At 33.6% G+C, this 72,089-nt stretch overlaps 3 protein-coding genes across 3 annotated transcripts in view; all 3 read right to left on the reverse strand.

Annotated features, from left to right (window-relative positions):
• The window catches only part of LOC145589668 (NADP-dependent malic enzyme-like), an 8,093-nt gene extending 3,621 nt beyond the window's left edge, over window positions 1-4,472 (reverse strand). Inside the window, exons 1-8 of the mRNA XM_081646332.1 lie at window positions 4,238-4,472; window positions 3,796-4,067; window positions 1,913-2,033; window positions 1,728-1,802; window positions 1,250-1,401; window positions 1,058-1,163; window positions 839-904; window positions 75-170 (exon numbers count right to left, since the gene is read on the reverse strand). Coding sequence (XP_081502458.1) covers window positions 75-170; window positions 839-904; window positions 1,058-1,163; window positions 1,250-1,401; window positions 1,728-1,802; window positions 1,913-2,033; window positions 3,796-4,067; window positions 4,238-4,267 — 918 coding nt within the window. The 5' untranslated portion in view covers window positions 4,268-4,472. The remainder of the gene's footprint in view (window positions 1-74; window positions 171-838; window positions 905-1,057; window positions 1,164-1,249; window positions 1,402-1,727; window positions 1,803-1,912; window positions 2,034-3,795; window positions 4,068-4,237) is intronic.
• A 7,770-nt stretch (window positions 4,473-12,242) lies between these two features.
• Window positions 12,243-20,824, reverse strand: LOC145589670 (protein transport protein SEC13 homolog B-like). The gene is made up of 3 exons (XM_081646335.1): window positions 20,694-20,824; window positions 18,614-19,115; window positions 12,243-12,862 (listed from the first exon to the last, which is right to left on the reverse strand). Exons 2-3 carry the CDS (start codon window positions 19,082-19,084, stop codon window positions 12,428-12,430), a joined length of 906 nt encoding a protein of 301 aa, XP_081502461.1. The 5' UTR covers window positions 19,085-19,115; window positions 20,694-20,824; the 3' UTR covers window positions 12,243-12,427.
• Window positions 20,825-21,858: 1,034 nt separating this feature from the next.
• Window positions 21,859-32,299, reverse strand: LOC145589667 (ABC transporter G family member 35-like). The gene is made up of 22 exons (XM_081646331.1): window positions 31,738-32,299; window positions 30,175-30,384; window positions 29,629-29,713; window positions 29,299-29,458; window positions 29,137-29,213; window positions 28,957-29,010; window positions 27,566-27,656; window positions 26,729-27,030; window positions 26,013-26,611; window positions 25,763-25,923; window positions 25,560-25,669; window positions 25,297-25,450; window positions 25,097-25,210; window positions 24,826-25,001; window positions 24,395-24,727; window positions 23,933-24,223; window positions 23,764-23,847; window positions 23,546-23,679; window positions 23,224-23,451; window positions 22,867-23,038; window positions 22,503-22,757; window positions 21,859-22,406 (listed from the first exon to the last, which is right to left on the reverse strand). Exons 1-22 carry the CDS (start codon window positions 32,100-32,102, stop codon window positions 22,134-22,136), a joined length of 4,428 nt encoding a protein of 1,475 aa, XP_081502457.1. The 5' UTR covers window positions 32,103-32,299; the 3' UTR covers window positions 21,859-22,133.
• Window positions 32,300-72,089: the final 39,790 nt, after the last annotated feature.

The following is a 72,089-nucleotide window of genomic DNA, read 5'->3' on the forward strand; positions in this document are numbered from 1 at the left end:
ATAAATAGACTTGGTATCTTGTAGAACTCAGACTAAATAAATCGTCTCCATATTGTAGAGTAGCAATCAAACACCTGTCCAGTCGCTCTCTTTTGCCGAAGTCCAATGTAGAACTCATCTTTCAACAATGCCTCGTTGTTTGTTCCCACATCAATAGTGACGGGCAGGCACTGAAAAAGTGCATTGTTATATCAGCTTTCTATTCTCTTTGCACATTTATATGTACCCAAAAAAAGGAAATTGCATTCAAGTTTGACCTGATTGAGCTCCTTATATACATCATCAAACATCACATTCTAAGACACAATAAGTCAGGAAACCATAGCGCGTTGATATGTAGTTACTACGGGCATAAAGAAGCACTCAAAAGGGCAGTAGCAACTTGTATGCTTATAGGCAAGGACACTAGGCAAGCACATAAACCACGTGCACGAACAAGAATTATAAAGGTCAAAAAAGTACCAAGCTACAAAACAAAGGCGAAATGGCCTTCATGGAACCACCCAAACCACATTAAAAAAAAAAAAAAAAAAAAAAAAAAAATCAGTAAAATCAGAATTTTAAACAGCTATTTAAGGGCCTGTTTTGATTTACTGAACTGAGCTGAACTGAATTGAATAGAATATTTTATGAGAGAAGGAAATTAGGAACTGAACTGAACTGATTGGAGCTAAGCTAAACTAAAATTGAACTGAAGAGAACAGTGCTAGTGAAAAGCAATATATATTCTTCCCTTCCACTAATAAATTTTTGCATTTCAGAAATTTCTGCTATTCACCAAGAAACAGAAAACAGAATAAACAAAATGGGGCCCGTGCATGAACAGGCAAGCACATACTGATGATGGACGAATTCCACCAAGAGCAGTATATAGAGCAAGCTTTCCAACTGGTATTCCCATTCCCTGAAAAGATATAGCCCATTACAATTAGTCATCTTCATAACTACAGTAAAGCTCATCAACTGTGAAGAGAATGCGCACAACCCATAATAAAGTAAAACTATATGGATATAAAACAAAATTTAAAAAAGTAAAACAAAGATACAGATAACTTACTTGGCAACCAAGATCTCCAAGACCTAAAATCCGCTCACCATCGGTAACAACAATAACTTGGATGTGCCTCTCCGGCCAGTTCTTCAGCACTTCTAGGACTCTTCCCCTGTACAAATCACACTCAACTGTCAACTAAATGCTGCAAAAGGACTTAACTTAAAGGATAAAATATAATTCAAGGTACAGACATACTTTTCCTTCAAACTAATAAAGAGACCCTGAGGTTGCCTGAAGATGCTCCCATACTTTTGGCAGGCTTCGCCAACAGTTGGGGTGTAGACCACTGGGAGTAACTCTTCAACATTCTCAATAAGAAGCCTGTAGAAAAGCCTTTCGTTCCTTTCCTGCAAAAGGCAGAGAATGCAGATATCATTAAATTATACTTGTATCAACCATTTCATTATCCTGTTCATTAATTTCAGTGGTTTGTTGAGTGAAATTGACCGAATCTCATCTTATTGAAGCATAAATAACAAATCATACACGAGGGATATTCATACTAAATCGTTATCAAGCAATCTGCTTATATGCACTAGATGAAACATCATTTTATCATAAAATCAATTGCTTCTCTCATGTCTTCATATAATTAAATATAAATACGAGTAATAAGAAAAATGATGGGAGTAATGAAATGTTCACTCCTTATTAGTCATTCCATAAGATATACCTGAAGATCCATCATTGCCATGTACTTTTGCAATGGCACTTGATATTGACGGATATTATTCATCATTTTCTTCACCTACAAATTGTTAAAAACCATCACAAATGTTGATTACTTCCAAAAAATACGTGAAGCTATCTACTTGAAACTAAAAGAAATAATCACTGGAGTTGCATTTGAAATATTACCTGAACCTGTTGAGGAACAACGGCTGGGGGAAGAAGACCCTGTAAGTAGTGAGCATCTCTTTCCTTCTCTGTAAAAGCAAGCCCTTTGTTGTGGTGAGGATCCCTCAACAGTGAATAACCACTGCAGCGAAGATCAATAATAAGGATTATTATATATAATCCAAAAACCAGATCCCCATGACAAATGCGCATGTACAATATATACTTACAATAGTCACAAATGTGTAGCCTACAGCAGCAGCATAACACAAGTTTTGAAGCCCTAAGTATCTTTACACCCATTAGTTCATTAAATCTATCAAGGGCAAATTGGATTCTTTGACAACAAACTTATGACCTATGTTAGTTAGACTCAGGAACCCATGTCCGACACAGGCCTACCCACGTCCTAAGTGTCAAGGGTCTAATACGAGTACTTGAGGTGAAACGAAGAGTCAGAGTCACATAGCAGCCATAGCTTATGACTCTTTAATCCCCATATCAACCCAGTTCTAACCTTTTATTTACAAAGTCACATTCAACCCTTATACCGACATCATTTTCTAATCCTCGTCTTCAACTTTGAGTCACAAAAGGTGTAAATGAATAATTAAATAAAATAAGCTAACATTCAATCAATCAATCAATCAATCAAAGCCTTAATCCCAAAAGTGGGGTCGGCTAACATGAACCAAATTTGATTATTCCGTGTAGTCATCAACATAAATCTTTCTCCTCCATCCCTTACGATCCAAAACTTCATCCTCACGTAAATCCATGCACTTCATATCCTTCCTCACTCCTTCCAACCAAGTCATCTTTGGTCTCCCTCTTCCTCGTTTAATCCCTCCATGGTCCCACTCTTCCACTCTTCGCACCGGTGCACCCTCGGGTCTCCGTCTTACATCAAATTTATTATTTAATTTCGATTCTCCCAAATTAAATTTTGAAACAAAATAGTAGTAATAATAATCCACAAAAAAGTAGTTCTCAAACACAGTAGAAATGTCTTTTTAAGATGTCAACATTACTGTCTCTGTGATTGTTATATCATACAGACTTTAAAGAACAGTTAGTAAGTTAGGCCATCTCTCCCCGCCAACCTTAAGGCTATTCATCACTCAATACCCCTTTTTTGCCTGGAAGATTCCTTTCCAATTGAAGATTCCCAAATTTCCACATTCCATAACAAATTACATAGTACTTGCACTCTCGCAGAACTTTTAACTCACAAAACGAATCCAATTCTTATTACAAATCAAATACCATTACTTGTCCCATTAAACAAGTGTAAGGGAAGCACAAGCAAGATCGCTCGTGTCTTTCAAAAATATTTAGTCCTAACTATTATCCACCTCTCCAGACCCTCCTTGTTCCCTCTCATTTAGGCAACTTCAACGAGTAAATTTTCATCAATACTACAGTAGCATACACAAGACTTGCTCTCTCCACTTTTTTAAACAAAGTAGCGCAATACAAGAATCAAATCCTCAACACCTTAATTTAGAAATGATACTCCTCACAAGTGTAGCACTTTCTTGTTCTTTCTCTTTTTATCCACCATAATCGAGCTAAATCTAAGAATCTAACCAAAATAATTAAAAAAAAAAAAAAAAAAGATCCATATCATAACATTAATGCAAAAAACGATTATAAAATTACAAAAGTAATACTCCTCCATATACAATAATTAGATACACCATAGCATATATGGACAATATATCAAACATCATAAAATGACTAAACCATAATTTTGACCGAAACAAACAACAAAAAAAGAAAAAACGTGTATGACTAAATAATTACAAACAAATACGTAGTCATAAATATTTTTAAACAATAAAAGGAAGAAATCAAACAAAGCATAGATATTATCGATTTGTTTTTTAGGTACTTTTTCTTACCTAGCAACGGAAAGAGACCAAGGAGTAACAAGCTGGTCCTCCGTGGCAGAATCCTCACCGTACACGTCTTCCACACCACCACCACTGACCGTCGATTTATCATTCAAATCAATTGCAGAAGAAGCTCCTTCTTTCACCTCCTCCGTCAAAACGGTGCCGTTTTCCCCTGATCGACCTTTTGATGGGCCTACCGCAACCCGAACCACCGCCGGACCTCGATTCTGAAACCGGGTCAACCCGGTTGATTGCCCGGGTACCCCTGGTTTGTTACTCTGCCAAAATAACCAAAAAAAAAGTTAATTCAATGACCCGGATCCGAAATTGAAGAAATGGGTATTTGTTGAAATTGAGATTTATGAAATGGGTTTTTATTAAAATTGAGATTCATGAAATGGGTTTTGATTAAAATTGAGATTTATGAAAGGGGTTTATGATAGATTACCAAGAAATTGGCTCTGTGAAGAGAGATCATCTTCAATGGAGAAATTGAAAAATTAAGCCTTTTTTTTAAGTACAATTGGTGAAAGAGGAGAGAGAAAAAGGCTTGATTTTCTCCTAATACTACTCCTCTTTCTTCTTCTTTCTCTGCTCGCAGATCTTCACAAAATTGCAGAAAATTGGAGAGAGAAAGAGAGAAGAGAGGGAAAAAATGTGAGTTGTGATCTGCTGTTAAATATATGGAGTTGATACAGTGATGTAATTACGAAATTGCCATGAAATTGGAGATCATAATAATAATGTGGGTCCCAAAAGAAAAGGGTTTTATAAGGAGTAGTAGTTGTCAGAAAATCAGTGAGATGAACGAATGGCTTAAATGATTTTTTAGGTTTAGTTGGGTAATTAGCACACGTGGAGTGTTGTATGACTAACAAAATTTGGGTTTAAGTTCAATAGTCATTTAAGTTTTATGTGTAGCCAGTGACACGATGTGCTAGTAAAGTAGTAAGGCCTGGTTCTTTTGAGCTATTCTACTCTCCTTAGTAGTTTGTGAAACCTTTGCTGAAATCCGCTCTATTTTGCTATATTCTGCTCCGCCAGTAACTTAAAACAACACGGCCTAAAATGGAAATAATTAAAGATCGAATAGTGTAAGGCCTTATTTTTTTGAGTTGTTTTACTCTGCTCTAATCTACTGAAATCTACTTTGCTATAGTGAGCTCTGCTCTACTAACTCAATTTGCTTTGCTCTACTAGATAAAATTTGTTCTGCTCTGTTGAAATTTGCTCTATTCTGTTCTACTTGTCCAAAACCTCAAAAGATCACAGTGTACGTGGTAGTCAAATGTACAATCTATAAAAGGAAGGAAGAACAAGAGGTCGAGACTGGAGAGGGGGTCAAAAGTAAAACACAATTATGGTACATTGGTACTTAATAAGTTGGGGAGATTACGTCTTAGAGTAATGCATGGATGAACCATATATCCTCGTAATTTTCAAGTCCAATACCACAAAAATAACAAAGGGTAGAATGGTAGATGCATTTTATGAGGAATCATTGCCCAATAACAAGGTTATATCTGGGGAAGGTATTAGAATTAAGACATTGTAGCTAGTTGCTACACGCTAGCTAATACGCAATTACTACTAGTACATCGATCTCAAGTCTCAACTACTTTCATTAGCCCAATTAAGGATATCAAATATGGTTTGTGCATTGATCGACTATTCTTATAGTAGATCAGCTACTTTGAGGCCTAAATTGTATGACCACGCACGTACTTAATTTAAATTACTTGTATTTGTCATTCACTCATTTAGAAAATTAATTTTTGAATATCACAAAATCACTGTTTTTTTTTTGTTTTTTTTTTTATTTTTTATTTTTTTTATTAATGTTTGATTTAACTTAATACTAAAGTGTGCCTCGTGCTAATTCACGGAATTTTAACTCCATAACATTATGTCATTATTAAGTTAAATTATTGGATTGACGGATGCATGTTTGAAGTCAAAAAATTTCACCTTTTTTTTTTCCTTTTTTAATGTTTTGGCAAAAGCTAACAAACGCTCCTGGAACGTTGGATAAGCCAAAATAAATTAAAATAAATATTAATTACATCGATCGACGCATAATTTTAACATGCATTTCTAAATTAAGATCACTTTAGAAAATTTTTGAAATGTTTATCTAATGCCCCAGGGACGTTCGTTAGCAACATTGTCTTTTTTTTTTTTTTTTTTTTTTTTTGTTAATTTTGCTAAGTATTTTGTATCCATTATTATTGTATCGGTTATTAGAATGGAAAAAGCCTATTACCTTATGGGTTGAATATTTATGGAAGTTAATTTCAACCATGATTTATTATATTAGAATAGTCCCTTCGTTTTATTTAAGTGCCCTATTAGAAATTTTGGCACTATTCACTAAACATATTTTGACCAATATTTGTGAATTGTACATAAAAAATGTAGTCTTGTGGATACTTATTAGAATTGTCTCAATGATTAGATAATTAATATTGAATAATTATAATTTATATTTACGATAATTAAAGGTGTTATTAGGGCCTATTCACTTCAACTTAATTTCAATTCAGTTCAGTTCAATTCAGCTCCAATCAGTTCAGTTCAATTCAGCTCCAATCAATATAGTTCAGTTCAGCTCCTAATTTCCCTCTCTCATAAAATATTCATTTCAGCTCAATTCAGTTCAGCTCTAATCAGTTCAGTTCAGTTCGGCTCCAATCAGCTCAGTTCATTTCAGTTCAGCTCCTAATTTCCCTCTCTCATAAAATATTCATTTCAGCTCAGTTCAATTCAGCTCTAATCAGTTCAGTTCGGCTCCAATCAGTTCAGTTCAGTAAATGTGAACAGGCCTTTACTCAAAAATTTTACATCAGCATGAGTTTTAAGTATTTTCTCTTTTTTTTTTTTTTTTTGAAAGAATGTATTTTCTTTCCTCTTCGCTCCTTATGTGTGAGTGATTGTCAAAGTTTTCCTTTTAAGTTGGCTAATATGATAGCTTACGTGGCATGCCTAGAGGAGAGGATTTGGGGGTGTGCTTCCCTGCTAATATGCCATAAATCATACTTTTGAATATTAACAAGTATTTGGGTTTGGGCGATGTCGCGGGTCATTATATATTTATATAGGGCTTGATCATTAATTTACATTTAATTTATGATTCAATTTTTGTTGTAATTAAATTTGTTATTCATATTGTTGTTCACTAGATATAAATATTTTGTGTTTAAAAAATAACATAAATATCACATAACTTGGTGGTAAGATACTCAATTTTAGAATTAGAGGTTGCATGTTCAAATTTTATAGAGAACTTTTTTATTACAAGTTTATGACATGCAATGAGAAGCACATGGATGTGAGAGTCACGTGGCGTAATAAGTAATCGAGTGGATGGCGTGGCGTAGTGAGGAGGTCTACGTGGCACATGAATGGTTTTCGAAATACCTTTTAATATATTACTATATATATATATATATATATATATATATATATATATATATATAGATTTCCTCTTTTGGTGCCTTAAGTCTAACCCTACTATGCAGGTTGAATAAATCATTTTCCTTAATACATATGCTCTTGATGTACTCATAACCCATTCAATGTAGTTTTGGTTTAAAGAGTTTAATGTCTACTAGAGTTTAAAGTTTGACCACGAATTCTCACCAACATGCAAAGAGTGATGGCGGATCATATTAAAATTGTTTTGATATGTAGTTTTCAAAAAGTAACTATTTATAATATTTTATAATGCGAAATTAGAGATATTGACGATAAAAGTAGTGTTTTGAAAAGTGTAATAAAGAAAATGAGTACATCTAAAGAAAACAGAGAGAGTATAACTGTATAATGAGGGACAGAACAAGTAGTAATATAAGTATTGAATCAGTATATGTTAAAGTTATTTGATTGTTACTCCCCTTTCAAATCCCTACTCAACGGTCAACAATCAAATTCATCATCCACCATTACTGCCACTACCTCCTTGGTTGTGGCCCACCCTTATCTCCGGCCCAACATCAGCTCCTTGTAAGTTGTAATGGCTGTTACTTGTAGCCCACCATTTTCATTGCTATGTAAATCCCATTAGAGTCGTTTTCCATCTTTAAACCTTCAACAAATCACCCTCCGATCACTACTTTCCTATTAGCGCCCCTCAGCTCGCACCCTACCACAGTTAATACCATCATAATGTCTTTAGAATTCAAGTTATACAATTAAAAAAGTTTGACTTTTAACGTTATACAGATTGTGCTCTATTCACCTGACTTTCATTTATTTGAAATTATTAAAGGTTATTTTAGTCATAAGTTAAACTTGAGTAACTCATATTCATACAATTATCAACTTGTTTTTTAAAAACATTTTTTTCTAAAACAAGTGAATAAGGTGAACAAAAACAGAGTCTTACAAACTTTATGCGGATTATCTTATGTGATACTTCGTATATAAGTGAGAAAATATAATATAGAGTAATGATTATGTTATACTCCCTCGGTCCCCTAATACAAAGTATCTTTTGGTTTATGCGCGAGAATTAAGAAAGTTGTAAATTCTTTAAAACTAATGATTAAAAGTACATATGTGCATGTGAGGTGAGAGAGAGAGATAGAGATACAGACAAAGTAGTTAAGAATAATTGAAAAAATAAAAAGAGAAATTGTTAGAAATTAATGTTAGAAGTACAAAAAAGTAAAGGAAAAAAGATGACAACTTTTTTTTTTTTTTTTTTAAAAAAAAAAAGTAATAATGTCAAAAAAGGTAATGAGACCACTAATTTTTTTTTGGTGTTTAGAGTGCAACTTAGGGCGGAGGTGAGAATTGATCCCAGAATCTTTTGAAACCGAATAGGAAGTTCTAACCACTTGAGCTATCCCTCACTCTCAAGGAGACCACTAAGTAAAACACTTTTCCCACATTTTCTCTCTTTAACCTAACCTACTCCCACCCCACTTGTAATACTTCCTTCGTTTTTTTTAGTTGACACCGTTTGACTTTACACTATTCACACACTACACTTTGACTCACGTTTGTGATTTATAGATACCATAAAATATAGTCACGTGAGATCTTATTTGAATTGTCTCGATGTACAATTTATTAATATCCACTTTTTATAATTGTACAATGTTGATAATAAGAGTTATTAAGTGTTGAAAACTTGCGTTGGCAAGCGTGATAATAGAAATGTGTCAATTAAAAAAACAAAGGAAGTATAAAAATACAAAAGAGAATCTTTTATACAAAAAAAAAAAAACAAATATTTTAAGGAAAATTATAAATATAGCCCTATGTATAAGAAGTTAAAAAAGGAAATAACGAGAATAGATTAACAATAATTACACCGATATATGCATGATTTTGTCATGAATTCCCAACTTAATTCCATTTTAGGAAGTATATTTAATGCTTATACATAGCCTTAAGGGCTACATATAACAATAATAACATGACCCTTATTTTATTATACATAGCCTTAACTATATTTAATGCTTATACATAGTCTTAAGGGCTACATATAACATTACTCAATTTCATCCAATTAGCTTTTGCCATTTTAAATATGCCCACTTGTAATTTTCTTAAACAACGTATCCACTCCCAACGTCCCAAGTATTACGGGACGGAGGGAGTAATTATTTATTTATTGGTTGAATTTATGCATTAATAAATATAATACTCCGTTAAAAGTATTGTGATGACTATTAAACAACACGGAGTGGAAAAAATATATACTTGTACATATTGCATACAACATTTTTAATTAATGATTCACAAATTTTTATACGCGGCTTGTTGTACCGTGCGACAGGGTTTACTCGAGTTTCTTAATCAGGGGTTACTTGAGTTTTCGGGTTACTTGAATTTCTCGGTCAGGAGTTACTCGAGTTTTCGGGGTTACTTGAGTTTCTCGGTCAGGAGATACCTGAGTTTCTCAGTCAGGGGTTACTCGAGTTTTCGGGGTTACTAGAATTTCTCGGTCAGGGGTTACTCGACTCACATTTTTTTGTATGCGGCCTAACCGAGAAACTCGAGTAACCCCTAATTGAGTAACCCTTAACCGAGTGAACCTCTCGAGTAACCCCTGTCCGAACCCCTCAAGTAACCCTTGACCGAGTAACTCAAATAACCCTTGATTGAAAAACTCAAATAACCCTTAACAAAAAACTCGGGTAACCCCTGCGCATGGTGTGACCTGCTGCACCAAAAAGTTGCTGTGAATGAATTGCTTCGGATATTATTTAGGGATAGACGGCGTAAATTTTTAGAATTGGATGAAGTACCTATTGTTTAATTTTAAGTTTCCCATTCAGTTAAAAAAAAAATAAAAAAATAAAAAATAAAAATTCCCATTCAAGTTTAATTTGGCAGGAAAAGGATGGTGGAAACTGGAAACCCCTTGTTTCTCCAAGCAGGCATGTAGCTGACGGACAAAACCAAGGCTAAAAAGTGAAGAAGAGAATAAAATGACCGAAATGTCCTCCCTTTAGCTTTGCCTTTGGATTTGAACAAAAAGCGGAATGCAACACGTCATTGAAGCGTGTCGAATCTAGCTACCAGACAGACCACATAATTAATTCAACCCAGACGCTGCGAGTCGATCACGCTTCGCATTTTCCATTTTACAGAGTATTTTATTATTTTCTATTTTTAATTTGGCAGTGCTACAAGCCTAGACCCTACTCCAGGTTTGTGGACTTTCTGGGGTTGTTGTGCCACCTGACTACCCATATATATCATGGAGAGTATTAAAAGTAATTTTAATTTAGTTAAATTATATTTTGATTAGTACTCCGTAATAAGTAACTCTAACAAACAAATACGAAGTAACAAAAAATCTGCAATATTATTGGTTAAAATAACTTTAATTTAACAAAAACAAATTGAACAGAACATAACTTTATAAGTATTGTTTTGAAATATAATGGCTACCCAACTACAATTGTTTCTTTTACCAAGTTACAAGCTTTTTCATTTTTCCAACACTTTATTTAATAATGTATGTCAATGTAAAGATTTGACCAATAATGTAGTTAATTTGATAAGTACTTAGGGTCTATTCTAATTTACTGAACTGAGCTGAACTTAACTGAATTGATTGGAACTGAACAGAACTGAATATTTTATGAAAGAAGGAAATTAGAAACTGAACTGGACTAAAAATAATCTAAAGAGAACAGACCCTTAATGATTATAACAATTGAATATAAATAAACTATATATTAATATGATTCTAACAAGCACCCACAAAATGACAAGACTATGTTTTTCTTATGGATAAATTATTAAAATTAGTCAAAAAGGATTAGTCAAAATGGATTAGATGGATAATACAGCCAAAACGTTTCACTTAAAAATCACGGAAGGAATATAAAGTAAAATGGAGTTGATATCAACCCCACAATCACTATAAAGGTTCTGCCCCTATTTGTAGGGTAGATGTCTTTATTCAAATGCACTCCTTCAACATGGAATCAGAAAAAAGGATGAAAATTTTGTCATTAATGTAAACAAGCACTAAAGTAATTATGGTGCATAATTAATCTACTTCATCCTTAAAAATAAAAAAATAAAAAAATAAAAAAATAAATAAATAAAGAAAAAAAAAACTTCAGGAAAGTGGGCAATTTGATATCTGAATTTTCATGTTATAAATCATGTTTACCTTGTTCTCACAAAAAAAAAAAAAAAAAAAAAAAAAAAAAAATGTGAGTCACAATCTTTCAACTGAACTAAAGAGTCGACTAGATTCAAGAGTTCAGGCATTTTGAAATCTTTGAATTTAGGGATCATCTGTTCAAGAACATGTCAACATTATCGGGATTTTGGAAGCTGTTTAATCTGCTCAGGTTTGAATGTTTGATTGTTGAGAAAACATCTATTTATACACTGGAGGAATGTCACTAAGACAGTAATTAATTCATGCCTAGCTTCATGTTTTAGAACTATACCAGAAATGGTTTAGAGTATTCTACCCAAAGTTTAAACAACCTACCCAAAGATTTACATCTACCCTACTCTACCCAAAGTTGAAACAACCTACCCCAAAGATTTACATCTACCCTATTCGACCTCTTCACCGGAGACAATAATAGATAAAACTTCAACCTAAAAGCATCAAATACTGAACACAAGTCCACAATCTAATCTTGCAAGCATTTACAGTATTGGTGGATGGAAAGAGGCTAAAAATCAACTTGAATCTAGAAGAACTGTCAAGGGAAATTCAAAACTCAGTATAACTCTGATTTACATACATTATTCAGCCTTGACGTAAATAAAAGAAAAAAACCATTTGTTCCACTTCATAGCGCACTTTTCTACACAGCAGATTTCCCAAAATTACTAGTTAGAGCTCCAACACTTCTACTGCAAAGGGGAGTAATTATTTTTAAACCATTTAAACTCTCTATTATCAGTATAAGACATTAAAGCCTTTAGCCTTTCCTGGGAAAAGAAAGATAAGATGATTAAGATCCAATGAATGCCATGTTTGCTTTTTCGGGAACTTGAATGTGAACAATATTCCAATAGAACAGAATCATGTTATTCAAAGAGGACAGACAAAAGCAGCGAGAGAAGCAGAAAAAAGAACTAAAATCCCGCGCAAAGTTACTAGAGAACATACTCTGAACATACCAAGAAGTTAATAAATTATTCCATCTCAAGAATCAACAGTAGAAACCATTTGCCAAACCCCATCGACAGCCTCATTCCATAATGTCACATTGTTGTTACCATCTGCAACAGCCAAGATGTTGCCCGTTAGGGACCACGACACCCTCCAGACTGGGGTCTTGAAATCATTCAAGACCTTGCCCTCCCACTGATCACCATCCCTTGCGACTGTCCATATAATCACCATCCCATCTTGTGATGCACTTGCAATTGTGGATTTTGGGAGCCCTAGATTTGGTGCCCAAGCAACGTCCCTAACCCAATCAGTGTGCATTTGGAGAGCTGGGAAGCAATCCATCTTCCAAATCCCATTATTGAGTTTCCAAATCTTCACCGTATTGTCACAACCTCCTGAACAGAGTTTTTGGACAGGATCATGTACTCCAGATGCTACAAGAGCACCAGGAGCAGTGGCGGGTGCCTGTTATAGACCAGATTTCTCACGCACAATTAATATGAAATGAAACAATAATTAAGGGGAAAGCTCGAGTATTTGATTGATTAAGGGTCGAATTACAGATTACAAGTGATAAGCATAACTTTAGGCTATGAGTCTCTCAGTGACTTGAGGTCACAACTCTCACAATGAACTTGTCTAATTTCTGCATAATCTGTCTAACATGCTACTACACTACTTATACTCAAAGCATAGCTAATACATGTGACATTTTAATTAACCAAAATGGAAACCCACAAAGAACATGATTAAAGGAAGTTGCTTTCTTTCCTATTTTCCCATTAATTAACTTTGTCCTGTTCCCCTTTGTTGCTGGGCTCTGCTGCACCTTGCTGCTTCTTCTTGGCGCGCCTCGTATACACCAATATTGGTGGCTGTCTTGCGATGTTGACCCCGTTGACCCAGTCCATAACATCACTCCCCCCTTTGAGTTTCACCTTGTCCTCAAGGTGGAATGACGGAAACCGCTGCTGGATAGCTTCATACTCCTCCCAAGTTGCTTCAAAGTCAGCCAAGTCCTTCCACTTAATTAGGACGTCCAGACCTTGAGTCGTGCCCTGTTGCTTCAGTCGAACTGCCAAGAGTTCCTCTGGTTCGACTATCATCTCCAAATCCGGAGACAAGTGGTGAGGGATGAGGGGTTGGCTGGTGAGATCACCTAGAGCACGCTTCAATTGCGAAACATGAAATACAGGGTGGAGTTTACAATTATCAGGAAGTCGAAGCTTGTATGCTACCCTTCCAATTTTCTCCAAGACTTCGAAAGGGCCATAAAATCGTGCCGCCAATTTCTCAAACGGCCTCCGTGCAAGGGATTTCTGACGGTACGGTCTCAATTTCAGGAACACGAATTCCCCTTCCACGAATTGCTCTTCCCTTCTACTCTTATCAGCGTTCCCCTTCATGATTTTCTGCGCACGATTAAGATTCATACGGAGCTCATCTAAAATGCTATCCCTTTCTCTCAATGCTTCCTCGAGGCTGCCAACCACCGTCTCATTCGCTCCTAAACGCCACAACTTAGGAGGATCTCTCCCATAAACAATCTTGAATGGAGCCATCTTAGTCGAGGTGTGAGGAGATGTATTATACGAGTATTCTGCCCATGGCAACCACTTAGCCCACGTGCGAGGTTGCTCCGCAATAAAGCACCGGAGATAAGATTCCAAACACTTGTTGACGATCTCCGTTTGACCGTCGGTTTGGGGGTGATAGGCCGTACTTCTCTTGAGGTGTGTTCCTTGTAACCGGAACAACTCTTTCCAGAAAGTACTCATGAACACTTGATCTCGATCGGAGACAATGGAAGACGGAAAACCATGAAGCCGAACAACCTCCTTCACGAAATAATCAGCCACCTTAAGAGCGTTAAAAGGATGTTTGAGCCCAATAAAGTGGCTGTATTTTGACAACCGATCAACCACCACAAGCACGGTGTCGATTCCTCGTGACAGCGGTAACCCCTCCACAAAATCCATTGATATGTCTTCCCAAATTGCTTCGGGAATTGGAAGTGGCTGAAGCAACCCAAGTGGATTTTTGGTGGTGGATTTGCTCCGTTGACAGACCTCACATTCTCTGACATATTTCCCGACGGCCTTCCGCATCCCCGCCCAAAACCAATCTGAAGAGAGACGAAGATATGTCTTGATCTCCCCATCATGACCCCCTATGGCTGTGTTGTGATATTCATTCAAGAGAAGAGGAATGAATTTGGAATTACTGGGTAAAACAACCCTACCCTTATAAAAAACTCGATTTCCCTCAAGGTGAAAGCCTTTGGGCCCGTCTTTCCCTCCTTTCAGGCCCACCACGATGCTACCCAACCATTTATCCTTCTCCAGCTCTCTTTCTAATTCGGCCCAATCCACCCAATGTGAGTGGATCATCGTACTCAGCCCAATCTTACAGAACTCATCATCTTCTTCATTCCCCTGCTTCCCCTTTCTTGACAGAGCATCAGCAACGCGATTTGCTGCTCCAGGCTTGTAATGGATCTCGAAATCAAACCCCACCAATTTTCGAATCCACCGTTGATACTCACTCCCCACCTCGCGTTGTTGTATTAAGAACCTCAAGCTTTGTTGGTCCGTTCGAACCACGAACGTTCTACCCAACAAGTAATGCCGCCACTTAGTCACCGCAAGAGCTATAGCCATTAGCTCTTTCTCGTAAATCGACCTTCCTTGAGCTCGGACCCCTAAAATCTTGCTGTAATACGCGATTGGGCGCCCCTTTTGCATCATCACGGCCCCTAATCCAAAACCCGAAGCGTCGGTTTCAACCACAAACTTTTCTCGAAAATCAGGCATTGCTAGGATAGGGGCGGTGGTCATGGCCGTTTTGAGCCGATTGAAAGCTTGAGTTGCTGCCTCAGTCCAACAAAACGAATCTTTCTTTAATTGGGAGGTTAAAGGCTCTGCAATTTGTGCATAATGATGTACAAATTTTCGGTAATACCCGGTTAGGCCCAAAAAACCTCGAAGTTCCTTGAGGTTTCTCGGAATTCCCCAATCAAGAACCGCCTTGATTTTCTCCTGATCCATAGCTACTCCCCTCTCCGAAATTACGTGGCCTAAATACGCCACTTCACTCTCACCAAATTCACATTTCTTCCAATTTGCATATAAACTATGCTCCTCCAATTTTTGTAACACTAACTTGAGATGCTCACGGTGCTCCTCCTTACTCTTACTATAGACAAGAATGTCGTCGAAGAAAACCAACACAAACTTCCTCAAAAATGGTCGAAATACGTCATTCATTAGTGATTGAAATGTGGCCGGTGCATTAGTAAGCCCAAATGGCATTACTAAGAATTCGTAATGCCCTTCGTGAGTACGGAACGCCGTCTTGTGAGAGTCCTCCGGCTTGACCCGTATTTGGTGATAACCCGACTTCAAGTCGAGTTTGGAGAAAACCTTTGACCCATGCAATTCATCTAGGAGCTCGTCTATCACGGGTATTGGGTATTTATCGGGAACGGTTTCCTTGTTCAAAGCTCGGTAATCCACGCAAAACCTCCACGAGCCATCCTTCTTCTTGACCAAGAGAACCGGACTCGAAAACGGACTACTTGAGGGAACGATGATCCCTGCCTCAAGCATCTCTTGGATCATTCTTTCAATCTCATCCTTTTGGGCCTGAGGATACCTATAGGGCCTCACTGAAATTGGGTCACAACCACCCTTCAAGAGTATTGAGTGTTCATGGCCCCTTTGAGGAGGGAGCCCATGTGGCAAATTGAAAACCCCCTTAAACTGACCCAATATTCCTTCCAAAAATCCGGGTGGGCCTGACTGGTTTGGGCTCGGCCCATCACTTTCTAGCTTGTTAATCTCCACCAGAAGCCCTTGTTTCTCCTTTGACAAAACCCTCATCATTGCTTTCAAAGACACTTGGGCCTTTTCTAATGCAGGATCGCCCACAAGTGTCACCGGAATCCCCTCCACCGTGAACTTCATCACATGCGTCTTCCAATTCGTGACCACCGAACCTAGTTTCTCTAACCATTGCACCCCCAAGATTACCTCCGTGTTGCCTAAAGCTAGTGGGAGGAAATCTTCCTCCACCGTGACTCCCCCACTCAACTCCACCTTGACCCTCCTACAAACTCCATCTCCACGGATCGTGTCACCATTTCCCAAGGCCACCAAAAATTCCCCACCTCGTTCCACCTTAATGTCCTCCTCTTCCACCACCTTAGCGGAAATAAAGTTGTGAGTCGCCCCCGGATCCACCATGACTACCACCTCTCTTCCACTCACCCAACCCTTTAGCTTCATTGTTTTCGGGTTGGAAAGCCCAACCACCGAGCATAAGGACGCCTCCACCGGCGGTTCATCCATCACCTCCTCCTCGACGCCTTTGCCCTCCTCCTCCTCCGCTCCCTCACTAACGATCAAGACACTAAGCTCCTTCCGCTTGCACCTATGACCCACACCCCACCTCTCATCGCACTTGAAGCACAAACCTTTCGACCTCCTCTCCGCCAACTCGAAGTCCGTAAGGCGTCGGGTTCCTCCGGTAGAACTCTGGGCCGGGCCTGGGCTGGGTCGGCCCACGTTGACCGAACCCTGAGACTCGGGCGCCTTGGGCCAGGATCTGGGTGGCCCGCTACTGCTATTAGGTAGTCCGTATGTTTGGACTAGCCCACCCCTATTGAGGTTAGATCCTCCTTGGGCCGAACCAACTGCTGAAGGCCCACTAATGGCCCCTCCCTTCCAATTCGCAACAGGGGCTTTATTCTGTTGCACCCTGTTACGTTCCTCAATTCTACTTGCTATCTCCATAGCTCTCTCTAAATTAGGTGGATTAAGCAACCTAAGCTCCGCCTTAATCACCTTGCTCAACCCGTTAATGAACTGCCCCAACATCAAACTCTCCGGAACATCTTCCAAGGGCGCCGCCATCTCAATGAATCGCCGGCGGTATTCCAGCACCGTGCCACCTCCTTGCGACACCGCCAGCCACTGTTCATGTAGGGTGCCGGAGTGCGCGGGTCTGAACTCGTTCAATGTCCGTTGCTTGAGATCCGGCCAACCGTAAAACGGCCGCCTTTTTTGCTCCCACTGAAACCACTTGAGGGCGGGTCCATCCATCGCAACCACCGCGGCCTCCATTTTCTCCCTCTCAGTCAACCCATAAAACTCAAAATACATTTCCGCCCTTGCTGCCCAATTGTCCGGATCCGAACCCTCGAAAAGGGGCATCTCCAGCTTTCGGTGTCTCCAGTGGCCGCCGCCGCCGCCGCCTTCTCCTCCGCCTTTCCACCCGCTTCCACCGCGCCACCCGCCAGCCTCTCTAGGAGGCGAGTCCTGTTCGGAGTTACCCCCTACCGGTGTCGCCACCCGTTCACCCTCCTGTTGCAAGCTATTATCTCCTTCGTGGTGGTGCGCCGGTTGTCTGAGTGACTGCTGTGGTGCACTCTGTTTCGCCGCTCTCATTTCTTCCTGCAATTTGGCGACCTTGGCTCGGTCTATGGCCCCCTGATTGTTGATGTCGTCTCGGAATTGGTTCAAGCGAATTTCCAGTTTGGTGTGAGTGGTTTCCAAAGCGCCTTCGATTTTCTTCCGTTCTTCCTCCATTGCAGCTTGGACCGCCGCTGCGACCACTCGAGTGAGGCTATCACCCGGGGATTGCACTTGTAGTTTGTCTTCGATGGAAGTCAACTGACTTTTCAACTCGGTGAGTATCTCCTCCACGGCACTAAGCCGCTGCTCCGTGTTTCCGTCCATGAATCGTACTGCTCTGATACCAAGATGTTATAGACCAGATTTCTCACGCACAATTAATATGAAATGAAACAATAATTAAGGGGAAAGCTCGAGTATTTGATTGATTAAGGGTCGAATTACAGATTACAAGTGATAAGCATAACTTTAGGCTATGAGTCTCTCAGTGACTTGAGGTCACAACTCTCACAATGAACTTGTCTAATTTCTGCATAATCTGTCTAACATGCTACTACACTACTTATACTCAAAGCATAGCTAATACATGTGACATTTTAATTAACCAAAATGGAAACCCACAAAGAACATGATTAAAGGAAGTTGCTTTCTTTCCTATTTTCCCATTAATTAACTTTGTCCTGTTCCCCTTTGTTGCTGGGCTCTGCTGCACCTTGCTGCTTCTTCTTGGCGCGCCTCGTATACACCAATATTGGTGGCTGTCTTGCGATGTTGACCCCGTTGACCCAGTCCATAACAGTGCCCAAGAAACAGAGGTCACGCCAACTGGATGAGCTTGGTCTATCTTATTTGAATCCCAACCACCATCAGACCTCATAGTATAGACCATAATATTCCCATCTGATGATCCGCTAGCAAGGCAAAGTCCAAGCTCATGAGGCGCCAATGAGATTGAATTAACTGAGGTTTTGTGATCATCAAAGACATGAGCTTGTGACCATTCATTCTGATTACCTTCCTTCCAGATTATGACCTTCCCATCATAAGAACATGAAGCTAGGATCGACCCAAACTTAGGATGAGCCCAAGCAACCTGCCAAACTGGGCCTTGGTGACCACTGAGGGTAGCAAGGTGCTGGTGGGAATTGTTGCTCACCCCAATTATCTTGATTGTGTGGTCAGATGATGCTGTGGCTATACGTTTTCCATAGTAATCCATTTGAAAATCATGTACTGTATCTTGGTGACCGGTCTCAATCTTCTGTATTCCCATGGTTTCTCACTGACACGAACTACCCTTTTTTCTGTGACAAATTGACGATGCAGTTGTCAATGATTGGGAATCCATAAATGAAGAAATGATTTGAAATCACAATTGAAACATCTGTCTATAAACCATGAAAGAATGCTAATTTCCACAATTACTTTAAAAAAGAAAGAATCATAAAGCAGTCAATTGGCCAGCCTATTTAAATCTGAGCTCTATTGCTCTTAGCAATTACTGTATGAAAATTTCAATGAATTTTGAATTGGTAAGATCAAAAGATAATCTGAAGCAAATTACTCATAAATGGCTAATATAGCAAAGAAAAAAAATACTCTTCTGAAATATTCACCCTTATTTCATTTCTCCTCGTCTCCTTCCAAAGCTCAACTATACAATTACTAACTTTCTTTCTCTCTATTCAACAAGGCAGACTTCCCCCTCCCCCATATATTCTCCACAGTGTTTGCCAGAGTCCATACATAAATGTAAGTATGTTAGTATATTGAAGAATCACTAACCGTCAACCCACCATCATTCTCTTACGGTGTGTTTGGATAGAGAAAGGGGAAGGGGATAGGATGCGAGGGAAGTAAGATGAATTTCCTTCCAAATTTCTCCGTAGTTGGAGAGATCAAATTCTTACAATTTAACCCCTCCATTTCTTTCCCTCCAATTCCTTCTCTTCCTCAATTGTTATCCAAATGAAAGATAATCTATCCCTTCCTTTCCCTCTATTTTCTTCAATCCAGTTTGTCAGCCGACACCTTCAACAAGTTAACAGGGCTAATACCTCTCCGTCCCTTGTCTATTATCAATGCCATATTTATTTCAGCTGTTCTGGTTTCACGGTCATCGCAGAAGTCCAGCTACCCCCCAATCTCCCATACCATGCAAATGAAACTAAAGTTGAATAGATGTACAATATCCATCCTCTCTAAATTACGAGTTTTTGTAACAGGAATTCCTAATTTTAATGGCTTAAATCCTCCCCCTAACCCCCTCCCTTTTTGCTACATTAAGCACTGACAATTCCAACGAATACCAAGACCCAAGTCAATTATCAATCTTCTTTATACACTTATAAAGTTTCGATTCTTCCAAAAATCATCAATTTAAACCTTCAATGTCAGAAAATAACCCCAAAATAAAAAAATTAAAAAAAAAAAATCAAATTGTTACAGCTTGAATTTACAGCTCATAAGATAACGCAACAGATTAAAATTGAACGAGATATACCAATGCGCATACTGAACCGACAAATTCATAAAATCGAAGCAATATATCTTAAATTGAATAATCAATTTATCTATAATCAATTTTTTTTCAAAAAGGATGAGATCATAAACCCTAATTGAACTCTTCATAAAAGGAAATAAATATCATAGAATCGAAAAAATCAATCACAAAAGATCAAAAAATTGGAAATTATAAAACTTAAATCGAGACGACATAGCATGAAAAAGAATAATTATAAATGCAGATAATTTAAGCCCTAATTAGCGAGCAGCAATCAATATTAAACAATGAAACAAACAGAAAAAGATGTGAATATAAGAAAGAAAAAATCAGATAAAGAAAGATAGAACGATAGAGATAAAGGGATGTGAGGAAAAACCTGGAAAAAAAGCTTCGAATTTTGATATTCAATGGCGTTTTCTAAAGTCTCGCGACAAATGTTGTAATATTGGTGGAAAGTCTGGAAACTTGCAATAGTCAACTCTAGCTTTGAATTTTTTTATGGTTCACAATTTCATAAATAACTAGCCTTTAGCCTGTGCAATACACGAGTTATTTATTGATATACAATATAATTTAATTTATTTTTTATAATATGATTTTATTGGAAAATGAATAGTTTTTAAAAGAGAAGAAGGGTTGAAAAATACTCGAGTTAAGACCACAAAAGGGTCTAACTTCTTGGAAAATATTGTGTTTGGGGTCTAACTTTTTCTTACTTTGTTTTTGGGGTCTAGAATAGTTTTTCTGGTGAGATTTAATTAATTATGTGTTAAAAAATTTAGACCCTTAGTTAAAAAACTTGGACCCTTCTGATTAACCAATAAAATAAATTTCTTTTTTAAAAAAATAAAAATAAAACAACCAATCAGAAAAATAAAAAAACTTGGACCCTTTTAGTATTCTACTGGTGTATCACCCGGGCATTGTCTCGAGATGTTAATTTGAGTATTTTTTTTTCTTTTAATAAAGTGTTTCAAGTATTAATAATTTGGAATGTAATGCTAAATATTGAAGAGAATATAAAGAATACTATGTTCTCTTTGTTTTTGAGTTTGGATGCAATTTTGTATTCAACATATAAATACATTTATATGGAAGAATAAAGAACAAATTATTGGTAGTTAAGATGGTAAGGCACGTGGTGTTTATTCCACGAGGTTTTAAAATTTGACCCATATTTTAATAGTTCAAAAGATTTTAAAGTTTGACCCGTATTTTTACAATGGAGCAAAAAAATATGAATAGAGGGAATATTGGCTAAAAGAAGTGATTTTTTTTTTTTTTTTTTGTTTTTGGAATTGTATCACTCCCTCATTTTCATAATAAATTCCTCACTTTTACATACTCCATCCAGAATAATAAAAATAAAGGGGGAGAAAGATAGAGAAATACTATGGTGTAACTTCTTTACCTTTTCATAATTTTTTTATACTGCCATATTTTATGATAGTTTTTTAAGTCAAGTAGCAAACCAGCAATAACAAACTTGTGAGCCAAAATTGAAATTTATTATTGAAGAAACAATAAAGTAGCAAACCAGCAATAACAAACTTGTGATCCAAAATTGAAATTTATATATTATATAATCAATATACAATTTCACATTACACAATGCAATACTACCAAATCATACTATATATTGGGAAATATGTACACATAATTTTATATTTCCCCATACATAAAAATATTTATCTAGCTAGTTAATCTCACATGATTCTCATATTTACAACTTTCTCTTCAAGATGTATATGAAGGCAAATAATAGTTAACAATTTTTATTTTTTGGTTTATACATGTACTGACTACTCTAAGCTCTCTACCTCATTTGGAAGTTGAGTGTCCTAATGCAGTAAGCGTACAAGAAGGCGAAAAACACCGTGAATCCAACCAAAACCACAGCTACTGGACCCATAAAATCAGGCTCATACCCGAAATGTATTTGAATGTAATCTTTAATCATTGGATCGGGTGTCATCCCGGTGCCTTGGATCGTCTGTGTTAGATCACCATATTGTGACACGATCAGCCCGTAAACTGTCCATGCCACAGGGCAGATCCAGTAGTACCATACCCACCATTTTGGTATTTTCTGAAATACACAACAAAAACATACAAATATTTAGTTTCCTATATATATAATCTGTTATGCTGATGTTTGAAAACAGGAAGTTGGTAAAGGACTTACTGGTCTAGGAATGAAGAAGCCGGAAAAGAGGTTGAAGAGAGCGTAGAAAGCAGCAGCAAACACGGAAGCAACTTGGTGATTTGGTGTTAGGGAGACGGTCATCATACCGTAGTAGGTGAAGTAAAGGAAGGAGAATAATGTGATAAAGAAGAACCAGAAGAACTTTCCTGCAGTCCATTGGAAACTCACCATAGCATACACTATGATTGAGTAGTATGCCGCTTGCACGAATATGTAAGGTATTTCAACAACAACCTTTAAGACCAAAATTAAGTTCATGTTAAAATATATACATCCTAAATGTACAAATTCAACTTATAACATTATGTTAAGTTATCACAAGTATGCTGAACTTTGCGCTTACCTGTGAAATGGCGTATGGCAATGCAGAGTACATTCCTGCAGCTCTTTCTCTATAGAAGACTGTTCTCTCAACAGCCACCACAGGCTGTACTGTTCCACAGTTACAGATTCCAACGAAGAGTACAGCAGCATACATGGCTCCGATGACTATGGTTAGATTATTCGCGTTGTCCCTGTCAATTTAAGTCATAAAAATTGTTAATAAAGTCTAGTCACTTATACTTGTTTTTTCTCTATCTGGAATTAGTAGTCACATATTGTAAATGGTATGTGTTAATGAGATAATGCGACTACTAATTCTGAACTGAGGGTGTATAGAAAAAGGTGAGACATTGTTCGGATGAAAAATAATACTTACAATTTAGTTCCAACTCTCCAAAAGATAGCTCCAACAATAAGAGCAGCAGCCAAGGTGAAGAAGTATCTGACAAGATTATAGCTAGGACTTCTCCAGTAAGTCATCCATTGCTTCCAAAGGCATGATTTGAATTGGCCCCATAACGATTGAGCAAACTCAGTCGAGAAGTACAAGTCTTTTGCTCCTGCTGGTGGTACACTTAGTTCCTTTACCAGTGCCTTGTTTCGTCTGCTCAACAGTTATGAACACATAGTTAATACATGTAAATGGTAAAATCAGTATCATGTTAATGAAATTTGGAAAGCGAATTTGATCAACTTACTGGTAAAGTGATGATGACTTATAATACTCAGCAAAGTCCATTTCTAGCCTTACTTCAGCTGCGATAGAGCTGACTTCTAGCATCCATGTTGCAGGGTTGTACTTCTCTTTAATTTTTGGGACTCCGGGAATTGACTAAAATGATTTGAATAATATTCTAGTTAGATAATGTATTAAGTTAATATTTGCACAAGGTGTTGAAAATTAAACCATAGTTACCTCAAAATACTCGATGACCTTGTGTGAGTTTCGGCCTAATGGCCCTGAGTATATAACTTGTCCTCCTCTTTTCATCAAAAGAAGCTGGAAAACATAACCATTGTACATTATTAAAGATGAAAGTGAAATAAAACTAAATAAACTTTTCTCTAAAAAGAGTGTTAAATACCTCATCAAAAGCTTCAAAGATATCAATACTAGGTTGATGAATTGTGCAAACAACAGTTCTTCCTGTATCGACGGTGTTTCTTACTGTCCTCATCACAATGGCTGCAGCCCTTGCATCAAGACCTGAAGTTGGCTCATCCATAAAGATGATTGAGGGATTAGCAACAAGCTCAACTGCAATGGTGAGCCTCTTCCTTTGTTCTGTTGATAACCCTGTTATTCCTGGTAACCCTACTATTGCATCCTTAAGGCTGTCGAGCTCTACTAATTCCATGACCTCATCAACAAAAACCTAGCAGATAAAGGTAATAAAAGTCATTAGTTTCACATCACATGTACAAGGCAATGTCTTCATTAACAGGAAAAAATAGTGTTAAGTTAGTATTAGTAAATAACATTTTTCGACTTTCAGTTCAGTAAAAATCAGGTGAAGATAACAAATTTATCGGAAATGAGTCCTTACAAGTTTTTCTTCCTTAGAGACTTCTTTAGGGAGCCTGAGGAAAGCTGAGTATATCAAAGACTCTTTGACTGTGACTTGAGGAGAATGGATATCAGTTTGTTCACAATAACCAGAAACTCTAGCAAAAGTTTCTTGTTTTTTAGGGAAACCAGAGATTCTGACATCGCCTTCAATGTAACCTCCTGTCTTTCTTCCAGCTAAAACATCCATCAATGTTGTCTTTCCAGCTCCACTAACACCCATAAGAGCTGTTAGAATTCCTGGCCTAAATGCACCAGTCACTTCTCGAAGGAGTTGAAGCCTATCTTCTGGCACCCCTTGTTCCTTCATTTCCTAATATTGCCAAAAATTAAAGATAAGAGTTTAGTAAACTATTTCCTGAAAAAATGCATTGCATTGATCAACACATACAGGACAAAGAGTTCACTCACCGCAGGCATGTCAACGAAGTAGCTCACATCGTCGAAGGACATAGCAAGTGGAGTAAAAGGGAGGACCATGCCTCTCTTAGGAGCAACCCCATTTGTCACCTCAATAGAAGCATCATCATTTCTGCTAAATCCGTTGGGATTGGACCGACTCATTATTCTTTGAAGTGCCAACTCCCCTGTAAAAGTTTTTGAGACACAACATGAATAACCAAATCTAGGCAATTTCAATACTTAACTTGGATGTGTAATTGTATATAATTAATGCTCTTACTTGTATTGTTTCCATCAGCAGAGGATAAGTTCTTCTTATGCTTTTTAACCGAGTGCTCATCTTCCATGTCATCTTCATCCTCTTTAGCGATTGTTGCTTGTGGCTTTCCAATGGCTATTTACATAAAAGGGAGCAATAATTTTAGCTAAAGAATGATACATTTTTGCTTCATGTCATTTGAAAAACTCGGATATACTTACGATTTAGGTAGGTAAGTGCAAGAGTGTAGATCAGATTCAAAACTACAATAAAGCCAACAAGGCTAGCTGCTCCAATCCAATACCAATTTCTGTCTGTGAAGACACTGAAGTTCTTTAGCACTTGTACACCTAAAGGAGTTACACCATCTGATGCCTGCAGATTATTTCAAAAAATGTCAAAATCTAAGTTTATATTCTAAGCTATTTTAATGATAGTGTCATGTAATTGAATGGATGACATTAAAGTTGCAAAGAAATCTTACTGGCTTGTTCATCCAACGCGGAGCAAACATCTCATTAACAGCAAGAGCGTTGAATGCATATGATAAAGGTGACACCCAATATCCCCATTGCAACCAATTGGGTATTAAGGCTGATTTAAGATGTAAACACAATCAATTTCTATTCCAACATATAAAGATTATGAATTCTAAGTAAATTCAGAGGATTTGATATGAGAACTAACCTTTAGGAAGGATGAAACCTCCAAGCATGAACATAAGGAGGACACTCAGAGCTCCTCCGGTATTTGCAATGATCATAGTCCTACACAACCCGGCTGTAACACGAAACATTCCAGAAGCCATTTGTTGAATAAGGAACACCAATAGAAGTTGCTTGAAGTATCTGAAAAACGGAAGCAAATCATGTTATAATAGACTGTTACATAATGTATATACTCCTATATGAAAGTATTTGTTGAACTTTTATCATACCTGCTAGCTTCGGGTGCAAATCCAATGGAATAGTATGTCATAGAAGTCCAAACAATAGATTCAAAAATCGATATTGGAATACCGAGCAAGAAACTTGGTAAGGTGAAAGTCCAAGCAGGGTGAAGAAGAAGATCCCTATGCTTATAAAACACAGGAAGTCTTTGCATGATCATAGCCATTTCAGCAAAACCATTAAACATGTTAATAATCAGAGTGAAAATCAGGGCTCCCATGTATAAAGCTCCATCATTCTCATTCCTAGTATGCATCTTAGTTCTTATGAACACCGTTGATGTAATGATCGCGATAATCATGATTTGTATAGCCTTGAAAATGTACACAAAAGGGTTCCTCTTAATAAGCAACCATTCCTTGTCAAAAGATGCCTTGAGAAGTTCTTTGTATGGGACAGAGTATTTTTTGTATACTAGAGCTGCCTTGTGAGATTGGGCCTTGTCATATGGGACCGAAAGCTCGTTATCTTGTCTTAGCCCAACATGGAACCGCTTAAATCGGGTCACAAATTCAGATACCGGTATGTACCTGTATGGCTTGCTTGTGTCGGCCCAATATTGTTCCTGATCCTTTTTTGAAGTAACCTGTAAACACCATTTGTCACACGTGGTTTAGTATTATTCGCAACACTTTGACTTTCACGTCTGACAATACATAACTTTGACCATTGATTTATGTAGGCATGGGTTTATATATTTTACCTCTTGGAGGAAATCGGCTGTACCCTTTCGTTCGGGGCACCGAAACCCACAACTTTCAAAGAACTCAACAACATGTTCTCTAGGGCCTTGGTATACAATTTGGCCTTCAGATAATAAGATAATATCGTCAAAGAGGTCAAAAGTCTCAGGAGCAGGTTGAAGCAGTGACACTAAAATGGTTGCATCAGATAAATGGGCTATTTGTTGCAAACACTTGACTATTTGAAAAGTGGTAGAACTATCCAGCCCAGTTGATATTTCATCCATGAACAATGCCTTTGTTGGGCCCACAATCATTTCACCTGCAATTTTTTTTAAAAAAGGATAAAAATACACTAATTCGTTAGGTGCTAATTAATTTAGAATGAACACGGTCTATTTATATAACTGTTATACATAAAATATTTAAAATTTATTGAGATTAATATAGGGTTACCATCAACGGGGAATAGGTAACTATGTAATATGGTATGAACTTTAATTATTTGTTGCGAATATAGTGTCGGGGTACCATCAAAGAAAAATGGTCAATTATTGTTGTTACAACATCACATATATTGGTGTTATTTTCATCAAAAGACACAATTTAGCCATTTGTTGATCAATATACATCATTGATTAATATCAAACCACACAAATAAATTCTTCTAGGCTATGCTTTTATCTTTATTGAAAGGCTAAGGTTAAGTTAGCATTGAATCAATTAATCAATGGGGGATTAACAAACATAAAATAAATTCCACGTTGAAAATAATAAAGGATAAAATAGTATAGTAACTAGTCATTTAGTCAATATTATTCATAAATACTAAATAGATGTGAAAGTACGAAAATGACCTGTGGTGACACGTTTCTTCTGTCCACCAGATATACCACGTAGCATGTCATCACCAACAAGAGTGTCTCGGCATATATCTAGTCCTAGAATCTGTCCCATAAAATATTATGTCAGGCAATGATATGAAAAATAACTTATTAACAAAATATTTTAAGTATGTATAAATTAATAGCTAGATAAGACCATCTTTATTCATGTTAATCTCATATCTTGACCTACCATTTCTAACAAAATTACAACACTTGTTCACTACCATAAATATTGTGTGGCAGTGTGTTACATACTCTCAGAGTCAATATATTACGGTATGAATGCATTTGGGTGTAAGATGAAGGTGCTCATTTTATAATCATACTCGTATCATTAATTTCTGACATATATAGATAGATATTAAAAAGACAAAGCTATCCCTAGAAAGAAGTAAAGTACGTAATATTGGATAATGTACGTTATGAATGGAGAAATTATATTGAGAAAGTTTCATAAAAGATTATATCTCGATTTTTCACTAAATTTTTTTATAGGTTATATGACTTTTTCTATTATAATACCAATAATAATAATAATAATTACTTGTTCCGTCTCAAATTACTTGTAATATTTTGACTTTTTACACTATCTCACATCTCACTTTGACCATTTAATCTAATTATTATATGAAAGTCAATGTAATCGTATAAGATGTTGTTAGGTCTATTTTAATGTATAGTTTATTAATACTATCCTCGTTTCATATTATTTGCAATTATTTGACATAAAGTAAAGAGAAAAAATATCTAATTATTGCAAATAATATGAAACGAAGGTAGTACAAACATTTTATAGCTTTTATAAATAAAATATATCGATGGTCAAATTAATATGTGTATCAACAAACGTGTTCAGTCAAAATGTTGTAAGTAAACTGGGAGGGAGGGAGTACTATTATTATTATTATTATTATTTCTAATTTATTTTCAATGTGTCGGTTATGAAAAATAAATTTACAGAACTGTGGAGTTGAGAGACGTTGATCGATTTGGTGGCTTCCACTTCAACTTGCATGAAGAAGAAGAAAAAGAGTGGTTCACCAACCCAAAAAGGAAATTCATACGACAATATCTCTAAATCTAATACAACTAGATAAAAGTATGACCACTAGCTTATAAAAATCCATATCTGTCCATAAGAATATAAATTAGTAGGTGAGAACCTACTTTTGACGATAAAGGTCAAAATTTTCATTATTTTGGTGCTGATTTTTTCAACCTTATTCTGGCTGCTGATTTAGAGGGGACCGTAGTCAATAAACAAAACACCAAATGCATAAATAAATACAATTGTTATCGTATTGACAGTGTAATTTAAACTAATTTTAACACAAGAGCTAATAAATAATAATTTAACTTACCCTAAGGGTGTAGTCCACAATAAGATTACTTTCAACTCCTTCCATAGCAGTTGCCTGAAACAAATATTAAGCCATTATATTATTTTCGCATATACCGAGTGATAAAATAAATTTAGATAAATGAAAAAAATTAAATTTGTTTTCTCATGATTGATATATATTATAAATTATGAAATTTACCTTCATGAAAAGATCAACTTCTGGATCAGGCTTAACACCATGTTCCTTTTCTCTCCTTGCAAGTTCAGATAGGAGCTCTGAATATAATAATTAAATTCACGATTAGAATATTTCTAATAAAAATACGTATTAATTAATTTAAGATAAAGTTAAATAATTTACCATAACGAGAACCAACTCCTTGGCAACGAGCAGAAAAATCCAAAGTTTCTTTGACAGTCATAGATCCAATGTGGACATCATTTTGACTAATGTATGCTGATGTCTTTTGTGGTACAAATTCATCTAACCTATGTCCATTGTAACTCACTTCACCCTTTACCTGTTCATAAACCGCCACCAAACATACGTGTTATACGAAGTATATACATACTAAATAAACAAGTAATCGCCATGATTATTCGTATTGTTGGTCCATTCAACTAAATTTTATATCAACCATAACCGTAGTGACGTAATCGTAATCATAATGATATTATTAGAAACAAGTACCTTCAAAGAAGGGTCCAGCTTTCCAGCGAAAGCTAACAAGAGAGTTGTCTTTCCTGATGAAGGTGGGCCTAACAATAAACACATCCTGCAAAATAAAATCTACCATAAATTTTCAAACATAGTTTAATAAACCTCTATGTTACTTACTGTATTTACTATGGCCAATTTTGTCAACACAAAAGTTGCCTCATTTTTGACATTTTTATATAGTCACATGATTTACCATATCTTCATTTTGTCTTCTTCAAACTTATAAATTCACTGTACTATAATAGAGTACTTTATCATTTGGTAAACTTTTTTTTTATCTTTCTAATCTTCTTTAATGTTTTTGTAACCGTCCTCATATATATGTGTGTACCAATATGTACACATATCATACATCTACGAATCTACGATAGTGTGATACAATATGTGATACACGTGTGTTAAGTAGACTATGTTTTAATTTACACATATCAGGTATCACATCATATGGAGGTATATGTACACATTATTGTGCTTGTAATATGAAAGGAATATATTATGTTCGGCTCATAAATATACCTTGATGGCTTAACAATGCCGGATATATCTTTAAGGATAGTGAGCTTTTTCCTTTCAGCCAGTCTAATACCAATCAAACCAAGGATTCCTTCAGCAAAATTACGAGCAGCATTTGGTAGGGTTGGAAGAGCTCTTGTACCAACATAACAATCTGCTTCTACCGTTAAATGCTCAAATCTTACTTCAATTGTTGGAAGCTGAATCCCAACTCTGTGATAATCATTAAGATAAGATTAATCATAATTTGAAAGATATAAAAATAAATAAAGTTGGTAAGATGACAAGTGTTAATTTGTTTAATTATATATTGGGGTGGGTATAGAATATTTTTATAAAAAAAAGGTCCAAATTCTCTAAACATTGACACCAAAAAATTATTGATATCCGTAACTACAATTTAGATTCTTCAATTATAATCATTTTAAAAAAAATTAGTGTTTATATCAATTGAATTAAGAATTTTACTATTGATGAATCAAGGGTCAGTTAAAGTTTCATTATTTAGTTAATTTGAAAAATATATGTAATTTTTTCTAATTCTTACTCCTATTATTAATCACCTTGTATGCCCTTGCCCTTAACAATAAAGAAAGTTAGAATAACTTGGAAAATTAATTTGGACGGAGGGAATATAATTTTTTAATTAAAAATCGGAAATAGTCAATTTTGAATGACTTGAGTCCACCATGTTGATGTGATATAACCTTGACAAAAATAGATGAAAAACAAAATAAAAAAAGACAAATGTTGAAGTTTCATTCTTTTAGATAGCTTTGAGAAAGCAAATTATTAACTAATTGATTGAAATGTATGCTCTTTTATTTTATTAAATTACAAATGCTTCACAAAAGTAGCAACCACCAACAATAATTAGTGAAAAAGATACACGGAAAAGCAATGTACAAAAGCTATACAATACAATGCGTAAGCAGGTTTCCTTGAACATGCATAAAAAATTTCATGCATTATAAGAAACACGAGTACAAATTTCTTGCAAGTTGCTTAATTTTATAACAAATCCATTTTAACAACCACTAATGGTAGTCAATGACATAGGTCCACCAATTGTATTATTAACATTATTTTGTCATATTCTTTATTCATTATTATCCATTTTGATTAATCACCTTTCACTACTAAAAGAATTATATTTGTTATCCCTGTTTTGAATTAGATTTTACATTCTTTCTTTCGTAATCAGTTATATAACAGTCTCAATAAATTTCTCTTTGTGGTAGTTCAATCGTTATCGTAATTTCCTTACTATTTTAACCTTGGAAGATATATGAATATCTAAACAAATTCATCACGACTCATTATTATCATATGAAAGGTAACTTTTTCGAAATATGACTCATACTAACCTCATAACTAAAAAAATGAAGTTCCTTTTGATCAACAAACAAGATTATAACATACTCACAACCTCACATGCATACCTAACTAAAGAAAAAAGCTAAAGAACAATCATCAAACCATATTGATATATTATTTTTCAAGTAAAATTAATCAGTAAAACCATATAACATAATATTAGATTTATAATTAAAAGAAAAAACTTACTTATCAATTCTGTCTTTAAGTTTTCTTAAGAACTTTTCATTATCTTCCTCAGCAACTCTGAACAATCTATCAATGAACTCAATTTTATCATTGACATCAAGCTTCCTAACATCAACTTCTTTATGAGAAATCTTACTTTGATTTTGACTTTCAGCATAAGATTTAAGGACACTAGTCCTTAACCTATTGTAAGTAGGAAGTTTTTCAAGGGCAGCCCATGTTAATGCTTCTTCATCTTCTTCATGTGCCCTTACACTACGCCGCGATTGGCTACTAAAAACATCCTCTACTCCCCAACTTGAGCTCATGTTTCTGCTTAAATTTCTGCTCATATTTCTTCCCCAACCTCTGCTATTTCCCTCCATTTTTTTCTATTTATTTCTTGGGTAATTGAAGCTTAATGCCCTGTTTTGAAACAGGGGAAAACAGGGGAGAAAAAACAGGGGATAGTTTATTTTTATTTCATGTAATTTGACCCTATTATTTTTGTTTTTGGGTTACTTTATTCTGGAAGATTTTCTTTAATGTGTAAGGATAATTTTGAGGGATATATATAGTAGAGTTAGGAATGGGAGTTGTTGGGGTTGTATTGTTTCTTGGAAGGACTTGGTCATTCTTTTTCATTAATTTAAGTGGTAAGTTGGAAAGTTTAAATACCCTAAGTATGTTTTTATGACTAGTGATGATTAGTGCGCAATTTGTCAATAATTGTAAAAATAAAAAATTGATCACCTTTTACACTTTTATATTAGTATTATACTTATACAGTTATACTCTTGGTTAAATGGGGTTCGATAATTTAATTTTATTGATGTTGAAAAATGAATTGGTCATAGGAATATGTATTACGGAAGTGTACTTTAAACTTGTAATACATTGATGTTGTGATTTTGATATTTTGATTGACACAAAATTCAAAATACGAATTGTTTTTTATTGGATTAAAATGAAATAGTGAGAATGACTCGTAATAAAGACTATACATATCCTAATTTACTTTTATTTCTAAGATGATGGAGAGTTTTTTAGGTTTTTAACAACTAACAACTGTACGGCGTGCACGCTAGATTTTTGTTTTAGACGACCCTAAACACGAAGGGAAGAAAAAACTCCGTGCAGAATAATATTTAAAATTATAGAATTAATCCTAACCATATTTTCACTCAAGGAATTATATAAAGATAGCTTGTCATAACATAATTCAAAATTATAGAATTAATCCTAACCAAAATTTCCCTGGAGAACAGAAGAAATACACTGGAAATTCTGTTAAAATTAAGTGATCAATGATTATACGACCAAACTACTTCCTTCGTTCTTTTTTTATTGCACCATGAGGGATTTCACGCTTGCCAATGCATTACTTTAGCTATTAATATCTTTAATTATACTTTTGTAAAAATTATAAAAATTATTATAAAATAAGGGGAAAAGGAGAAGATTGGAGAGAGATATGGAGATGGTAATTGTGTTGTCTATATTCATCCATTTCATGACCATCTATATATATACAAGATGTGAACATTGCAACTTATATGGACAATGAAGAGTCCATTCATGAGAGGGTTAATGTGGACTAATGACAAAGGAGGGTTACAAGGATGCTATTAAAACCATACTTAAGGTAGTCATAAAAGAGATAATTATAAGCTTAATGACCATCCATAATAACATATTTTATAACACTCCCCCTTGGATGGTCATTATCTAAAAATAGAATAATGCGCATATATGCTGCCTCATTAAAAACCTTTCTAGGAAAAACCCTGTGGGAAAAACCATGGATAAGGGAAAAAGAGTGCAGCGCGCAATTACTCCCCCTCATTATTATATCACTGAAGATCTTTGAGATGACGCAATCCAATACGATAAACTAACTTTTTAAATGTTGCTGTCGGAAGAGCCTTAGTGAATAAGTCTGTTAAATTCTCACTTGAACGAATCTGCAATACTTTTATATCTCCATTCTTCTGAAGATCATGAGTGAAGAAAAATTTGGGTAAGATGTGCTTTGTTCTGTCACCTTTGATGTATCCTTCCTTAAGTTGAGCAATACAAGCTGCATTATCCTCATATAAAGTTGTCGGTGCCTCCTTCCCAGATGATAAACCACAAACCTCTTTTATGTGTTGAATTACCGACCTTAACCATACACATTCACGACTAGCCTCGTGAATTGCTAAAATCTCAGAATGATTGGAAGAAGTAGCTGCAATAGTTTGTTTCATAGAACGCCACCATATGTGAACACATATCCAGTTTGTGATCGACCATTATGAGGATCAAATAAATAACCTGCATCTGCAAAACCAATCAAATTTTCTTTGGACAACTTTGGGAAAAATAAACCCATATCCTTCGTACCTTGAAGATAACGAAGTAAATGTTTAATTCCATTCCAATGCCTCCGGGTTGGACATGAACTAAACCTTGCTAATAAATTAACCGAAAATGATATGTCGGGTCGTGTATGACTTGCAAGGTACATTAGTGCTCCAATTGCACTAAGATATGGTACTTCAGGACCAAGAATTTTTTCATTATTTTCCCGAGGTCGGAATGGATCTTTCTCTACTTCAAGTGATCTTACAACCATAGGGCTGCTCAATGGATGTGCTATATCCATAGAAAATCTTTTAAGAACCTTTTCTATGTATGTTGATTGATGCACAAGGATTTCATTCTCTAGGTGCTCTATTTGTAACCCCAAGCAGAATTTTGTCTTTCCAAGATCTTTCATTTCGAACTCTTTCTTTAAATAATTGACAGTCACTGAAATCTCTTCAGGAGTTCCAATGATATTCAAATCATCAACATACACCGCAATTATAACAAATCCTGATCCAAATTTCTTTATAAAAATACATGGGCTGATAGGATCATTCTTATAACCTTCTTTTAACAAATACTCACTTAGTCGGTTATACCACATACGCCCAGATTGTTTCAATCCATAAAGAGATTTGTTCAATTTAATACAAAAATGTTCTCGAGAACTAGATTTTGCTGCTTCTGGCAGTTTGAATCCTTCTGGGAGCTTCATGTAAATGTCATTATCCAATGGGCCATATAAATAAGCTGTGACTACATCCATCAAACGTAAGTCAAGTCCTTCTCTTATTGCCAGACTAATCAGAAATCTAAAAGTAGTTGCATCCACCACAGGAGAATATGTCTCCTCATAATCAATACCAGGTCTTTGTGAGAATCCCTGTGCAACTAATCGTGCCTTATATCTTACAACTTCACCCTTTTCATTTCTCTTTCGCACAAAGACCCATTTATATCCCACTGGCTTTACACCTTCAGGTGTACGGACTACAGGTCCGAATACTTCTCTTTTTTCAAGAGATTCTGCTTCAATTGCTTCTTTCCATTTTGGCCAATCATTTCTTTGTCTACATTCTTCAATGGATTTTGGTTCATGATCCTCATTATTATCCATGACATCTAATGCTACATTGCATGCAAAAACATCATCGACGTCGATTTGATTTCGGTTCCATGTAATTCCTGACATGATATAATTTGTTGAAATTTCTTTATTATCAGGTACCTGAATTTCTTCCTGTATCATGTCTAAATTCTCTTCTGGAGATCCTTCGGAAATTGTTTCTTCAATTTGACCATCATCAATCAATGCTCCTTTTCTTTTCCGAGGATTCTTATCTTTGGAACCTATTGGTCTTCCACGTTTCTGACGTGGTTTAGACTCATTAGCAAATTTATTTTGTCCTTCCGGGACATCTATTTTAAATGGAGCATTTACAGCTGGAATATGTGACTTGGTCACTCTTTTTGGGTCAGCAAACGAGTCTGGCAATTGATTCGCTAAACTTTGTAAATGAATTATCTTTTGAACTTCCAGTTCACATTGTTTAGTTCGAGGATCAAGATGGGATAATGATAATTCATTCCATTTAATTTCCTTTTCCAGCTCTCTTTTTTCTCCCCCTAATGTTGGGAAAAGTGACTCGTTAAAATGACATTCTGCAAAACGAGCCGTAAATAAATCCCCTGTTGTAGGCTCAAGATATTTAATTATTGACGGGGATTCAAACCCAACATATATTCCCAACCTCCTTTGAGGACCCATCTTAGAGCGTTGTGGTGGAGCTATTGGAACATAAACCGCACATCCAAACATTCTTAAATGGGAAATATTTGGTTCCTGACCATAAACCAATTGTAATGGGGAGAACTTATGATAACTTGTTGGCCTAATGCGAATTAGTGCTGCTGCATGTAATATAGCATGTCCCCAAGCAGAAATTGGTAGATTGGATTTCATAAGCAATGGTCTAGCAATTAACTGAAGACGTTTAATTAATGACTCAGCCAGACCATTTTGTGTATGAACATGTGCTACAGGATGTTCAACATTTATCCCAATGGACATGCAATAATCATTGAAAGCTTGAGATGTAAATTCACCAGCATTATCAAGCCGAATAGTCTTAATAGGAGTATCTGAAAAATGTGCCCGTAACTTAATCAATTGGGCAAGTAATCTCGCAAACGCCAGGTTACGAGTTGATAACAAGGACACATGTGACCATGTAGTTGATGCATCAATTAAAACCATAAAATATCTAAATGGTCCACATGGGGGATGTATGGGCCCACAAATATCTCCTTGTATACGTTCCAGAAAACTAATTGATTCAAAATTAATTTTAGCTGGTGATGGGCGAATTATTAACTTGCCTACTGAGCAAGCAGCACATGAAAAATTATTATGAAGAATCTGCTGGCTCTTCAAAGAATGTCCACATGAATTCGTAATTATTTTTCGCATCATTATTGAACCGGGATGGCCTAACCGGTCATGCCAAACAACAAAATTATCAGTAAACTTCTGGTTTACTATAGCATGAGTTTCAATAGTATTGATTTTTGTGTAGTACAAACCACTAGAGAATAAAGATGGGCACGGGCCGTGCCCGTGCCGCCGCGGGCCGTGCCTGGCCGTGCCGGGGTGGTGCCCGTGCCGTGCCGTGCCGTGCCGGCTCCGCGGCGTGCCGTGCCGTGCCGTGCCTGGGATTGGCACACCCCAGCCCACGGCACGGCACGGCCCACGTGCCTAGCGGGCCGTGCCGTGCCGGGCCGCGGGCCAAACCGTGCCGTTTTTTTTTTTTTTTTTTTTTTTTTTTTTCTTAAAAAAAAAAATAAATGTTAAAAAAAAACGAATTAAAAACAAAAATGCATATAATAAAAAAAAAATACTAGTGCGATAATCCGAAAACACAAAAAATTGAAGAATAACTTATTTTATTATATGACGGTAGCCGACTAGCCGGTACGAATATACGATAATTCAATAATACAAAATTACAAAATAAGTAATGATAATTAAAAATCGTACAATAGTGTATGAATATTGAATAACTTCATTTATTATACGGAATACGAAGTTCGATAATACAAAAAGAATACAATAGTGTATAATGTAAATATGTAATCATGTAATTATTATTGGTCGTCTTCGTCTTCGCCTTCGTCTTCATCTTCGTCTTCGTCTTCGTCTCCTAGAGGTTCAAGTTCATCCGCCAATTGAGTGGATTGAGAACTAAAAGAAGTCGACGTTCCTTCATCGTCGTCGTTTTGTGCATAAGTACGATCTTGAGAACGAGTTTCGGCATCCAACCAATCCTTGAAGCAAACACACATTTCAAGTGTTTCGGGTTTTAGTCTTGTTCTTCTATCGTCTAGAACTCTTCCCGACGCACTAAAAGCTCTTTCGGAAGCAACGGAGGAGACTTGGATAGCAAAAATATCACGAGCCATTGCCGATAAAATTGGATGTTTCACGACTTGTGATTTCCACCAATCGAGGATGTCGAGGCCAAACTTCTCTTCATCGTCCATGCCTTTCATGAAGTCGTAACTTAAGTACATTTGCAACTCCGAAACATCGCTTTGAGTTCTCCTAGATGATGATGATTCTGTACCTGAATACTTAGACATCAAGTTAGCAGCTTGTGCAAATAAACCTTTGGCCCGTTTACTTACATTTTTGGATGTTTGAGAAGGGGCAAATCGAGACACGGTTCCATATTTACTTTCATAAACATTATATAAATTAAAAAACTCATCCGTCACCTTAGTCTTAAAAGTTTCAACATCACCTTCAAAATTCATGTTACTATAATAAATATCAATTAATAAAAAGGTGCCATCATATTTTTGTCTAGGATCTAAAATGGAAGCAAAAATATAAATCATAGGAATATCGGTGTAATATTTACGCCATTTATCCTCCATGGATGGAAGATATCCACGATAAGCATGTTCTGATCGGTGTTCCGCAAAAAGTTGTGCAAGTAAACATGCATTGCTAAGAAAAGAATGAGCACAAGGATTATATACAGAAGAAAAACAATGTGTCATACCATATAGTAATTGTAAAAACTGCATATATTTTTCACAATTAACCCAATCATCTTCAAGTAAAGCATTTTGTGGATATTTCATATTATAAAAAAGTGTTAAATGAACCTTGTACTCGATTGCCCGACTCAACATTTCATAGGTGGAGTTCCACCTAGTTGGACAATCCGGTGCTATTTTTATGGTTTTAATCCGTTGTTGCCTGCAAAAACCTTTCCATTCTTGCCATCTCATGTTAGAGCTATTAATAGTGCAAATAGCACTCCGTATTTTGTGATAAAATGGACCAATTGCTTGTGTTCCATCCTTCACACACAAGTTAAGAACATGACAAATGCATCTAACATGAAGTGCTTCTCCATCTAATACTAAATCGGTTAATTGGGGTTTAACCAAATTCGCACTATATGTCATAGAAGTTGCGTTATCGAAAGTCATAGACATGATTTTATCCCTAAGACTATATGCATCAATAGCTTCCATTAAATGATGTGAAATGTTAAGACCGGTATGAGGGTATTCAAGCATTTTGAAATGAATGATGCGTTTTTGTAACATCCACTCATTATCTAACCAATGACAAGTAACACATAAATAATGAAGTTGGTACCCACTATCCCATGCATCGGCGGTTAAAGAAACTCTACTAGGAAGATTAGCTAATTCATTTACTAATCTTAATTTGTACTCTAGATAAGTCTTCATGGCAGCAGATCGAACGGTTTTTCGGGAGATTTTTTTGTGTTTTGGTTGTAGTGCTCGGTTAATATAGTTGTTGAAGGCATCATTTTCGGCGAAAAGAAAAGGTTGTTCTGCATGTACAATCATTCTCCCAAGTTCATCCCTATCTCTCTCGTAATTGTAAATGAAACCTTGTGGGTGGAATTGAGAAATTTTAGGTTGGGTTGGATCACTAGATGGTCCACCACATTTTTTTGTATGCCTAGTAAGGTGTCCCGTCCCTCCCTTGGTATCGGCCGAGAAAATTTTACCACAAGTCCGACACTTGCATTTTTTTCCATCTTTACTTAATTGATAATGTACCCAACATCCACTCTTTCTTTTGGTTTGAGCAAAATCCTCTTCGGTACACCACTCTAATATGTTAGGATTATGGGTGGATGGTTCACTCGACCCGCAAGCTTGTGTTTGGCTACCTTGGGAAGGAGGAGGAGGAGGAAATTCATATTGTTGAAATTGGGTTTGTTGAAATTGGGTCCAAGGAGCCATATCATCCATTTGTTCTTGCCCTCCCGTGTTTTGGGGATGAAAGAAAGGGGTGGAAGTGTTTGGAAAGGGCATGTTAGGAGAGGGAAAGGGCATGTTAGGGGGGGACATTGAAGTGTTTGGGTTTGGTGATTCCCTACGTGTTGACTTGGCTTTTCTAGAGGAGGAGGAAACGTTCGGGTTTGATGCCATGATTAATTAATAATAATAACACAACTAACAATAACAAAGTAACAATTAACAACAATGAGATCAATGAGAATAAATTAGTAAGTAGTTTTTATATAAATTAAATTTTCAAAAATAATTATAATAATAGTAGATTACTTGGATCAATGAGATCCCAGGTAGGAGAGGTTAGGAGCGACGTTGTCCAGAGCCCAAATCCCGCCTTAGACAGATTTCAACAATCCAAATAACCCACAATTAAAATAGAAAGTAGTTTTTATATAATTAAGTAGTTCCAATAATAATAATAATAATAATAATAATAATAATAATAATAATAATAATAATAATAATAATAATAATAATAATAATAATAATGATAATAAATTAATAATAATAACAATAATAGTAACAATAACAATAACAAATTAAAATAAAGTTGAGTTAGATCTTACAATGACGCTTCAATGCTTTCCCAAATTTATAATTTCCCGAATTTTTAATTTCCCGAATGTAAATATAACAATTTTTTTTTTTTTTTTTTTTTTTTTTTGTAGTAGACTAGTACAAGTAATAATAGTAAAAATGTAAAATTTATAAGAGAGTAGGAATTTTTTTTTCTTTTCACAAAAGAGAGGAAGATTGTATGTTTTTTAGGAATTTGAGAATTGAGAATTTGGGAGTAAGAAAATTAGAGAATAAGAGAGAAGAGATGAGTTGATGAATTGTGAAAATTTTGGAGGAAAATATGAGGTATTTATAGGGGATTTGGGTGGGAAATGGGGTGGAAAATATGGCCGTTTATAGCTGTTGGAAAACGGCCATAAACGGCCATATTCCAACGGCTAGTGGCACGGGCCGTGCCGTGCCGTGCCGTGCCTGGCCGTGCCGGGCCGTGCCTGGCCGTGCCGGGCCGTGCCACGTGCCGTGCCGGCGGGTCGTGCCGGCGTGCCGGCCCACGTGCCGGCCACCGTGCCGCCCGCCGTGCCACGGGCCGTGCCCGTGCCGGTCCCAAAAAAGTTGTTCACGGCACGGCCCACGGCACGCCGGCGTGCCGCCGTGCCGTGCCGTGCCGGCCACCGTGCCCGTGCCGGGCCGTGCCGGAGTCGTGCCGGGCCCGTGCCGCCCGCGTGCCGGCACGGCCCGTGCCCATCTTTACTAGAGAATGTAGGGAGTTTCTCCAAAACATGTTTTGTGCCTTGAGTTATTTTTGTGATTTGAAGGAATTCGCTATTTTCTTCATTGATTGTTTCAATATGATAGCCATTGTTGCGAATATCCTTAAAACTTAATAAATTTCTTTGAGACAATGGGGAGTATAAAGCATCAATTATTTTAATTTCAGTTCCCCAAGGCAATTTTATAGTGGCTCTTCCAGAGCCCTCAATGATATTTGTACTACCCGATATGGTACTCACATTAATCCTTTTCATCATCAAATGAGAGAAATATTTTTTATTTCTAAGTATTGTATGAGTAGTTGCACTGTCAGCAAGACATGATTCTTCACCATTCATAGCAAACTGAACTTGAGTAATATCCATGTTTTTCATGAAATAAAATATATGTCAAAATATTAAGCATAAAAATAAAGATGATAAAATAAATAATTCAATAAAAACACCCAAATATTTCATAAATTCATAAAACATATAAAGTCCTTATTACAACCATAGAAAATAACATAAGTAAATAACTAAATAAAGTCTAATACTTAAAGTTGACATAAAATAATATAAATTTAATTATTCCCTTCCGGGGCATTGAAGAAATCACCAACTTCTAAATGAGTTGTACTGCCAAAATCAAAATTATTCCCTTCCGGGGAAGTAAGGAAATTAGCAATATCGAAATGATTTACATTGCCAAAATCAAAATCACCTTCACCATCTTCAATAACAAGGTTTGCCTCAACTTTCTTTCCTTTCTTCAATGATTCTTGATAAAGTTCAATAAGATGCTTTGGAGTTCTACAAACCCGAGACCAATGGCCTTTTCCTCCACAACGATAACATATATTGGTCTCATTTTTCTCTTTATCATCCCTACGTTCCCACTTCTGGTGGGAATGATAATTTGTGTAATGACCTCCACGACCTCTACCATATCCACTAAAACCACGCCCACGACCGCGACCACGCCATTGGCCACGACCGCGACCACGTCCTCTACCTCGACCACTACTACTGGAATGGTCTCTATTTTTAGTTTCTTTCCCGTTATGGGTTGTCACATTCGCTTCAGGGAATGGAGTAGAGCCAGTAGGACGTGATTCATGATTTTTCATTAACAGCTCGTTATTTTGCTCAGCCACAAGAAGACAAGATATTAATTCAGAATATTTTTTAAAACCTTTTTCTCTATATTGTGTCTGTAGGACAATATTATTAGCATGGAAAGTGGAGTATGTCTTTTCAAGCATTTCTGCATCAGTAATATTTTCTCCACATAATTTCAATTGAGAAGTTATTTTAAACATAGCTGAGTTATATTCACAAACAGATTTAAAATCTTGTAATCTCAAATTCAACCATTCATAACGAGCTCTAGGGAGTATTACTGTTTTTTGGTGGTCATACCTTTCCTTTAGATTACTCCAAAGGATTTGTGGATCTTTCACAGTTAAATATTCATTTTTGAGCCCTTCATGGAGGTGATGGCGAAGGAAAATCATGGCTTTAGCCTTATCTTGAGTTGTTGCCTTATTAGCCTCCTTAATAGTTTCACCAAGGCCTTTAGCATCTAGGTGTATTTCAGCATCTAACACCCATGATAAATAATTCTTTCCGGTAATATCAAGGGCCACAAATTCAAGCTTGGCAAGATTCGACATATTTCACTATATAAAATAATATTAAAAATTAGAGATAATAAAATACATCAAAGTCAATGTATCTAAATATAAAATCATAATTATAATTGGTGCCAAAATAATCAATATGCATTGTCTTAAAAAAAAAAAACAAAGAAAATAATATACTATCAATCAAATAGATTAGTGTTTAATGTTTCAAATAAACTTACTAATAAATTACTACTAAACAAGATAGATAAGGAAAGTACTTAGATCACATTCTCACATACTAAAAAGATGAAGTAGCAAAATAATAAGAAAATAAAATATGCACATTAAAAGTAATAAATTAACTCTAATCACTTGACAATAAGCAAACAAGTAACAAACAAATATGATGTAATTCGGCTAACAAAAATAAGATGTGAAAGACCAATACTTAAGTATATAAACGAATAAACTTACTAACAAAAATGATAAAGAGATAAGCTGGATTTTTTTTTTTTTTTTTAAGGAGGTAATTCAGCACTATCGACCACAGTAACAAACAAAACTGATAAAATTTTAATCAATGCAAAGTGGAGGTAATTACCCTCACTTCAATTGGACGAAGTGAAAAATTTTACAACTCGGTTAATCGAGGTTGGTGCAACAAGCCAACTAGCAATAATGTTTCCTTCGATTCCCGATAACTAAAGCAATGGTGCTGATAACGTATTATAAAATAAGGGGAAAAGGAGAAGATTGGAGAGAGATATGGAGATGGTAATTGTGTTGTCTATATTCATCCATTTCATGACCATCTATATATATACAAGATGTGAACATTGTAACTTATATGGACAATGAAGAGTCCATTCATGAGAGGGTTAATGTGGACTAATGACAAAGGAGGGTTACAAGGATGCTATTAAAATCATACTTAAGGTAGTCATAAAAGAGATAATTATAAGCTTAATGACCATCCATAATAACATATTTTATAACAAAAATTTGATATTTGAAAAGATGATTTTGAGACGAATCTAACTAGATTCCACATGACTATATTTTTCCTAATGGATAAATCACAAATAATGGTCAAAGAAGATTAAGTGAATAGTATAAAAGTCCTAATGGTGCAATAAAATAAAAATGGAGGAAGTATAAACTCTTCTTCTTCACCAAAGAAACCACAATTTAATTAAGGCCCACACACAGGTCATGCAAAGAGGAGCCACACAACAGAGGTGAAACCTTATAGAGCCACGCAAGAGGGTTTTTTTTTTTTTTTTTTTTTTTTTTTTTTTCAGAAATCCATTTTATTCTCCAAAACTTGTCTTTTTTTTTATAGAAGTTTTTTTTAGAGAGTCACAGAGCGTGGAGTGAGGAGTGAGAATCAATCCCAGAATCTCTTGTAATCAGAAGGGAAGCTCTAATCATTTGAGCTATCTCTCACTTGAGCTATCTTTTAAAGTTAGAAGCATTTTTATTTTTTAATCTTTTCTTTAAAAAAAAAAAAAACATACATCAATAATTTAAGATAATGTATTTTTATAAAACAATACTATATACTATAAAAATGCAATACTATTAGAGATATGAGATTTTAGAGGTATGGAAAAATATACAAATATGATATACAATAGGAAAAATTAATTATAATAATCTCACCTTTAGTCGGTTCGTTGTTTAAAATCCCATCTTTATAGAAGATCTTCATCTATTGGTCCCTTATAACCGGTAACCTATATATTGGGTAAATATTTTTTTTTTTAATTTAAGTGACACGTGACACTAAATAATTAGACAAAAAAAAAAAAAAAAAAAAAAAAAAAAAAAAAAAAAAAATTGGTCAAAAAAAAAAAATCCCCAACAAGTCAACGACCACCTAAGTGACCTAACCCCCCAACCTCCGGCAGCCCCTCCTCGGCTCCTCCCCAACCCCACCGCTAGAAATCTAGAACCCCCATCCCCACCGCCGAAACCCCCTTTTTTTACCGCTGGAACACCCATTTTCACCCCCCCCTCCTAGCAAAAACCGATCCAGCTCTCCCCTAAAATCACCCCGAATTTCAATGAAAAAAAGTAAAAAAAAAAAAAGAAAAAACTTCCAGAGCTGTTAGAGGAGTTACCGGTGGAGTTTCGGGGGTGTATGGGTGTTTTCGAGGGAGTTTCGGGGGTTTATGGTGGTTTTCGGGGAATATCGGGAGTTTATGGCGGTTTTCGGCGGAGTTTCCGGGGTATTTGGCTGTGGACTGTGGTGGTTTCAAGTGTGGGTTTGGGCAGGGGTTGATTTCGGTGGTGGATTTGATCGGTGGGGTGGTTGTTGATTCCGGCCGGTCGTTTCGAGGGTTCATGGTGGAGGCCGGCCGAATTTCGGTGGGGCTAGGGTAAGGGTTTGAGTTTCACGGTGGGTGGAGGGGTGGCTGGTGGATTTTTTTTCTTTTCATTTTTTAATATTTTTATTTTTCAACCAATTATAAAACGACACAGGGCATTTTAACCTATCAAAATCGATTACTAATAAGTTAGGGACCAATAAAAGAAGATTCTCTATAAAGGTGGGATTATTAAATAATAATCTAAAGGTGGGATTATTAATAGTGAATCGGCTAAAGGTGGGATTATTAGAATCAATTTTTCCTATACAATATACATACGAAGTAGTATATTTTACGTATTTTGATAGTAGGAAACATTGATGCATGTTATTCACAAAAAGCGGTCAAAAGAGAGGACGTAAATAGTATGAAAATCAAAGCGGGTCAAGTAAAAAAAAACAAAGGAATTAGTATATTTTACGTATTGTGAATTTGTGACAGTAGCAAAACATTGATGCATGTATGCAAATAATATCTCATTAATAATAACTCTTGGTTAAATATGAAATTTTCAATGTTTCTAATGTTCATTTCTCTAACGTATTCCCTCTAATTTATTTTAAATATGAAAGTATTTTATTTATATAAGTCTATTTTGTTGATAATGTTAAGAAGAAAATATTTTTCTGTTCTTTTTCCTTAGATCACCGATGATTTTACTTATATTATTCGATAGGAAAATTTACAAATTGCAGCCATTTAAAGTTATTATTTTGCAAATTGCAACCATTTTTTTAAAAAAATTGCAAACAGTAGCCCAAATATTCGTATAAATTGCAGTCCGATTTAACTTTTTCATTGGTTTACATGTCGAAAAATGTTCGGTTAAGGTTTTAGGGGTAATTTTAGACCTTAAGGATCTGAATTGAGCTCGGAATTAGAGAAAAAAAAAGGTAAGTGTCTCGTTTTTACAGAAAAATATAGTTGCCCATAAATCGATACATTTTTGTTACGCAAAACGAGGCAATTGAGTTATTTTTTGCTAATTTCAAGCTCAATTCGGTTCCTTAAGAACTAAAATGGCCCCTAAAATCTTAATTGAAGATTTTTCGACATGTAAATCGATAAAAAAGTTAAATCGGACTGCAATTTACAATTTATACGAACTTTTGAGCTGCAATTTGTAATTTTTTTTAAATGGTTGTAATTTGCAAAATACTAACTTTAAATGGCTGCAATTTACAACTTTTTCTATTCAATAATATCCATGCCTCAAAACAATTTTCCATCATTTTTTTTTTGGGATTTTTGTACAATAAAAAGCATAATAAGAAATTGGAGGAAATAATTGATTTATATTAATATATACCTTAGCATAATACGGTATGACTGGTGGAGTACAAAGTTATGATTAAAATTGTATTGAATTGATCATAACATAACCAACAAGGTACCCAACAATCAAAATGGTGAAGCAATAATGATCGATAACCTTAATTTTTTAATACTAAAACAGACATCGGAAGTGACACGTGTTACATTCTAATGCTGTTTTTTCCCTCCAAAACTCTCCTTTCTTTTTTTACCTTTTTTTTTTTTTTTGTTATTATATGATTTTATAATAATATCATTTCAAATATTTTATATTATCTTTATGACAAATATATATTCCTTCTTATTTGGTGTCCATAATTATTCTATATACATTTACCTAAATAATTATTTTAACTTCTTATAAAAAAAAATAATAAATAAAAATAAAAAATAAAAAATAAATAAAATTCAACTCCTTTTTAACTATCTTTTAAATGGAGTATTATTAGATTTAACCAAAAAAGTTATAATAAATTGACTTTAAAATATCACTTAATTTTATTTTTTCCAAATACCTCTAGCTAATATTTTATTTCGATTTCAATTCAATATAACTATATATTCAACTTAATTACAATTTTGTTTACGAATTTTCACTACTATACGTACATATTATCACAAATTGATTCATAGAGTATAGTATAGTTATAAAGTAAATGTTGTGTTTAACAAATGATTTTTTAGATATAAAGGTGACATATTATTTGTAATTTTGTGTATGATTGCACTTTTGCTAATAATTTTTTTAGAGATTTTAGTTTGTTTTTCGATTGATTTTTGATATTTATTAAAAATGCATTTATAAGTAAGTATTCACTAATATGGCCACTAGATCTGATCAAGCCCCGCCTGAAAAATTTTCGAGTTCGGACAGATTAAAAAATCCATTTTTTAGATAATTTGTTGCTTTGCCTATTAATATAAATTATTACATTATAATTTCTATTTATTTGATTTGTATGCTTTATCAAATTTTATTTGTTGGATATAATTAATTTTCTTAAGAAAATTAGACTTATAAGCTAGTTGGAAGAATAAATATGAGTACTTCAAATAGATGATCGACCTCCAATAAAACCTATTCCTTATTAAAATGAGACTATTTATCATTCACCTCCATATCAGCCATACTACATTACTACCCAGGTTACTAGGTATAGTCTTCAAGACCCTCCGATTTTTCCACTTTTTCATATATTCAATCTACAGTCTACTATACCTTATCACTTTTTAGAAAATAATGGTCGGGACTCGGGAGGATATGTGAGATGTTTTGACTGGTTAGGGCCCTTCCTCTTTATCAAAAAAAATAAAAAAAATAAAAATAAAAATAAAAAATACAAGCACTTTCAAATTTATTTATTTTTATTTTTTTTTTCTTTTTACAATCAACACTTTCAAGTTAATCACGTTAGTCATACTCAAACGAGATTACAAAGCATGACATTTATGGGTTAATAAAAAAAAGTGATTGTCATAGTATATACGAAGTATATATAGCATTACATGTTACTTGTATATTACAATTGAATGTTGACTACATTTTTCCAAAAAAATATATTTATACATGTACTACAGATATTGCTAATTGTATATGTTGTTACTCCATATTTATCTCATGTTAAGGAGTTATTACATGATTTATAAGGTACGTAATGTAATTAACTTGAAGAGTTTGAAGTTATATTAGTAAAAAAATTTTCCCCTAATAATAGAAGTAATACAAAGCTTTTTACTAAAACCGCTGCTATAAAGTATTTTAAAATGTTTAAATCAGCTATAGTTTTCTTTTACACGGTATATTCTATTGTATCTTATATATATGTGTCAATATTTAGTAAATGTTTTGTAATTAACTGATAAATGTCAGTACAGATTATTTAATTACTTTAATCATAGTTTGTCTTAATATTAATAAGAGTATAACTTATTCATGTATCAATCGAAATTATTTGAATTAAGTTTAATACAATTATCCTAATGATTTACTACTCTAAACTCTATTGAGTATATGTAAATTTAAATATATTCCAACTAATTTTAATTCTATCGAATCAGTATAGTCTTACAAATTAAATGAACCAAATATATTCCTAACAAGAAATTATTTTGCATTCCTTATACATCTGATTTGCTGTATTCTTATACATGCATTGACAATAACAACAAATTATTTATTCATAATTATTGGAAAACATTTTAGAAAATCAAAAATCAACAACACAATATCAAACATGTACAAAGATACGAGTAACATATAATCTGTTATGTTTAAATAATTACATAAAGGGTCTTCCCATTTTACCTAAAATTAACTAAAATCCAAATAATGTAACAAACACCCCATAATTTGTATTTAAAGTATAGAGTTATACTCTCTCCGTTTTTAAATATTTGCTCCATTTCTCCATGCGCGGAGTTTTAAGAGAAATTAGAGAAAATAATAAAATATGGAAGTAGTGGGGTTGGTAGAAGAATAAAAAATTGTAAAAAGTAAAAGTAGTGAAGAGAATTGAGGAGAGAGAATATGAAATTATTAAAATATGATTTATGTTGGGTCCACTAATTGAAAGAAATGAATTAATTATCGTAAAAACTTTTCAAATAAGAAAATGGAGTAAGTATTTAAAAACGGCTGTAAAAGAAAAGTGGAGCAAGTATTTAAAAATAGAGAGAGTATTGATGATGAATTAATCAATAATATTAGAATGAAAATAGTCATCAACTAAAAATAATAATAGGAATAGGCCAACCAACAATTTGTTCAAAAATGTACGGCTCTAAAAAGTGTGAAACTTTGCCAGGTTGCCTATTCGAAGCTGCTTCGTTGTCTCCTTATTATGCGCTATTCTTATCTTCATATCTACTCACTTTTTTCCCATCTTTTTTATTACCAAAGTTGATACGCTCACCAAAGTTTTACACGTTTATTTCTACTGTAATTTTCTACAATTTTAAATTTATTTATTTATTAACTTGTTTGTTTTTACTGTTTTTGGCTGCTTCGTGTACATGAAAATAACACAAATTTATTTATTATTATGGCCGTGTTTGGTGAATAGCTTAAAGCTGAAAGCTGAAACTGATTATGTTAGTTAATTTTGACTAGTTGATTGTATTAACTGATTTGACTAACTTATTTTATTAGCTGATTGTATAAAAGTGTTTGGTAAATAGCTGATACCTGACCAATAAGCTAATTGTGGGGTAAGTAGTTTAGGTAGCATTTTAAATTAAATGAGGGTATAAGTGTCATTTCACAATAACTAATAAGCTAATTGAAAAAGCTCCTAAAAAGAGCTTTTTCAAAAAGAGCTTATTTAGTGGAATAAATTCTTCAAATAAGCTTCCCACCAAACATATTGAATTTGCTTATTTAATAGACAATAAGGTAATATTGGTCAAATAAGCTAATTTTGCTCAAATAAGCTGTTTACCAAACACAACCTATCATTTTTTTCAAAAAAAAAAAAAAAAAAAAAAAAAAAAAAAAAATTAGAATGTTGTCTCTTCTTGTCTTAGTTTTATACAATAGTATTGTGATTTAATTTTTCGTTGTCACATTTAAGGCCTGTTTTCTTTAGCATATTTTCAGTTCAATTCAGTTCAATTCCAATCAGTTCAGTTCAGTTTGGTTTCTAATTTCCTTCTCTCATAAAATATTTAGTTTCAGTTTAGCTCCAATCAGTTCAGTTCGATTCAGTTCAGTTTAGTAAATCAGAACAGGCCCTTAAGGGATTGTCAAGAACATATAAGAACATGGTCGTTACAATTATTAAGCATTTATACATCAACTGTATAAACTCTCTTTGCCCATATTACTTCGTACTTGTCATATTTAGGGGATGAAATAAAAAGGAACATCATTTTTGTGATGCTCCTAGCCTCCTATTCCTTGTAGATTAATATTTTCTCCATTCTTTTATCTTGCTTGTTAATACAAAACTTTAATGATTAATAATTTCAATTCTTCATTAGTAAAAAGATATGAGTTTTGCAATTCTAATATATGACTTTAATATTCTAATATTTGACAATAATTTCCTAATATATGACATTAAATAATCTAATAATCTAATGTCAACTTAGATTATAATGTCAAATATTAGATTATAATGTAAAAAAAAAAATATTAGATTATAATGTCAAATATTAGATTATAAATGTCAGTACAAAAGTAATTAAATAATCTGTACTGACATTTATCAGTTAATTACAAAACATTTACTATTATAATAATAATAATAATAATAATAATAATAATAATAATAATAATAATAATAATAATACATGTAGCACAAGTTTAGTGTTATATCCTTATAGAGTCATAGTTGCTTTGACCCATTTTTTCAAAGAAAATCATGCATGCAACCAAATATCCAATCCTGTCTCCAATAGAATTTGTCAACTTGCTTTCAATCATTAATAAATCAATAATTTCCTTCAAAAAAAATTAATAAGTAAATAATTGGTATACCTCCAATTCCATATAATTATTAATAAATAATTTTTTAGCTTAATCCATAATTAATTAGTGCTGTCAAAAGTGTCGTGTCGTGTCGGGTTCGTGTTAATATTAAACGGGTTGATAAACCCTCAACCCAAACCTAACCTGTTTATTAAACGGGTTGAAAACCCTTGATCCAAACCTAACCCGCTTATTAAACGGGTTATGCGTGTAACCTTTTACCCATTTAGAGCAACTCCAATGGTTGTAGCTAGGGACTTGCTTGCAATTTCAATAATTCCCTAGCTACTAGCTTGACCATTGGAGCTAGAAAATTCAATTAGTTTGGATAAGCAAATTAGCTTTGCCAAGCTAATTTGCTTGAAAATTAAACTTGTCAAAATAAAATGCTCATTGCACCAATTAAGTTCTTTCCATGTATTTTGTATCCAACAACTACTACTAAGCTATTAGCTAGCCATTGGAGCAAAAAGTAGCTAAAATGAAAATTAGCTTAAAAGCTTATGTGGCATGACAAGCTAATTGTCAAATTAGCTTGCCATTGAAGTTGCTCTTATGCTATGAATTATAGAAGACTTTAAAGGGGAACAATAGTAAAATTTGTCCACCTAAATAAAAAATTTTCCGTGCTAAAAGTTTGTACTGATATATGTATACTACTAAATTATGTAGTTAGGAGGGTTAGTAAGATTGGCATTAAAAAAATTCAATTATCTTGACTAATTTAATAGGCAAGTTAAGCATGTCGAATTCAGGTTAATGGGTTGGCGTTCTACCCATTATTATAATCGGGTTATTCGTGTTGGTTCGGGTTGAAAATTTCAACCCAAACCTAACTTGTTTAATTTCGTGTCGGGTTCGTGTCGACCCAATTACTTAAACAGGTTGAGAATTCTTAACCCAAACCCGCTTATTTCGTGTCGAGTTGTCGTGTTGCGTCAGCTTTTAACAACCCTATAATTAATTGCTTTAAAATGAGATGGAACAAGAATAACCGGAGCTTATGACTACCTAGTAGATAGTGCTCATAGTAGGTAAATTAGTTAAATTAATTTTAAAAAAATAAAAGTTGATTAAAATAAATTAAACTACATAAATAAATAATTATAGGTGTATCAATTTAAATCAAAGTAGACAAAAGACGTTACTTTCAAACACTTTGGCTACTAATTTTAATGTGACTAATTTTGTTTAACACTTTTTAGCAAAAAAACTCAGAAAAAAAATCGTATTTACGCTGACTAGCTAGTAGAACTTGATGCATGTGAACAGAAGACTAATGCATGTATCTTTGCTAGTGTCATTTTGTATTGTCTACGTAACTTGTTTCCACCCACCTTTGACTCTTGTGGCTGACTTTTTTCAAATTTGCGTTGATTATTTGTTCTATTGTTCTATATTGTGTATGTTTTATGTATGTATTTCGATCTTCTTGTGTAAAATCTAAGATACTCTCTTTTGATAATTCATAATATTAGGTCAATCACTTGGTGGTGATTGTGACATGTTTTAAAAAAACACCTGGTACATTCTCCTTGAGAAACTTGGCAGTTGACACTCTGGTGCATTTATTTGGTGCTTTTATCAATGAGTAGTGATAAATTAGTTTTCGAGATAAAATGAAACATCAATTAATTTTGATGGTGGTTGTCTTCTTTATCGGTGTTTAGCTTACGTCTTACCATAATAACTTCTTTATCTAAATCCATATTAGTTTGACTTTCTAGTTTCTTAAATAGTTGCTTTTATATTACAAAATTTTATTAATCACTCATTCCAATTTTCATGTAAACAAACATGTACTTTAAGTCAAAGATTGTATGTATCATTGCTTGAGATGAATATGTATATATTGTTCTAGAACTAACAAGATTTAATAGATTCATAGATAGATCACTAACCTCCACGTATACTATGGTGCTTCCAACACCCTCAATTCATCACATGGTGAGATCGCATATTAAGAAGTTTTAGAAGGATCGATACGTATGATAGATATTATTTCAAATTACTATGGTAGTATGGTATCCTCATGTGAAAATTCTATGGTATTTTTTCTTTGATGTTCATATTCAACTTTTAAATCTTAATTAAACCATCACTATTAACCATATTAAATCTAGAGTAGAATTGATAGATAGCTAGATCGAGATGATCGAGCGAAGGAAAAATCCAGAGCATAATTCAATTTAAACAAATAATTGGTAGACATTAGTAAATTAATTGAAATTGACGGATCATATATTGTACATTGGAATGTTAATTAGCTCCAAGAATGATTGTTGATATAATATCTCACTAATTTGAAAAAAAGGGAATAAAATTACGAAAAATATTGTGTAGAACGGACTCATGTGAGTCCGTTCTACTTACAGGCCCGCGCGCGGCCCGTCTTTTAATAGTTCGGCCCGCGCGCGGCCCGACTATTAATTATCAATCATTTTTTGATTTTTTTTTTAAAAAAAAAAACGTCTTCCAACGTTCCGCCTTTCTCCTCCTTCTTCTTCCCCACGTTTTCTGCAGTTACACTCCATTACTCTCAACTTAACTACATTTTCCCTAAAATTTCGCATCACTTCTTCATTTTCTAGCTTATATTTGCATGTACTTAATTTTCATTTTTTTTTACATAAACCCTAATTTCCGTCTTCCTCACCTACATTAATGGCTGGCCTTCCTCCTACAGATGATTCTCCTTTAAAAGTTTATATGAAACGAACTAAACGATCATCAAAACAGCCTCCGAAGATAGTTGAAATGCCAGAAAGGTTAATAAATTTTTTAGTTATTATTTGCTTATTCGTTTTTTATGAAAACAATTGTCAGTAATTTTTTTTTTTATTCTTGTTCTTGTTTTGTAGGGATGATTCACAGCATTCTAAGAAGCGTGGTCCTAAACAAGGTTCTAAAAGAAGTCGATCTGTGAGGTGTGATATTCGAAATAAATTCTTTTAAATTTGAAAAAATATTGTTTTGTATATTCAGATGCACGCCAGGTGTTCGATGAAATGTAAATTGTTGTTTTTACTTTGAATATTCTTGTGTAGGATTTTGTTATTTTTGATGTAATTACATTAGTTGTAATTTTGATTATTTTGAGGATTGACTATTATATAGTCAGGAATTATATTATTTATATCAGAAATAAGCATTTTATTATATTATCTTTAATTGTATTATTTTATTTTGCTAATAGTATATGTTTTTCAGTATTTAGATGTTTTTCATCAGAAATTAAGTTGTTGTTGTCTGTATTCAAATTTATCTTACTCAGGAATTAGCATATCAGGAATTAGATTTTATAGATCAGGTATTATGATATATTATTCAGAAATAAAATTAACACAGCCAGGTTTAAGATAAAATTAGTCAGGAAATAGATTATAATAGTCAGGAGTTGTTATACCAATATAATTTGCAGTAATTAAATATTTGACAATTTATTATACCCAGGAATTACATTATGTTAGTCAGGAATTAGATAGTTTTTGTCAGAAAATAGATATGGATAGTCAGTTTAAAAATAATAATATTTAGATACATTATAACTCGTCAGGTTTTAGATAATATTTGTCAGAAAATAGATAATAATATTCAGGAATAATAATTTCAATATTTAAATAGAGTAATTAAATTTTTACGATTTATAACATTAGTCAGTAATTAGCATATATTAGTCAGGAATTAGATAATTATTAACAGAAAATAGATATGGATTGTCAGTTTTAGGATAAAAATATTCATATGTATTATAACTTAGTCAGTTTTAAGATAATACTAGTCAGAATATAGATAATAATAGTCAGGAATAATAATATCAATATTTAAATAGAGTAATTAAATGTTTTAAGATTTATAACATTAGTCAGGAATTAGATAGTTCTTGTCAGCAAATAGATATGGATAGTCAGTTTACAAATAATAATATTCACATCTATTATAACTCAGTCAGGTTTAAGATAATATTAGTCAGAAAATAGATAATTATGCTCAGGAATTGTAATATCAGTATTTATATAGAGTAATTAAATGTTTTAAAATTTATAACACTCAGGAATTAACATATATTAGTCAGGAATTAGATAGTTATTGTCAGAAAATAGATATGGATAGTCAGTTTTAGGATAATAATATTCACATAATAATACTCAGTCAGGTTTAAGATAATATTAGTCAGGAAATAGATAATTAGAGTCAGGAATTTTAATATCAGTATTACATACAGTAATTATATATTTTAAATTTTATAATAGTCAGGAATTAAATGTTTTAAAAGATAATTATGCTAAGAAAATAACATAATTTTTTTCAGGAATATGTGTGTCTTATTCATGTTTTTTATTTTTCAGTGCTCTTACTGAAGATGATATTTCAGACCTTGAAATTGGTGCTAAATCTGGTCCTGGTTATCTTTGTACAATTATGGAAGATTTTAGTGATGAGCAAAAGAAGGATGTTATAGACATTGGTTTTGGTGGATTGCTTCAAATGAATTTGCAGGACAATATCAGTCATCAGTTGTACAACTATATAGTAACTCATTTTAATCCTCATGCTAGAAATCTTATTGTTGGTAAAAAGGAACATGCAATTCATATTGATAGTTCTGATATTGCTGATGTGTTGGGTATTCCTTTTACTGATATACCTGTGAAAGAGATTTCTAAAATGAAGAAATCAATCAATCCTGATGAATATTTGAAGATAGAGTGGAGGAGGTTCTTGGGTTTGGATTTAGAGGATGACTCTGAACAGGGAAATGAATCTGAAGCACAGAATCAAAAGAAGAGGAGAACAGAAGAAAAAGCTGTTCAGGGTAGGAAGAAGAAGAAGACATATGTCAATATTATTACTTATAAGATGATGTTTGAGAGATATAGAGATGGTGGTGCTGATTTTAAAAAGCTATTTGTTATGTTTGCTGTGTCTACATTTTTGGCTCCAAAAAGCTTCGAAATTTCCTTCTTTGGTTTTCTTGAAACGAATATGAGCTTTGCAACCAGTTCTTGTCTCATTTACCTCCCTATCTTTTCTCTTTTTTTCATCAGTTTTACCCAATATGGGTATTTCCACTGAATTTTGTTCAGCTGCCATCTTCATTTTACCCTTTGTATGCCCTTCTTTAGAACACCTAAAATAAAACTCATACAATTGATCATTATTATCTCTTCTCTTTGTTGATTTTCTGACACTGAAACCAACAGTCCGTGAATGAGCTTTGTATAAAACAAATCCCTCATTGTAGTCTGATACAGTATAACCTGCTAGACATTTACTTATGTTTTCATCCTTCTCATATTTGTAATAATCTGCAAGAAAAGTATATATGAAACATATCATAATTTATTTTTGTCAGGAAATAAAATATTATACACAGTAAATAAATGTTCTTTAAATTTATGATACTTAAGTATTATCATGTCGTCAGGAATTACATTATTTAAATCAGGAATTACTAAATACTAGTCAGGAAATAAAAGATCTCAGTCAGGATTATGTTTACATTTAATCAGGAAATAGATAATATAAGTCAGAAATAATAATATTTGTATCTGATTATAATATGTTGTTGATTATTTTTTCAGGAATTAGATTATTTATGTCACTTATTAGTTTTGTTTTGTCAGGAATTAAATTTTGTATGTCAGGTATTAAAATATTATGATATCAAGAATTAGATTATATATTTCAGGAATAAAATTGTTTCAATCAGAAATAAGATTACGTTTGTCAGCTTTAAGATTTCTTTGGTCAGGAAATAAAATATGTACGTCAGGTATTTTAAATTTTATTCAGGAATTAATTTGAATATATCAGAAATTAAATTGTATGCTTCAGGAATAAACTTGTTTCAATCAGGAATAATATTAATTTAATTTCAGTAACAAAAAATAGTCAAAATATCAAAATAATGTTCGAATCAGAAATTAGATTATAATATTCAGGAATAAAGTTATATTAGTCAGGAAAATAGATAATTATATTAGACTTTAACCCATCTAATGTTAAAGCCTTGTTTAGAAGAACAATGGCAGAAATTGAGCTTCATAGAAGAGATTTGGCATTTTGGGATTTGAAGCTAGCCTCAAGTTTAGATCCCTCAAACAAGGAGATTGCTAAATTACAGAGTATACTTTTACAGAACATTTAATTATCTGTATACCTATTATACTTGCAGTATCTTCATCTCTTTCTGCATCATCTCTTTCTTCGTTTATATTTTCTTCTAGAATAACATTATCTGCTGCATTCATCATTAGTGTTAGTATATTTGAATTTCAATCTGAAATTATCAAAAATAGTTTTGCATGCAAATCATAAGTTGAAATTGAATTCGATCGAATACTATAGTAAACTGAGTATCTGAAAATAAATTAGGCCTGATTTCAAATTATAAGTTGAAATTAACTACGATCTGAAATTCGATTGGCATTAATTGCTAATAATAAGTAGAAATTAACTCCAATTTAAATACGATCTGATATTAAATTGAAATTTAATACGATCTGAAATTCAATTTGGCTTGCATGCGAATTATAAGTCGAAATTCATATTTCAAAATCGGTATAATACAATCTGAAATCATGCGAATTATAAATCGAAATTAATATTATATGAAATTTGAAATTACATGCAATGAAAATTATGAATTAGATTGTACCTTTTTCAGCAGTAATTGAGCTGCAAATTGATTCTATAGGTGAATCAGAATCTCCTTCAATCATCATCCTATTGTTTGATTTCTCCATGTTTTTCTGGAATTTGCAGATTTGAATTATATGAATTTTGCAGATTTGAATTTTATGAAATTTTGGGAAAATGAAGTGGTTGAATTTCAGTGAATGACGGCGCTCGAAATTTTATGAAAATGATTAAAATGATGAAAACGACAAAATTAAGACAATTTATAAAATGGCGCGCGGGCTTTGGTCGGGTTGGTCAGGCCCGCGCCTTTTTAATTAATGAGCCCGGACTCACGTGAGTCCGGTCTCACGCAAAACGTTCTGATAAAATTATGGTTGTTTCAATGACTTTGTAAATTTTGAGGCAATAATCTTATTAGTTAGGGAAAACACTTTCTTCACCTTTCTATAAGCATCATCCTCTTAGCACATGAAATTTAAGTTCAAACAAGTTTAATTCACAACTAAAGTTAGTACTCTGTATGATTACATATCCAAATAAGTTTAAAAAGTTATGCATGTTAAGTTCAAATACTGTACTAATTCCGTTACATATTAGTTACAATTTTGAAATATTTTATGTCTTACAAATAATACTCCAAAGTTGCAACTAATATATAACAGAGGTAGTAGATAAAATCATTGTCATAATTAAGCTTAAAGTATGACTATAGGAGTGTACATAATTGTGTTCCAAAGCCTTAACAACAAATATAAGTAAAACTTGGCGGCTATAAATTGCAACTATGGTCCCAAATTATATCCTATCATATATAATATGGCCGGTTTAAAACGATACGTTTTTATACGAAATACCTAAAAAGGCTGTAATTGTAGGGACCTTTTAAATTTAACCTTCATTCTATATCAACGACCGTCATCAATGGTCAAACATATCAAGCTTAATAAAACCAACCACTCGATTTTATTTTTATAATATTATCAACCAAACATAAGGTTGGTAAATCTTGTCTAAAGAAAATATTTATATTAACAATAAAAGCAGTTAATTAGTGTCCAATTATTTTCACCTATATTATGTCTATGTTTGACCATTGTACCACATTCTATTTCTACCACCATATAATGATGCAACGGACTACTTGGCGTCCATAACTTTGTCAAATTTACTGTAGATGTTTGTTGGAAAAGCAACGTAGATGCTAATTCGTAGTCTCCATAACAGATTTTCTGTAATTTAGTACCTGTTCTCATTGACTGAAATGAGATGAGTTGAAATGAAATAAAATGAATATTTTATGAGAGAAAGAAATTAGGAGCTGAACTAAACTGAAATGAAGTGAACTTATTAGTGCTGAACTGAAGTGAACTGAACTTATTAGAGTTAAATTGAACTGAAATGAAAATAATCTGATGAGAACAGGCCTTAGTAGTGAGATAAACTGACGATAATGGTAATTTAAGTGTGAGATCAAATTAAATCACGTCAGTATAATTTGTTTTCATTCCAAGTTCCTTGTGAGAGAAGAGAAGGAAAAAAAAAAAAAGAATCTGAAATACTGTATTATTTTAGCTATTTGGAAAATTTATTTTCTACGTCCAACCAACCGAACACTTATATAGCTCATAAACCGAAGACGTTTTAAACTTATAACTCTATAATTAACGGTGGATCGGAGTTTTTGAGCTCTTTTCCCCCAGGATGGCGAAACTCGATTAAGTTAACTAGTAGAAGATCCTCTATATCCAACCGAACAACCACTACAAGTCTATACTGATTACTGAATCTTATGCAAATATACTCTTTATGTAGTACAACCACTTGTTTGCATGTCTCATTGCCACAAATCCACCCCCCCCCCCCCCCCCCCACAAACACACTCACACACACATATTGTCTCCATTTTCCCTATCTTGATAAAGTACAAAAATAACAACCCTGGTCCTATTCTTCTTTCCTTTGATAGAATTTCTCTCTCCAAGCACATATAAATAATTATATACTCCCTTCGTTTTTAAATACTTGAGATCTATTCTATTCGGCTTAATTTTAATTCAGTTCACTTCAGTATCTCCATTTCACATAAACAATTCAGTTTAGCTCATTTCATTTCAGTTCAGTTCAGTTCAGTTCAATAAATCAGAACAGACCCTTGTTCTACTTTCTATTTCCGGCCATTTTTAAATACTTAATCAATTTCTTTATTTGGAAAGCTTTTACAATATTTAATTCATTTCTCTCACCTATTGGGCCCAACATAAATCATATTTTATTAATCTTATATTCTATCTCCTCTAATTCTCTCCGATACTTTCCTTTTTACAATTTTTTATTCTTCCACCTACCCCACTACCTTCATATTTTATTACTTTTTCCAATTCTCCTAAAACTCCGAACATGGAGATATGGATCAAGTATTTAAAAACGGAGGAGGTATATGTTTAGGTTTTAAAAAAAATCTGTTTTGCAAGCGTTAAGGGCCAAAATAAGCATGTAATTTCTAGATGCTAAGTTGTGTGCATACAAAGCAGGGTTAGGCAAGAAAGGATTCCTGAGAAATTTGGGGAAAAAATAATGAAATTGCTTGATCATTATTCATCAATAGATAGAATATTTATACAAAATCTAAGATCCTAAAATTAAAAAAATCATCAATGATGTGGAAAGAGGAGGGGGATCGCCGATGAGGAATGCGTGTTTAGAGTGCTCACATCATCCATTCATAAGCATGTAATTTGCTAATGTACATTAGATCAAATAGTGTATTATAATTCTCCGATTTCTTCTAAAAACAACATGTTATATATTACTCCGTAACATATGTTACTATTTATACATTTTTATTTGACTATCTCGCTCCTTGTAAGTTTTTTTTTTCAAAGTCTTTAATTAGGGACTTGGTCTTATTTCTTCTGTATGCAAAGTTTGCGAACATATTTGTTGGAGCTTCTATTACCTTTTCTCTTATTAGATTTAATTTATTTGTTGATCATATATATAATTCAAGCTTATGTTTTATTAAGACAAATTCAAGCTTATGTTATACTATATGAAATAGAAGACTTAATGCTAAGGGTATCATGCATTAAAAAAAAAAAAAAAAAAAAAAAAACTATATATTCCATACAATATACTTCATATACAAAGTAGTTTCACGAAACTTCCTAATAGAAAAAGAAGCACGTGTTTATGGTGACTGATTTAGACTAATTAAAGTCAAGGTCACCTACTATTAGAACAATTTGCTAAAAGAGGGTTGACCAAGGAAAGAACGGCGGCACACTTTTGACACATCACATTTCAAGTGAGCCAAGTCATATAGAATTGCTGTTGATTATTTATACTCGATTAGGCTACCTAATAACATTATTATATATTGCTAGAAGATACATGAATGAGCCCAACCTTTATTTTATGTTCATAATTCAGTTTTGGCCCTTTTGGGTCGTCATTGAATGTATGTTTTTGTAATTGGAATCTGTCGTAGCTAAAGTCTATGTCATGAATTGACAAGAATATGCTAATAAGACATGACTTCCTTTGGGCCAATTTCATCATAGTCCTTGAGTATGTCCTTTCACCTCTTATGAGTAACGATTTGAGTATAGAGATGCATGTAAAATGGGATGGCTAAGGTATTTTATATATATATGAGTGATAATTATTTGGGTTGAATTGCCAGGGAAGAGGGGTTGTGTAACACCCTAGAAATTCCTTTCTTTTAAAATACCTGTTTTGCTCTGTTTAAAACTTTAATTAGGAATATCTAAGATATTACCGCCACCGTGATAACGGCTAAGGCAACTATCAAAGACACACAGCGGAAGACTAATTTCAAACCCTTTCAAAACAAATCAACTTAAAAAGTAAATCAACGAAAGTAAAGTCAAACCAAAGTCAAACGAAGTAAAATAAAATCAACCTACAACTTGGAACCATTATAGGCCCTTATTAAAACCAAACCAAATTCAAAACCTTTTCGTTAGTTACGAATAATAATAATATTATCATAAATAATTAAAGCGATAAACACATCATAAACTTATGGAAACTAGCATGATACGCTTTTCACTCATGCCCATTCGTGAATATGCTTCAACACCTGAAAAGCTTATCTCTACCTATTTCCACTACTCTCCATTATAAATGGGTCATCAAAGGGCCAAGATAAAGACAAGGCCAACAAACACACAAAACACACAATCAGCAAAGCTGAGTACATAAGCGTAATTAACACACTAACATACAATTTCCTATCAACACACGACTTACCTTGTTGCACCTGTTTTCCAAACATACAACACTCAATAAAAATTCTCACTAGACACTAAATAATTTATTTAGCATTGATTACGCATCGAACGTGTTTCCCCCTAGCCTCCCCCAATAAATTGAGGTTACTGACACGGGAGCTAACTGTGCCAGCATCAAAAACCACACATAGGTGGCGGAATTCCTGCGCGTAATAATAATAAAAAAGAATATACAGCGTCCTGTACTCCATTAGAAGTTATGGTTAAATATAAAACCCCATAACTCCCCCCATATGTTCATACTCAAGGTATATACGTTCCAAGAGTTTTGGTGCGTAATCTCTTTCACTTTACGTTATTTACCGATTATTAAACTTGGTGATGACTCTCGAACCATAATCATTCAATCAACAATAATTATTCAAACAATCAAATACATCAATTTAATTCTTGAATAATTAGTGATCACATAATATTTAATGTTGAACCCTTTTTAATTCTACCTCGGTGCCAATGACACCTTAAACGCATAAAGCGCCACAAATCCTATCCCTCGGTGTTAAAAACACCTTAAGTGCACTAAGGCACTAACATACAATTTATTCCTCGTGTACATAGACACTTATATAGCTCCTTTCCTCATGCATAAAGCATCAATAAAAATTATATGAACCATAATAAAATTCCTTTTTAATATTCCAAACCAAATTAAACATTTAGTTTAATTAAACATGCTCTCTATCATGCCGTAAATAAATATGTGGTTCATAAATAATATTCCAAACTATTATTTTCCATCCAATATTCCATCACAAATAAATCATGCTTCATAATCCAATCATCAATGACATCCAAATCATAATTTCCAATCCAAACCTAGCATGATACTACTTGTAATCAATCAAACACATTTAGCATGCTATTACATCAACATAATTATGCTAAGTACGCGAACGTACCTTGAATACGATCTTAATATCGCCACAATTAATAGAAATCACTCACTTCAAAGTCTCCTACAATTTAAAATCATAAAAGAAATATTAAAACCCACTCTACACAAATTTCCAGCAATATATACTATTATAAAATCCCTCATAATTTATTTAAAATAAGCTGAAATTATATTTAAAATATCATAATTAAATCTCAATTGACGGGTAATTAAAATTCCTTAAAGAAACTTGATTTCTAATGCTTTACCAAAATTTCCAGCACTTTATTTTAATTAAATCTTGCTGTAATTTAGTCTTAAAACACTTTAATCAAAGGTTTACACCATTATATATCATAATCCTTTAGTAATTTATAAATCAAGAACCTTGGGTTTCAAAAATTGGGGCTTTTAATTAAAAACATAATCTGAAAATTAATTAACATAATACTTTTAATCAAACATCAAAATCAAATCACAAAACCCATAATTAATATTTAGATCTAGGATTAAATTGATTTTTAAAACAAAAGTTAATAAATTTTTTATTTATTTTTATTTTATTTATTTTTTATTTTTTTTATATTCGAAAAAAGAGAGAGAGAAAGAAGGTGGCAGCCACCACGCCGGCTGCCGGCGCCGGTGGCCCCCTGCTGCCGGCGGCTGGTGCTGCTGGCGGCGGCAGCCACTTGCTGCCGGTGGCTGGCAGTGGTGGTGGGGGGTGGCCGAAAAAAAAGAAAGGGAAGGGGAGAAAGGAGAAAGAAAAAAAAAGAAAATAAGGAAAAGGAGAGAGAAGTTTACCTTGGGTTTTTTCCACTCTGGGCAAAGTTTGATTTGCCTCATATGTGGGATATTTATACCCCTTCTCTACAACCCTTCTCCCTAAACTTTCCCTTTTTAATTTTCCTAATCCCATCCCTAATAAAACTTTACTAAAATAAACTTTCCTAAATTAAACCCCAACTTAATTAAAATAATTAATTAAATAAACTTTCCTTTTATAAAATATTTCCAATTTATTAAAATAAATAAATAAAATACTTTAAATAATACATTTAAATTCAATTAAATACTTCTCAAAATACTTATTTTAAATAAAATACGTATAAAAATACGAGGTATTACAGGTTGGAGGTACGTAGAACTAGGGGTGAGCATGGGACGGGTACCCCGTACCGTTAGTACTAACAGTTCGGGTACCCAATAACCAAAATCCCTAAAAGTGATATCCATGACCCGAACCGATAAGTTCGGGTACCCGAACTTCGGGTATCCGAATTTTCGGATCGGTTATCGGGTACCCAATAAGATATCCAATAATGATAATTAAACTTAATTATGTAGTTATTATGATATAATTTACCACAAATTAACAATAATATCATATGATTTTGACCAAATTATTAATAATATTACTAATCATTGACATTATAAAGTAATTATGAAGTAAAGTAAGAGTTTAGATTTAAAAAAAATAGATTTAAATAGGGAAAAAAGCAAAAAAAATGCTTATCGGATCGGATTGGGTAACCGTTAATTTTAAAATGATACCTGTAGACACCAAATTGTGTCTCCCCAAAACCAAACCCAATGATGAATACCTTTTGCGTCGAACCATAATCGAATAAGGTGAAAGTGTGAAAAGTCAAGTGTTGCGGTTTAGTTTTTATTAAAATTCTCTTCTTTCTGTTTTTGAAAACCCACTCTATTTTATGAAAACATCCAATTCAGTTTATTTTGGTCCATGATAAGGGTCCAATAATGGTGTAGTTGGATGGGGCTTGAAAAGACCTTTCCAACGATATATTATAAGCCCAATTCCGATGAATAATGAGGAAGTTATGACAAAAATACTAAACTGGGCCCAAATCGGATTTTACCTACGACCCAATGATCATGAGGAGGGTCCAAAGGTTTAATCCTATTCCTAAACTAATTAGGATTGATTAGAATCTTCTATAAGTTTCTAAAATATCTTAATTATCCTTTTTTGAAAAGATAAGATCATGGAATTTGATTTGAATATAAACTTTCCTTCTTTAAAACTTTCCTAGTTCTATTCGGATTTAAAGATGTTCAAAGATAGTCAGATATTATTTTCGTGCCTCATATTTTTTATCCAAATTTAATATGGTTGGGTAGATCTTGAAATTATCTTTCCAATGATATATTATAATAATAAATCCGAGCTATAACGAAAAAGATATTAAAGATATACGAAACTCTATCCAAAACTGACACCCTTTCACTATTTCGTCCATATCTTTTTATCTACAAAATATTTTAATCTGATTCTAATTGCATTAGAAAGTAGACTTCAAGAGCTTTCCAACGACATATTTTATGACTTATTTGGACTTCTAGATCAAAAGATATGATAAAAACAATATCCGCAAAAACTGTCTCTGTCGCCAAACGACAGGTTTGTCGCCTCGCGACAGACTCTGTCGCCTGGCGACAGGATAAATTTCTGGCGACAAGGTCGGTTTGTTAGCGACAGAGTGGAGTTTTATTCCTTATCAAATTCTATGTTTTTCCGGATTATTTTCATTATAAATAGCGTCCGAATTCCTGTTTTCAGAAATCATTCAGAATCATCTACAAACAATATTCTCAACTCTTTCTTAACTACCTTTTTACAAAATAAAATATTCCGCATTCACTAGACTTAGAATCATCTAGCCAAGTTCGAAGTTGCCCTCGCCCTAGACGTGAAAGGTTGATAATTTCTGAGGGTTTGGTCCAAAACTAGTCTAAACTTTATTTAATTTGATTTCAATTTGATTATTTAATTATTCTTTATTATTTTCATTGAAGTTTACTAACTTGTGTATTTTGTTATTAGAAAGAGGTACGAGGCTTCAAAGTAAGTAGATTAGCTTACTTCCTATTTCTTTCACAATGTAGATTGCATGCTTATTATTGTTTATAATTCCTAGTATCATGTTAGGATGTTTAATATTCCTAGTATCATGTTAGGATGTTATTTTATGCTTTCTAGTATCATGTTTAGGATGCCTTTACTCTTTCTAATATCATGTTAGTACCATGTTAGGTTTAAAGCTTTGATCTTTATTGTTTAGTGACATGCTAGGGTTTGTTATTAATCTTGTTAGTATCATGCCTAGGATCTTGCTATTATTATCAAGCTTTATTATGCCTTATCATGCTATTATCATCTTTATTGATTTATTATTATGTTGCTTGATATTTATTATTGTTATTGCTTAATCACACCTTTTATGATTGTTAAAGGGAATTTGTACTTGAAATCACGCTTAATAAGATAATTATTAATTTGGTTTAGGCTAATGTGATTTTAACTCAAGTGATCGCCAATAATAGTCTTATTTGTGCATTAATTTCAACCAACATAGATTAAACAGGTTAGGTTTAATATAATGTTTGTATGTTATTCGAAAAGCGCACATGAATACGAGCAGAACAAAGTAGAGGCCTATTTTATAGGGCGGGTCCTTTCTTTTGTAGATTGGATTCGTACCCTCATCCCCGAACCCTGTTTGGTTCAAGACCTTATGGAGTAGTTGACGGTCCTTTGGATTGTCTTTTGGGTTTACAAGTTCCTAAAACTTGTTGGCGACTCTTTTTGCTCTTTGTCTTTCCCTTTGGAACGCCACCGTACTTTAGTGTATGATCACAGTGGGGTTCAAGTTTGGGGTTATCGTAATGCTTGAAATATTCCCTACAATACCCAATAACCATACCCGATAACAAATTATCGGAACGGGTACCCCAACCGTTATGGTTATCGGATCGGGTACCCTAATTTCGGAACGGTTAAGGATAGATTTTTCTTGTTTTCGGTTTTTCGGGTAGTTTTGCTCAGCCATACGTAGAAGGGGGGATTGATCTAGCTCAGGGACGGGTTGAATGGGGAGAGGTTGAATAAGATGATAGTGTAGGGAGGTTGAAGATAAATTGACGGAGATTGGAGCTGAGTGGCAACTTCGATACTGAGTTAATCCGATCTGAAATTCTAAAATTCGGTTTTCGATTTGGTTGAGATGGTCATTTTACACATATTATACATACATGCTTTATTCTAAAATTTGGTTTTCGACTTGGTTTGGATCCAATTAGGATTAATCCGATCCAATTCGAAAATCCAATTTTTTGGTTAAAAAATCTCAATCCGAAATGAAATTTGGATCCGATCAATCCGAATTGATTATTCAGTTTGAATTAGATTGGATTTCGGTTTTAATCCGAATTATGAACACCCCTAAATTTACTGATCCAGTTCAAAGGTACTTCCTCCCACCTTCGAATATCAAGGATCCGATTATCATACATCCTTTGTGTAAACCTTTTGAGTTATCAACTACTGAGCTAAAATGTACTTTTGAGTTAGTTGGGTTACCTTATCTCTCAATCCTACCTTTAGGATAGCCACTTCATTTGTAATTTATTAAGTTTCTAAATTTAAAAACTTTACTCAACTATAATTTACACTGCTACAGTACAATACTTTACATTGCATTATGTATTTTTGTTAAGGTAGTTAAGATGAATTAGAATCCTCTCGATTGCTTACAAGTCAACGCGACTGAGTTTGCGTGCCTGGGAGTCTAGGGCTTTGACTCTTTGAGAATGGAAAGGGTAAGAAAAATCTCTACCCTTAAAGTATTCCTAGTGGAAATTAATCCCCTAATTTCAAGATTTAATGACTTAATCCTTAACACTAAAATAACCTTTGCTTATTTAAAACAAAGGAAATAGCCAAAGTATAATACGATTAATATAATAATATTGCATTGTTTATGATTTGAATGATTGACCATTCCTACTTACACTTAGATATATAGCTCATGGCATTTATTTAGTATAATTTGATTTAACACGATATCTAACATTTCTCAACTTCACATAGATAGAGATTTAAGAGAGAGAAACTCATCTTCATAGCTCACATCAATCAATTAATAGTATTAAATACCAAGAGCAAATTAAAGCTTCAAAGTAACCTTAATCCAATTGCATCATTAAATACTACAGGCCTACAGGCTTTAGCCTTACATTGCAACTTTAAGGCCCACTCACTTTGGAGTACAGCCAATTGATTTGCAAATAATCAAAGGAGAAAGAACTACAAACTTGATTTTTCCTCCGTCTATTGTATTTATAAAAGTACTTTTTTTTATTTTATTTTATTTTTTAACTAGTACTCTGAGTATTTCAATTTTTATATAAGACTATAAGAGGATTTGATAATCAATACTCGTACTATAGAAAATAATGATAAGGGTTCATCTTGTAACGATGAGGTCATAAGGTTAAATCCTTTAAAAGTATTCGAGGGTGAGAATCCCTTAACCCCTCTCACTTTCAAGTTTCAAGCATCTAGCTCTTTAATATTAAACTTAACAAATCGCAAGGGATGCTGTTAGGTATAAATGAATTAGTAACATATTCTCACCACAGACTACTAACTCCATTTGTATACACTCATAATAATGAGGAAGACAAATACACCATTACACCTTCAACCATTTGTAATAATTTGGAATATTAAGATCAGAAAAGCAAAATTATTTCATACAGTGTAGATAATAAACATAATATTTGAATTATATGTGAATATTCAATTTTTATAAGTAGTATGTCAATTTCACCCCAAGTTGATTAAATACTCTTCCTCAGTTTTTATTAATTTTTTTTTTAATTTTTTATTATTATTATTTTGTTATAACACTTTGTATGATTTCAATCATTAATATATTTAACTAGGAATGGCAACGGATCGGATTCGGGTCGGATTTGGCTAAATCCAAATCCGATCCGTTTAGTAAACGGACCCTGGATTTGGATCCGAGTCCGAATCCGAAAAGTCCGAGTCCGAATCCGATCCGACTCGTAATTTTCGGATCCGAATCCGATCTGTTTATACGGACCTCCGAAATGATCCGATTAATTTTTTTATTTTGTAATGTCATATACCTATAATTGCTTGTATTGTCATACCAAGGTAAGTATAATTATAACATATTTAAATAATGTACTAAGTTACATAACAAAATTTTGCTACAAACAAGCAAACAATTGTCCCAAGTTATAAAACATATGCTCATAGTCTCGGATTCGGACTCGGATCGGACTCCATCGGACTTTGCGTAGGGTCCAAGTCCGATCCGCCTCCTATTCGGATTCGTATCTATTTTATCGAATTCGGATTTGGACTAATTTTAAACGGATTCGAATCGAATTTTTTTCTTCGGATCGGATCGGATTCGAATCGAACTCGGATTAAATTGCCATCCCTATATTTAACTATCAACATATAATTATTATAAACATTTGATATTAAAATAGTATAATTCAAGACGAATCTAACAAGATTTCACATGATATATTTTTGCTTGGATATAAATCATCAAAGCTAATCAAAGTGAAACATATAAATAGTTTACAAGTCAAACTGTTACAACTATAAAAAAAAAAAAAAAAACGGAGGAAGTATATTTCATTTATATCGGTATATCCCATCTTTCCTCCTCCTGAATTCAACATATCACCAAGTTAAAATTAATTATATTGAATCATTAGTAAATGCATAGCAAATGGTGTACATAAAATAAGATACTAGTAAATCATAAATGTTCCAATTCCTTTTCACAGTTATGAATATGTTAATGAACAAGCATTAAAAACATTCAAACATGAGTCAAATACGTAATTAATAAAGAGCAACTGTTTACACTTACGTTTCAATCTTTTGCATGTTGATATTATTGGACTCAATTAACTGATGGATCCCTACTACGTACTAGTATTACAGTCGTAGTAATGTCATAATTTTCTACTGCTAATAGTGTCATATTCTTCAAGTTGATGTACAGTTAATTTTTTTATTTTTCCTTTTGAAAAGTCTTAGGCTTAAATTCTTATCTAATTGATCCAAATTATAGCTTGAAAATTCTTCCAATCCCCTTAGGTTTGCTCATAATGTTAGTTAATACTAGGTACAATGTACCCTTTTGATATGATGGAAATATTGGGATGTACTATGAAAAGAATATTCCACCGTTCTTCTTACGATTTTTTTCGTTGTTTTTTGCCAATTTCTCAATTAGGTTATTGACAAACAAGGTGTTGTTGAATGTTGATGATAATCCTATAATTTTTTTTTTTTTTTTTTTTTTTTTTTTTTCAGAAAGATGATTTGTAGATGGAGTATCATTACTCGATTAAAACAACAGAGTTGCATGTTAACACAACGGTAAGTCGGTAACCTAACAACAGTTTGTGTGTATGTATATTGGGTTTAAATAGTAAATATTCAAAACTCGTGTTTTACGTTAAAATAGAATTCTGTTTGAGTCAAACAGAATCCTATTTGGGAGATGAGACTTATGTTTCGAGTTTAATGTGAATTGGATCCAATTGAATCAGGTCATATTCGTATGAGGAAGCTTTCGATTAAAATACAAGTCTAGTCAATTAAGTGTTTATTGCCAATTTAATTATTATGAGATGCATATCAATTTAAATTATACTTGATCTCAGATCATGTCGGATGGACCGAGTCAAATTTTCAAGTCTACTTGAATAGCCAAAATAATTTTAGCTTTGATACATTCTAACTGGAGTGATTAATTATTGGACATTTTGTGAGAAACTACCTTTTAAAGCATTTTTTTTGCGAGAAACTACCTTATAAAAAAAATGTTGTAAAAAACTACCTTATAAAAGGCTAAATGTTGTAAGATACTACCCTTGGTAGGAAAGTGAGAGTTGAATTAATTTTTTCGGCGTTGACCAACTCATGTGCCGGTCACGTGACATTTAATTCATCTTTCCCCATTTTTTCCCTAATTTTCCCCGAGCCTATCCATATAATACCCAAATCCCTAATTTTCGCCCCCTTTCCTTCGTGCTTCCCCTCAATACAGTCAATTCTCTCTCTTCTGTACTGAAATTAGGTTAAAGTTGCTTAATTTATGATGTCATTGTTGTTTTTGACCAAATCCCTTTTTCTATTGTTGGTTTGTATGTCAGAATTTGGGAGCTCTTAAAATTATGGTTTAACGCTTTGAATTTATTAAAAATGCAGGTTACAATGGCTTCAACCCCAAATTCGAAGTGCAAATGTGGAATCCCCATAGCAAGGTTGACCTCGTGGACGCATGAATACCACCATTAATTTTGCTTCAGAGCTGCTGTGAGGTAGACTAATCAGTGTGGTTGTGTTTAATGAAGGGAGAGAGAAAGCAAATTAATTCTACAGTGATTTATTTTGAAGAAAAAGCTAACACAAAAAGGAAAATTAGGAAAAAAAGGGGGAAAAGATGAATTAAATGTCACGTGACCGGCACATGACTTGGTCGACACCGGAAAAATTCAGTCAACTCTCACTTTCCGACCAAGGGTAGTATCTTACAACATTTAGTCTTTTATAAGGTAGTTTATTACAACATTTTTTTTATAAGGTAATTTCTCGCAAAAAAATTGCTTTAAAAGGTAGTTTCTCACAAAATGTCCTTAATTATTTTGTTTCCAATTTTCCTCCAAAAAAAAAAAAAGGCCAAGTTTGTGGGCAGCCCATTTTTGAAAGTTGATAAACGGGCCCAAACTGGGCTCCTCTATGTAGCCAATTAGATGATGGGCTTAGGATCAATGTGAAAGCAAAAAAAAAAAAAAAAAAAAAAAAAAAAGATCTAGCTTAACCCACAAATTACATGTCAAATTTTGTCTAAATTTTTAAAAGGTTGGCCTGTGCAGTCATGTACTCATGTACGACCCAATCCCATATTCCGCCATGCTAGGGTTACAAGCCTAAGCCAAATTTCAATATTTTAGGAACAAAGCAACTTGACCATAATAAAAATTGTCTTAAAGGCTGTGAATCTTGCTACGACACAACATCTAAATTTCTTTATTGATTAATAAAAAAAAAATAAAATTATCTATAGTAATATATAAAGTGAAAGGGTTTTAGGTGATAAATTTTTCTTTCCCAAAATACTGCTTTCATTTTTTATTTTATTTTTTAAAAAACTACCTTCATTTTTTTAAAAAATAACTACCATCAATAAAAAAAAAAATCTATAAACTGCGGTACTATATTTTTGATAGGAAGTCATATTCTTCTCTTGCCTCCATGATTTTATCAATTTTTAAACTTACTAATAGTTTTTCAATTAGAATTTTTTTTGAAAGATTTTTTTAATTAGAATAAGGAAGATAATATTTCATGAAAAAGGGACAATTGAGCCATATAGATTTCTTATAAGCACACACAATGTGCATGTGCCTCATAGTTTGTAAAGATAATTGTCAAACTAATCTAAAGAGGGTTTATCACCATATTGATGTTACGTAACCAGACGCAGTATCTTTTATAAGTGAGTTTAAATTATAAAAATTAACTTGATTAAACTAAAATAAATTTAATTATATGAATCATTTTAAAAAACATTTAAATGTATTTTTCTAATGACTTACAAAATAAATACGAAGTATAATTTAGTGAGAAACGACAATGTATTTTGTTATGAAAATAATTATGAGCACAATTTATTAATAATTACTTCGGTGTAGATAAATGTTTTCTATGTTCATATAATTAATGTAGTAACTCTAATATATTTATATAGTATTATATATATTTAATTTAAGTTTGTGTAATTATTGTTGAAATAAAATTAGTTATTAAAATAAGAAATATTAAAATTATTTATGCATTGACAAATTACGTGAAATTATTATTAAAAAAAACAAATTATGTATAATTGCGTGAATGTTATATCTTACATATTTAACTCATATAATTTTTAGT

Source organism: Chenopodium album, chromosome 17, assembly GCF_948465745.1.
Source record: "Chenopodium album chromosome 17, dcCheAlbu1.1, whole genome shotgun sequence".
NCBI classification, from domain to species: domain Eukaryota; kingdom Viridiplantae; phylum Streptophyta; class Magnoliopsida; order Caryophyllales; family Amaranthaceae; genus Chenopodium; species Chenopodium album.

What these genes read in the sequence shown, in the direction of transcription:
- LOC145589670 (XM_081646335.1), bottom strand. Translation starts at nt 19,084, where the DNA reads ATGGGAATACAGAAGATTGAGACCGGTCACCAAGATACAGTACATGAT. An exon ending in GCGTGACCTCTGTTTCTTGG is followed by an intron (nt 12,863 to 18,613) that starts GCACTGTTATGG and finishes GGTCTATAACAG; the next exon opens with GCACCCGCCACTGCTCCTGG.
- LOC145589667 (XM_081646331.1), bottom strand. Translation starts at nt 32,102, where the DNA reads ATGGAGGGAAATAGCAGAGGTTGGGGAAGAAATATGAGCAGAAATTTA. An exon ending in AGGAGTTGGTTCTCGTTATG is followed by an intron (nt 29,214 to 29,298) that starts GTAAATTATTTA and finishes TATTATATTCAG; the next exon opens with AGCTCCTATCTGAACTTGCA. An exon ending in GAAGAAACGTGTCACCACAG is followed by an intron (nt 27,031 to 27,565) that starts GTCATTTTCGTA and finishes AAAAAATTGCAG; the next exon opens with GTGAAATGATTGTGGGCCCA.